Consider the following 70181-nt stretch of genomic DNA (forward strand, 5'->3'; position numbering starts at 1 on the left):
CTTGATCTAATTTAAGTGAATTATGCACTTAAAATGCTTCCTTCAGCTTTTGTCTAGATGATTCTGTCCTTTCTAGTTTACAATATCTCTAGCAATCTGTTTTAATGAAGTCACACAAAGCCATGTAGAAAGCATCACTAAGAAGTTTATTCCCAATATTTTTATTTCCATACATTTTATGTTTAAACAATCATATGTCTTGTATTAGTACAGCTCTCTAGTAATCTCCACCAAAACCACCCTCTAGCATTTGCAATGTCTGTCTCCCAATCTTCTTCACGCTGTTTGTGTCACAAAGCTTTTAAATCAAATACTAAGTGAGGCTACACTGTGCTATTCTAACTTGGTCTTATTGATTTGCAGACAATGTATTTCATTCTATTTAACATGTGCCTTCTTTGATTGGGCATTGCATCTTTCTTGGTGGTCACTGGGAAAAATCTCAAAATCACACATTCTTAAGGCTAGCTTGACAATGTAGAGAATGATGACAATTCCTCTACCCTCTAGGTCCTTCTGGCTGGTCTAAGAATTAAATTGACATAGACAGAATAATGGGGGAAAATCGAACAAAGTTTAATAACATGTATACATGGGAGAAACCCAGAAAAATTAAGTAACTCACTTGAATGGCCAAGGTTTTTATCTTAAATACCATCTTCAGCTAAAGACAAAGGAGGATGTTGGGGGTGAGGGGGCTCATTTACGGGACATTACCCGAAAAGGACAGTAAACAAGAGTAAGTTTATTATGCAGAATTAAGGCCTTACCTTCTGCATTGATCAGAGCTTCTAGAGATAAGGTCATCCTCCCTTCTTCCTGGTACAGAGAGGGAGACATCTTTACAGATGGAGATTTCCCTTACAGATGTAAATGTCTCTTACAAAGGTAACTTCTACTTGGTTTCCAGAGCTTCTCCATGTCTTCAGTTTTTAAAAACAACTAGCCCAAATAATCCTCATGCCAAAGAGAAACATCTTGAGGTGGCAAATTCTGCTCCCCTACAACAAGTAACTCCAATCATAGACAACCCACTTTTCTCTGAATCCCACTTGCATAAGATCTAGCAATGTTCTTCAGCAGGCAGGTTAAGTGATGACGGAATTATTAACTTTATACTTGAAACCGCTTTCAGAAATTAATGACATCCCATTGAACTTTGCCTCTGCTCCTTTTCTGCCATGCACCACAGAAACGACGGTTCTAATTTACTGCACATTGCAAAATTAAATGATTTTGGATCCAGAAATATCACAGTACACGGAGAATATAGAACATGTGTCCTAAATCCCAGTATTTTCTCTTTAAAGATCTCCTTGTCTCATTTATCAAATTATCAATTGAAAAAAAGTTCAAGTAAATACAAATATGGCTAAAATAATACAAAGGCATCACATACGTACTCTCATCTCTATGCAATATGTCATGCATTATATTTAGCTTATATTATTTATTTATCTATTTTTTCCTTAGTCCTAACAATAGGAGCAGTTTCTATATTCCAAATGAGAGCAGGGGAAAATCTCCAATGGGAGGAAGTTTCAAGCACTGGTGGAGCTGTTCGTTGTATTCCAAACCTATAGACTGGTGGTTGTAGAGTCGTGGAGATGTTCAATGCATCTTCATAGTTTCCATATTTGTTCCTCATGCACTTTGGATGTTCCTAAGATAGTTCTTAAATTGTATTTGAAACAGAGTAGTTATCAGACTTCAGTGTAGCATTACTGTAAGCAGCGAGTTATACTTCAATTAACAAAACATATTGCATTCTTATAATTAGAATGCCATTATTATTCTGTATAGCTTAACCTTGGCTACTATAAAACATATCATTAGACATTCTAATCTTACCCTACTATCTATCATCATGTGTGCACCATTTTGTATTCAGAAGCTTATATTAGTTAACCACCTCCAACAAGTTATTTTTCCTCTTGGAAAGCGAGAGAAGTGCAAGAGAAAGAGAAGGACTCTATTTTACATGTCTACTATCCGCCTAACCCTGTTAGGTATTTTCCACGCATTACCTCTCACTAGCTCACATTTATGGTTTACCACTCAAGACCTACAGGAAAAAAACCCCACATAAATTCTGCATAATTAAATGTGATTCCTGAGTGGCACACACTTTATCTTCTGAAATTGGCAGCTCAGCTTTGTTCCAGCCATGGACTCCAGTTGTGATTTGTAGGATTCACGCCTTCTGGCTGATCGCCAAGCTTGGAGATCAGCCAAGTGACAAATCTGAAAACCAAGAGTGGGTGTTTGCCAGTGACTTCCTGGAAGGCAAACATCCCAGCGCTGAGCTTAATTCCAACACCACAGGCTTAGGTAAAAGTTCTCCCAAAACTAGAGTGGAGCAGAGAGTCACAGCATTGGATGAAAACTCAAGAAATCATTTCCAGGAAGTCCAAGTTCTAAGGTAGCCCAGGACGCCTGGCAATGCTTTACACTGTGTTTGAGACAAAGACTGTCTTTATTTTTAACATGAAGTGCGTAAACTCCCAGCCAGCAGAATTAGTGTGAAGTTACAGGAACCCAGTCCTCCCAGGATTTCTCATTTTCCTCCCCTGTCTCTGAGCACGTACCAGCAATATGCATGACATGCTTTTCTTACCCACCCTTTTCCGAAAATCCTTTGAGAATAAGAATGGTTGAGGAAGAATATCCTCATCCAGATGAGATTTCTGTTTTATTTTTCCTTTAAGCTTTTTGGTTGAAGACACGACATCTACCCATTGATTTATGGTTCGCCAGCAACCCAGAGCTTTACACCGCATGGAACGGATTCTCTCTGCATATGTATTATTAATTAACTAAGGTTTGCAATAGGACAAACTATCATCAAGTCATATACTGCTTACCTTTGGAATGGGGATATGATGCAGAATGAAGGAAGGAATAGGAGCTGATCAAAGAAAAGCAAGGAGAAGCAATGTCTTAATTCTTCTTTCCCCTTCTCCTCAGTCTCTCGTAAAATACACAAAGTGGTGGAGAGGAGACAAGCCATGTGTGTTCAAATTATCATGGTTGTTTCTCCCTGAGTCTTCTAATAACCCACTCTTTTTCCAGGAGAAAAGACTTTTATAATTTGGGACTATTTCAGCTGTAGGTCAAGAAGTCTTAACTCCCAAAGGGCTTTTATAATGAGGGAAATTATTATTTTGTCTAACAGGAAATGAAACTGCAGCAGCTCTAAGACATCCCTTGTCCTTCATGGCACAAGAGAAGCTACTGCAGCTCTATATGCCACTGAAGACTGGCTCATATCCAGGGGAAGGGGACTATTGCCTTCTAGAAGCTCTTTTTCCCAGAAATAGCTGTTTTATCTCTTATTGAGTTTTTCTTCCAAAAACCTTCACATGTCACCAGGATGGTGGGTGAACCTGGAAGATGATTGCCCTTCCAACATTCCCACCAAGTCACTGAATGCTTCCTCCCTTTATTATGAGTGTAACCTTGGGGCCACATCGTTCACTTTGGGCATTTGGCTCTTGAAGGTGTCTCAATCCGTCCTTCCCATCCTCTCCCACCCCCACCCTGCAGTCCACTAGACATGTATCTGTGTGTTGTAATGTTGATACTGTTTGAGGCTTCCTGCCCAGTCCCTGGTGTTATCGGGCTCCCAAATAAATCAGTTCATACAAGTGAAATCAAGGTGGGTGGAGAGGGCAAAGCTTTACTGAGCTTCACCAGAAAGTTCCATGGTATTCTCATTTTGAGCCTCATCAGAACTCCTGCTATACAATATTTTCTAGATATTCTGCATATCATAGGAACTCATTCAATGTGGCTTACCTTGTATTTTTCTAAAACAGAACTCTTCCCCAAATAACCATTTTGTGAATTTCAAAAGAGGTATAAATAGTCAGTGATTCTTTAGGAAACAGCTCAGAAAGTTGGGATAAAACAAGCCAAATGAATGCTAATTTGACTGCAATGCCTTTTTATTCCAGGACAAATTTCATCATTTTTAAAGAGTTCTAATCTCCATTATCTGTTAAACCTATGAAAGCCTTAAACATTATTGTCTTGCTATCAAATGGCATATTACAGGAAAAGAAATTACCCTAGTTTTACTACTCAAGGAATTAGAATTACTATTTGAGAAGTACCTAATTTCTTATGAATAAAGTTCTAAAAGAAAAATGTATATATATTGCTATTTGAGGCAAGAACTATGTACTTTTATGATATCTCTAAATTTGCACTGAACTCTGCAGCTGACCACATTCCTTCACATGTATCTTCACATATATTAGCTGTCTGTGCTCTTACAGAAGCAACCCAATGGAAGACATTTGGTTGAAGGTCCTACATGAAAATGAACTTGCTGAGGATGAAGAATTAAAATGTTCAACCAAGAACCCAAACCCAAGACTTCTAATTCAAAATCTTATGCCCTTCATACAGCATTTTAAATTTTTTACAAAGAATTTCTCTTGTGGAAAATATGTAAGACCAAATTATCTCTGTCACTGTAAAGACTTTTATAATTTTCAGGTTCATAAAATGTTTATTTGAATTAACTACAAAACACGATGGCTAGTTCACTTATATGCTAATGCTAAAAGTACAATGATTTGATGTAATGATTTTGTATTTGATTGTATTTGCAATCTACTTTACAAATAGCTGTCAATTTTTGTCCTTGCTATCCTCCGAGTTTTCAGAAGTCTAGGCTGATATTGTCACGTCTGCCTAACTAAAGATACATGTATAATGCAAGAGAGAGAAAGTCGAGGTGGGTAAGTTGTCAGGGTAGTGTTGAGCGTCATCAAAGCATAAAACACGGAAGTCATGGAGCATTGCTACTTTGGTATTTCAGGATCTGCAACATTTTCTATATTGCCTCAGTGGGACTGGAAGATGGATCATGTTTTTACATGGCTTGAGTAAGAAAGCAGGTTGGATTCAGTGGTTACTTTGAAGTCCTGTCTCAATGGTATGGCCAGGGTCTAAAGGTAAAGGATTGAAATGAAGGAGCTTCTTTTAAATTTCATTCTAGCATCATGCTTGATACTAGAGATTATGATCATCATAATGTAATAAGATTTATGACCAATGACTCAAAACTCCCTGTACACCAATGCTGAAAATGACTTAGGTACTTCTCTTGTATAATTCCCTCATACAAGCCATCTGTTACTTCTGGGTGCTCTTTCTGAAGTATCATGCAGAATGTATCTTAATGTTGTATTTAAGCACATTGATCTGCCCCGCTTGACATTTTCTGGCTCTCTCTTAGCTTCTAACCTGCTCATCATTCTAGGTGACTGGAGTGTAGCTGTTGTGCCAGTTGTCACTGATGAGTGGGAATCCCCACGTTGGACTTTGGGACACTGCACTAAGAATCTTGAACTCAAGAAAGATGGCAAAGGACTCCATTAAAATATAGGTATCATTCATGCATCAGATCATGACTTTGACATGAGCCCTGGTCTTCTTTGATCATAAAGAATATTTAGAAATGAAGCAGTGGTACCTGTATAAACAATAGGAATTTAGGCTGCAGGCTACCCTCCATGAGGCCATTTCCTAAACGAAGTTAGTTCCGTACCCTGGCCCAGTTTGTTCCTATTTCTCCTCCTTTCCCCTGAATTCCAGACACCGAGATCCATGATTGCCTTTCAGCCAAATCCATGTGAATAGTGTCAGCTTCTAGTAGTTGTGGTCACTGGGGCACAGAACCACTTCTCTCAGTCTTGGTCCTTCTTCACCCACCAGCTCTCATCAAATGCCACGTTATGTCCATTCTGTACCCAGAGTGCTCAAACCTTTCTTTACTCTTCATTTCTACCTTCATCATCCTACTTCAGGTGCTTGTAGCAATCCCCAGCCCAGAACCATCTTCCAACATGTCATCTACATGTCCTTTCATTTCCACCTTCACAGAATTCTTGACACCTCAACATAATTAATGTTTTTCAGTTCACCTCTCCCTGTTCCCACCTTCCTCATCCAAGTCATATGTCTCTCTACTGCCCACAAGCACAGTCCAAATGCTTCAACCTGATTTTCTGTGGGTCTCATTTCACCCCACATCCTGCAGACCAATGAGCTCTCCCTCCATGGTGAACAACCGTGATTTTGTGATACAGCATGTCTACAATGATCTCACAGAGAAATGCCAGTTCACCCCCAACTAACAGAAAATAAAACTGCAGTGTGAATCTTGGTAATTACTTGGGTGTTACTTTCTTTTTTGTTATCTGCATTTATGAAAAGTGTTTTTATCAGTGAATATGTATTTTTTTGATAACAAGAAAGTTTGGAAACTGCTGAGGTACGGGCCCACTTACAACTGAGCCTTCCTGTTGATTTCTGCTCTAATTTCTGCTTTCCAATTCAGTTCCTTACTGGGAATAGGGCGTAAACCCCAATTCCAGGCTGGTTGGTTTGGACAGTGACCCATGGGGACTATTCCTGCTCACATTTCTCTCCATCTCCCAGATGGACTCAATTTCTACCTTCTCTTGCCTGAACCTTATGGATTTCCCTAATCTTCAATGGCAACTCCTACCACTGAAGCTACCAAAAAGCCCTGGTTACCTACAGCCACAAAGTCTAGGTCTATACTCTGTCCTGTCCTAGAATTAACTAGAAACGGGTATGATGACAGGGACTTCTCTGGCCTACTACCCTTCTGTTCTTCCTCACTTCTATACAAATCCTACTGTCAACTAAATTAGTTAAATTGCAACTGAACTATACATTACTATCATATATATACATATCTGTTTATACATAAATAGGTATGGATATGTATGTGTATATATGTATATATACCTACATATATAACTATGTGTGTATATGTGTGTATATATATACATACATATATATGTATACATGTATACATATACATACATACACACACACACACACACACATATATATATATATTTCCCACTTGCTTGCTGGGGAAATAATTTTTCAAAGTTGTCTACTTTATTGATTGCCCTTAGAGGAGGATTAGATAAGCAGACGTAGCTTGAAATCAGAGGAAAAAAATGTGATCAGTGAACTGGTAAAATTTAGAACTACTGCTCTTTGCAGCCAACTATCAATATTTCAAATGCTCACATTTTTGCAATATCTTTGTTAAATGAAGGGCTTTATTCTCCAACCAACATCTATAAAAGTTTGCCAATTTTATTTTTGAAACAAATGTTATGAAAGACCCAAACACAAGAAACTGACTCACAAGGACATGTGTCCCATCAAATAGACAAGAAAATCTTTTTAAGGAAAAAAAAAGATGATGCTATGCATGAATGTTTTTTATGAGTTTTTGGAAACACTTAGAAAAAAAATTGGAAACCAATGTTGGGGTGCTGACCAACCGCACCAGTGTCAGACATTCCACAGAATTCCCATGTGGGTGTACACATGCATGATGCAAGAAGGAGATTCAGCATGTTCATCTGATGACTGTGCTCAGTGTGACACAAATCATGGTTTATGAGCTTTCATGGAATGACAACAAGATGCACGCGAAAATGCATGGAGCACATTTGTCACAGAGAAATTACACAAAAGGGGGAAAAGCCATCTGACGGGAAAAAAAAGTTGAAAACATATGGCAAAGCAATATTCTCAAACACAGAATAGAACTATAAATAAATTAGAATGCAGTGGCGAGGTAACAGAACAGATATAAGGCCCCAAAGAAGATAGCACTTCCTTGTAAAGAATTCATTATCCTGAAGGAAATTAAATAAAGGTACTTTATTTTAGACAGAAGAATATTTCATAGGAAAATGTCAGTGCCAAAACAAAGATATTAAAAAGGAAACAATGTGAATTAGTGTGCCTACTGTCAGCCATACTTTGTGAAGAATTTTTTATTATTTGCATTAAGTACTAAGCTTGTCAAGAACAACAAGATGGGGTGCCAGAATAAATTACTTGGACACAGAAGTCCAGAACAGAGCCTGGGAGGCAGCAAGGTCGCATACAGGTATGAATCCCATGTAAAGATTTGGGGGAGATGTCCATCTGTGAAGACTGGGTTTCGTTTTTATTTTTTTGACCAGGGTCCCCAAACTGCTCTCCGAGTATGACTGAACGGTTAAGTGTATCAAAGGCAGGCATTACAGTCTTCTGCACGGGCTTTAGGCGTGACAGGCACAGGGTGGCGCGCTGGCTGTGTTCCTGCCCGTAAAGTGAAGCTGGTTGTGTCCACCCTGAGGGCTGCTGAGAGGGTGCAGTGAATTGCTGGGTGGAAAGCAGCAGGAACGCCTCCTGCTGAGAGGGAGAGCTGCCCTGTCAATATTTGCCTTTCATTTTATCTATCATTGTTCCCTTCTAGAGAAAAATGTATTCAAACAAAAATTCCTAAAGTTTCCTACTGTAGGGAGCATCTTAATGAGCTGTAGAACAAAAACCTCATACCCAGGTGAGCACAGGTCACTAGAAGGCATCACTTGGAGAAGACAAGAAGAAGGAGAAGGAGTAGGGGGAGAAGAAGGAGGAGGAGGAGGAAAATAAGAAGGAGGAGGAGGAGAAAGAGGGGGAAGGGGAAGGGGGAGGAGGAGAAGAGGAGATGGAAAGAAGAGGAAGAAGAAATAAAAATACAATAAAGTAATAATCATAAGCAGCTGAAGTATACATGTGCATACAGTGAAACTGCAGTGAAATAAATTTAAGTAACTAGACATTATTAAACCCTGTTGTTTTTAAGCTACTTTATGTTTTGGTTTCTCTCTCTCTCTTTTTTTTTTTGGGGGGGGTGATGAAGATTGGCCCTGAGCTAACATCTGTTGCCAATCTTCCTCTTTTCGCTTGAGGAAGATTGTCCCTGAGCTGACACCTGTGCCAATCTTCCTCTATTTTGTATGTGGGACACCACCACAGCATGATTTGATGAGTGGTGTGTATGTCCACACCTGGGATCTGAACCCATGAACCCCAAGCCCCTGAAGTGGAGAGCACAAACTTAACCACTACGTCACCAGGCCGGCCCTGCTACTTTATGTTTATAAAGCATCTTCAAATGATCTCTTGTGAAATTACAACATGAGATAGCATATTTTACAAGTGAGGGAGCTTTACACTTAAGGGACATGCCCAGGTCACACATCCGATGGAAGGCAAAACTGAGACATCAACTTCAGTCTCAGGAAAGCCAGCCTAGTGTGTTTCCACTAAATCATGCCACTCAGGAACTGCTCAAACCAGAACCCTCCACGGCACTTTAAAATACATGCTTTTTTAAAGAACCATATACCCCCATCCAGTGAAATTCTATCAATGCACACCTAAAGAAAATTACCAGCTCTCTCATTATAGTTTGGGTGAAAGTCACTAACTCATTTACATGCTCTTGCAAACTCATAAAAATGGGAAAGTTTTTTTTTAGAAATAAGTAATTCAATATTGAAGCAAAAATTATAGATGTTGATGTTTGTGCTTATTGTTCATGAAAGAAAGTCACCTCTTTTCCTTCAAAAGATAGCCCAAGGCTGAACAAGTAGTCAAGTCTTTAAAGTCTGTCTGCAGTTGAAAGGAGCTTTCAGTAGCTATTTCCTGGCCGAGATGTAGTAGGCACATTACAAGGTATTAGGATACACAGAGGAACAGGATAAAATCCAAAATCTGTATGTAGACAAGCAGTGATATACATAAATATATTGATGTAAATAAGTAGTGATGAACCAGTTGATACATTTTATAATGGAGGATCAAGAAGACAGGAAGGAGGGAGCATCTATGTCTGCCTCAACTAGTAAGGACACAATTTGAGATGCCAACGCAAAGGAAGGGCGACTTTAGCTGGTCTAAAGCACCAGTGGGGAAATTCTAGGCAAATAAGACAGGGGAGAACGGAGGGCATGCTCAGAGAAGCAAACAGTTTGTGCAAAGGCAGAGAGGCACAAGAAAACTCACAATTCTTGAAAATGGAGAAGGCAAATTGATTAGGTGCTTGACACATAGGAGGGTGGCAGGTGAAGAGAGATGCTGATAGAGAGTCAAGGAAGGACATATAAAAAGGGGCTCTTCTTATAAGTGCCCACCAATGGCTATCCTTTTATTATTATATTATTATTACTATCTTTTAATTATTTATTTTAGTTAATTTTTAATTTCTACTTATTTATTTTTATCTTTTAATTTGAAGATCAAAGATCAACATTTAAAGAGAGAGAGAGAAAGGAAGAAGGAGGGATGGGGAAAGGCAGAGGGAAAGAGGGAAGGAGAGAGAAAGAATGACAGAGATCTTCTAACAAGATCACCAGATGCTGAATACAAGGTTACTGGGGTTTACAGACAGAGTAACATGGGGCACCTCACCATCACTGATAAAGACTCCACCAAGAGGTGAAGGAGAGACAGGTGTTCCTGATCTCTCTCTGGAAATACAGGTGACTAAACACAATCTGGTCTTACGGCCATGCCAGTGAGATCATTCCACAGGGTACAAGCATCACTGAGAAAGACCCCAGAGAAGCACCAGGCAAAGACGGGTGCCAAGGGAGACACTGATGGAAAAGGAAGTACTTATTGGAATCTGGACACATGGAATCTGATGGAGGGTAAGCTGGGGTGGGGGGCAGGGGTTTCTAGACAAGGAAAATTAGCTGAGCAAAAGCCCTGAGGACAAACTGCTCCTAAGGTGCCCATGACCTACACCAGAAGTGATGAGATGTGGAGTTGATCAATTTTAAGAGAGTGGAGATGTAGCGGAAGGATGCCCTTAGATGCTACGATCTTGCAGTGATGTGACAGTAAGAATCAGAGTCAAACAGGGCTGGGGGAGCAAAGTGGCAGGAAATGCGAATTCGAATAACTTGAGCAAATATCGATTACATCATTATCAAAGTCTTACCACTGCATGAGATCTTGGAGATACAGAGATGGATGCAACCTGAGCCTGTCTTTAAGGAACTTACAGTATAACAGAGATTCATACCAGAAAGCAACCACATTCCATGCATGGAGTGACATCACAGAGCTTAGAATGAGGAAGCCTGGCAGAAGACATCATGTGCGAAGTGGGTGCTGTAGGGTGAGGAGTTAACAAAATGGAAAGAGGAGTGGGAAACAGGCAGTTAAAACCAAGGGAACCACATGTGCAAATAAGGAATTCATGAAAGACCGAGGCCATGGAGGAAGAGTAAATAACTGACTGAAACTCAGGGCACAGGGACAGAAGCACCGGATGCTGCTGCTGAAAATGTGGCCAGAGGCCAAGGCTCATCAGACTCAACTAGAACTGGTAGACAGCAAGTGATGAAAGCAAAGTTCTCAACCAGGAGGCATCATGGTGAATAAAAGTATGGGTGTTCGGATTATACAGCTCTTTGATTCTGACTGTCCAATTACGAGCTGCATAACCTTGGGAGAGTTACTTAACTTCAGCAAACTTCAGGTTCCTGACATCAAAAAAGAGATAAAATGTCCACCAACTCTCACCTAAGCTGTTGGGCAGAGTAAAGGATATCACGATGTCTAGTGTTTAGTGGAATACCTGGCTCAAAGTGAGTGCTTAGTCAATCATTCCTAAAACTATTAAAACTCTACACATTTGGACAAAACGAGGGAAGTATGGGTTCCTGTGTATTCTAGAGCATGAGTTCAAGTTAGAGGCACCTGGCAAGGTGCAGCATCCAAGTAGGTGACCGACCTGTGCCAGCACACAGGAAGGGGCGGGCTCGTAGTTTAAAAGCAACACAAAGGCCAGACGTGCAGTCTGGAAGGCCAGGGCAGGAAGCACATTTCTGGATCCAGGATACAAGGGCTTACAGCCAGTGGCTACAAAGAAACTATGCAGTCGGCCAAGATAGAGAGTACAGAGTGTTTGTCATTTTAAAACAACCAGAGGATTAAATTACATTTAAATACAATAAATTAAGGTTCTAATCTCTAAAAATCATCCATCACATTACATCAAAATGTGATTATTCTACTTGGTTTTTTTGTTTTTGTTTTTATTAAGACAATTTTTTAGAGCAGTTTTGGGTTCAGAGTAAAACTGAGAGGAAGGTACAGAGATTTCCCATAGACACTCCACTCCCACACATGCACAGCCTCCCCAGTTACCAACCAGAGCGGTACATTTGTTACAATCAATGAATCTACAGTGACACATCTTTATCACCCAGAGTCCATAGTTTACACTAGGGTTCCCTCTTGGTGCTGTACATTCTATGGGCTCCGGCAAATGTAGAATCACGCGCATCCATCATTATGGTATCATGCAGACTAGCCTCACTGCCCTAAAAATCCTCTGTGCTCCACCTATTCATCCCTCTCTCCCCGCAACCCCTGGCAACCACTGATCTTTTTACTATCTCCATAGTTTTGCCTCTTCCAGAATATCATAGAGTTGAAATCATACAGTGTGTACCCTTTTCAGATTAGCTTCTTTCAGCTGGTAATATGCATTTCAGTTTCCCCCATGTATTTCCATGGCTTGATAGTTTGTTACTTTTTAGCACTGAATAATATTCTATAGTCTGGATGTACCATGGTTTATTTATCCATTCACCTACTGAAGGACATCTTGGTTGGCTTCCAGTTTTGGCAATTACGAATGAAGCTGCTACAAACATCTATGAGCAGGTTTTTGTGTAGACATAAATCTTCAACGCCTTTGCACAAATACCAAGCAGCATGATTGCCGGATCGTATGGTGAGAGTATGTTTAATTCTGTAAGAAACCACCAAACTCTCTTCCAAAGTGGCTGATCCATTTTGCATTCCCACCAGTAATGAATGAGAGTTCCCTTTGCTCTACCTTCTCACCAGCATTTGGCACTGTTAGTGTTTTGGATTCCCACCACGCTAACAGTCGTGTAGTGGCATCTCATTGTCGTTTTAATTTGCATGTCCCTGATGACACATGATGTGGAGCATCTTTTCAAATGTTTGTTTACCCTCTATACTCTACTAGTTTTAACGAATGGAGATCCTTGCAGTGTAACAGAGGTTCTGGATGGATATGAAAGGTAAGACACTGTGTTTACAGTCACATAATTTTGCTTTCCTTACAACTTTGAGGTTAATGGGATTTGAAAGCAGGTGGACCTTCTGCCCAGAGAAGGGCAATAAAATCAGATACCACACCAGAGAGGAGCTGCCACCTGCATGGAGTGAGGGCAGCACCCTGATTTAAAGAGGCTATGATGGTTACTTGACAGTTTGGACAAGGACAAAGCAATATAGCCCCAGAGTCACTAAACCCTGCAACAAATTTTATTAAGCTTTATCTGAAATCTTGAACTTAGCAGAGCATACAGGTCTATGAAATACAAAAGAATATTCACGATTATTGTGAGAATCCAGTTTTCTAGGAGAAGGAAGCCACATCTCTACTAGAATCTTACAAAAAGGCTGAAGAAACAAATGAATTCTCAGGTCTTGCACTCACCATAGACTCCATATCAAGCCATTTAAAAAACTCATTCTAACAAGTTCCCCACTGAAGAAAGGTATGCACCATCACTATCGCTAGAGCGGCAGGCAGCTCTCAAAGTGACACTTCTCAAAATTAACTGAATATACTGATTTCCTCATCATTTTGAAACCTGGAATTGATTGTATCATGGCTATTATAGTATAGATTTTATTGAAAAAAAGTTTTATTCTTGGGAAATGTAATTCAATTGCTTGTGCAAAAGCCAAAATGTATGACTTTTTTTTAATCATCTCAGAAATGTCTGTTTGGAAAATTAGAACTGGACAATGGCAGAGCCACCTGAATCTAAAATGCATCATTTTTTTGTGATTAAAAAATATGAAGGACTGAAATACAGAAATAATGGAATAAAGATTATTCAGATGAAATTTATTTTGAAAAACAGAAATATAATCACCTTTATTCAAGTCATATGAAATAGCTACTGCTATTGGTAAATTGTAAAGTGAGTTATTTGCAAGATTTTCTTTACAGGGGGTGGTGGAGACCAGTGGATATCACTCCCCTTCTTCAAGCAGAAAGGCGAAGAAAAGATCTCTGAAGAAATGTGAGGTGGGTTAGTCAATTCTGGACCTTGCCCAGGGCTAATTTCAGGGAGATTTTTCTCTAAAATCTGGTTTTTGAACAGAAACGTAGTTCCAAATCTCTATTAATTAAAAACAACAATGTTGATGGTTTGGGAGTCAGAGAGCTAGCTGTGTAATGGGGTTCCCAGGAGTCTGAGGTTGCCAAGTGGTTCTTGCATCATATGCTGGCTGGAGATCCAAAAGGAAGCGTTTCATTCATCTTGTAAACCGAAAAAACAACAGAGCGAAATACCTCAGTGATGTATGGCTGATACCAAGATTAAAGGGGTTGATTTATCCTTGGAGAAAAATCCCCAAAGTGGTCTGCAAACATTATGAATGGTAAAGGCGTAGAAGCTGGTGTGTTTATAAAATGTCCCCAGTCCCCTGATAACCGCATAACTTTATCAATGTGTGCATCATGCTGGTATAGAGATGACACCGCTTTTGATGAGTAAGCAAGGCTGGCGTCTGGGGGCCATCTGGCGCTTTATGGATAGGCACAACTGAACCCAGCCAGGTGGTACAGACTCTTTTGGACCCACACAGGGAAACCAGTATCTGCTTGATATCACAAAAGGCACCTTCCTGTTCAGGAGTCCAACTCTCTATACATACTGCTCTTTTTCTTTACCATGAACGTGACACAGTGACTCAGAAATGGATCCCTTCATAAAAGAAAAACAGAAAGTCTAATGGACTCAGGAAGGCTGAGAGTTCCTATATTTTGGAGTTGACAACTGAACAGCCTCTTTGAAAAGGGCCGTCACTGATGAGGCATTCTAAGTAGGTGACAGTGGCAGTAGCGATTCACTTTCATTTTTTATGCATGCTGTGACTGTCACCCAGATATTGAGCCAGAATTTTCTAGGACTTCTTAAAATCTTTGCAATAGGTCATCCTTGGTTGAGCTCATGATCACGTTATTCCAGAAAGTGCATCCATGAAGCTTTGGCCATTTCCATGTTGAAAGACATTCCACACTGATCTGATTGACTCAAAATGAACTTCGATGAGTATGACTGTTTCAGCATCTGCAGTAGAGTCATTAAAACATATTGATTGGGGCCGGCCTCGTAGCTGAGTGGTTAAGTTTGCACGCTCTGCTTCAGTGGCCCAGGGTTTCACCGGTTCGGATCCTGGGCGTGGACATGGCACCGCTCGTCAGGCCATGCTGAGGCGGTGTCCCACATAGCACAATCGGAGGCACTCACAACTAGAATACAACTGGGGGGCTTTGGGGAGAAGAAGAAAAGGGAAAAAAAAGAGGTCTTTTCATCACAGAAAAATTAGGAAATTTTCTCAGCTTAAGAATCTCAAGCAGCATCCTGCTTACTTGCATGGTGTCCAACAGGACTCTAAAGCACTCCCTGAAAGCCCAGAGCGGACACTACACTCAGCTCCTTTGTAGCAGGAAAAGAGCCTCCCAAAGTTCCTCATCAACTGGAAGACAACATAATTTATCACCCAAACCGCAACACCTGAGAGTGAAAGGGGGCGGGCTAATCAGATGGGCTACGGAGGAACTGTCCAAGGTAAACACGTGGTTACTCCAATTATCGGAAAGAAGTTTGTTGGTCCAATTCAGTCATTTTTGCCCCGACTACACATTAGTATCATCTTGGGAGAATACACACACACACAAAAGCACATACATAAGCCTATATGCACATACACACATTTACATGGATAAATACAGATGCTTATCTATATATGTATACTTAGATGCCTAACCCCTACTCCAGACCAATTCAATAAAATTTCTGAAAGTGGAGTGAATCTCGGGCATCAAAATTTTTTAAAGCTCCCCCAAGTGATATAAATGTGCATCTGGGTTGAGAAGCACTGAACTGCATAATCTCCAAAACCTTTTCCAGCTCTCAAATTCTGGGATCATAATTCCTGAGAATAAATTTACAGTACTTGCTATTGTCAGTTATATAAGTGCACACTACTCTCATTTCTAGAACACAAAATCTTTAACGCCAGTAAGATAATAACCAACATTTATGAAGAGTTTACAGTTTACCAAACACTTTCTCAACATCATGGGGATTTTTTCCTCACATTAACCCCATAAGAAAGTCGGGTTGGTTATTATTATTATTGACTTTCCATAGGTGAGGAAATTGAGGCTTAAAAGGTTAAATATATTGTTACAAGTCATATACACAATGAGCACATGGAACAGTCAAGCCCATGTCTTGACTGTAAACTGTAGCAGACAGCAGCAGGTGCACGGGATTCCTACTACATAGGTTTGAACTCCACGGTGATCCTTATCAGCTTGATGAGCTCAGATGAGTTGCTTAACCTCTCTATATATTATCTCCAAAATCAGAACAATACTGATACTTGCTTTGTAGTGTTGCTAAGTATTGCATGAGATTTGACATGGCAGGCCTTAGCACTATACCCAATAAATATTAACATTATTATTATTAATTATTATTACTACTATTACTCTTCTTCTCCTCTTCCCCCTCCCTTTATTACCATAACTACTCCTACGACTAGAATTAATAATAATAATCCCTGTTATAGGCAGAGTAAATGGTCCTTCACATAGACAAGCTTAATTACAATAAAACCCTTTGAGCTAATCTTTACCCTCTTCCCACACAATCTCCCAAAAAAACAAAATGAAACATGAATAACCTTCAAATAACACCCCATATGCAATCAGACACCCCAGAAAGGTACTACCATTGAACTCTGGTCCTCCTTGGTCTATACAGTAAACAATCAGACTCTGGGAAGATGCTCAGCTGGATTTAGAAACATGGGTGACTAGCAGCCTTGGGGATGTGCTGCTTGGATCTGCCTTCCAGAAAGAAGTTGTTGGTCAGCTGCAAGGAGTGCAGTTGGCAGGCTGCCTCCAACTGCAGCACCTGAGGATCCGCTGCCGTGTTCAAATTGAGGCCACACTCTTCTTGGGGAAGCTGCCAGCCAGTGGTGGAATATGGTCATCAGCACTACGGTCTGGCCGTTTCTGCCCAATGTACTGCTACTCTATGGGGCAATCTTTGCACTGGAGCTCCCCGTGGACCAGCAATGCAATCTGTGGCTCTTCCCACCTAGTCCTCCTCGGCTCCCCCACCCTTTCACAGGTATCAGGTTACACGGTGCTGTGAGGACTTCCCTGGCCGAAAAATAACAGCTCAAAGCACCCCCATACATTTCAAACAACCTTGCCAAGGGCAGTGGGGTTGTACCTACTCAACTGGGAAACAATGAAAAAGATAAATTCTGAGGAAGTGTTTTGTTCCAAAATTCTATTATTTTATGAGTTTCTAAGAGTTTATTTATTTGGAAAGTTCTGTGGAGTTATAAAATTGGCTGACGTCTATCTTTCTAATGGAGTGCCTACAACATGCAGCTTAAGGAAAAAAAGTGATTATGGATCATGTTCTATTCATATCATCTTTGTTTTGCAAATTAAATTTGTTATGCCACATTAGCTCAAAGATATGAATATTTTAATAATGCCAGATCTATAAGTTGCAAGAAAAATGAATTAGAATTTTAAAATGTATTCAGTTTCAAGGAATTGGATTTCTTGAGGGTATATTTTTCATCTAAAGAGAGAAAAGGTATTCTAAATTACGGCTTTTCTATTTTAACCATTTAATTTCATTCTCATTTTAGTAATTCATATTTTCCAACATATTTAAAACATTAAAAATAATCAAAAGCTTCATGCTAAATGGTAAACTATTTTAAAATATTAGTTTGATCTAGTAATCTGTTTTTAATATTAATATTATTATGGTTAAGGATACTAATGTGACAAATAGTATTCTATGCTCTTTGCATATATTAACTCATTTGGCTTCAGAAACATTTATAATTTTAAGTATAATCATTATCTTCTTGTATATATTAACAAACATCTTATAGATTATTTTGATCTGGTAAATTAAATGTTTTTAATGTTAATAGTGCTATGGTTTAGGATAATAACAATATGATAAACAGTTCTTACGATGTGACAAACAGTATTCTATGCTCCTTACATACATTAATCATTTAGTCTCATACACATTCTATAATTTAGGTGTAGTCATTATCCATAATGTATAGACTAAGGAATTTAGGAACAGAGAGGTTCAGTAACCTTCCCAAAATCACAAATCTATAAGTGGTATAGCCTGGATTTGAACTAGATGGTCTGCATGAACCAGGAAAAACAAATGCTGACTTATCTCAAGCCATGTCAATTAAACTTCTAGTCTGTGAGTATGTGTATGTATGTAAATGTATCAATGCACATGCAAACTGAGTAATTTTAAATCGGACTGATTGGACTTAAACAAATGTATCTGAAGTTTAAAACCCAAATACATACATACGGTCCTTATCAAAGTACTCACCCTGACTATTCAAGGCACATTTGGTATGATGTGGTAGCCTGGACTCTCTTGTTCAAATGAGTCTCATATCGCTGACGAGCTCCTGGAAGCAATATAATAAATTAGCTACACAAAAAAATCAGTCTCAGCACCCAGACTTACCTGGTTTTAAACGAGACCTAGAATTTTCCAGTTGTGCATCAACCATTTTGTCAGACCTCTTGTAGTCGATTATCAGCAAGCATTCTTTGAGCACCTACTGCATACCACTCCCTCTGCTAAATCCTGGGGCTTTTAAAAGGTAATTAGACTCTACTACTCTACTGAACTAGCAGGCATTCACTGTCTTGACTGTAGCCTAGAGAAAAAGAATCCAATTTACATCAAATGTTTATCATTTGCCTCTCTATGGGTTAGTCAATATAATATCCTAAACCTTTGAAGACAATTCCAAAAGAGCTCTCTCCTTTTCCCGACTATGATCTCGTTCCGATTAACACGCTTTCTAAATTCTTCACCCATACCCTGGAGTTCCATTAGCCAGTATTCAGCTTAGAGTCCTGTTGTTTTTACAGAAGACCTGACCCCAGGGACTGGGGAGGGTAGGATCCCATATTACCCTGTGCCACCCTCCATTAAAGGCTTAAGCTCCTGTCTTACAACAGCTTGCATCATCTTTCTCCCTCAGTAGGTGGCAGCCTTCCTGTCTCATTCATTATGACATCCACAGGGCCTGTGAAAATGCTAGCACACAGAGCACTCACCATCAATAGTGCTGGGTGAATACATTCAGAGAAATACAGTCATAGATAATGGAGGCAATTCATAAGCTCTTAACATGACGATGTTGAATAAAATACTTCCAATACCTGAAAGTATGAGTTCTCATAGGTGTGTTTAAAAACAATCTATCATATTACTTTATAGACATCCTTGCTCTTCATGCATTAAATACTTCTACCATTGAGGCCCATGGCATGTCATAATTTATACATTTATTAACACACAAATTCAAGCAGCTTGGTTGTTAAAACTGGTGGGAAGATGTCATTTAGGTGGTGACAAACCCTAGTAAATAATCAAACATCAATATCTAATATAATCTTTGTCCTCTTATCATTCACAAGTGGGCATCATTACGTGCTAAAATGATATTCCTGAGTCTGGGTTATTGATAAGATGTCTGGAAGCAAGATATGCAAAAAGGAGTCCAATGTACATTTAAAAATATTAGGTCATTGACTATATAATCAATTAAGTTATTGGCAGTTACCTGGTTAGGTCCTCTCACCCTGATGGCTTTTTATATAATGCTTTGTATTAAAATTTAGGACAGAAATCTCTAAAAGCAAATTACACATCGTATTTACTTATGTGTATGTGATATATATCATGCACATTAATTTTACATGGGTAGTCAACGTTTTGTTTCTCTAAATTTGTATTTGTTTGTATTCTCTAGATTTTCTATGACGAATATGTGTTTCTTTGGAAATAAGAAAAATATTTTATTTCTTAAAAAACTAAATTCTAACAGAAAGAATTTATACTTTTTTTGTGAAATAATTATTCCCCTTTAAGTGTGTGCACACATCTACACACATAGTTTTAAAACCTATTTTCACGTCCTAGAGGTTATGCTAGCAGTAGCTCTAATTATGAGAGCTGATGAACAGATAATTATCCTAGTTAACATAGAAATTATCTTATGCTTATTTTTTAAATTTAGTTTTCTTCACTAAAAAAATGAGCTCATAAAGTGGACTTAGTAAAGTAATGGCTATTTGGTACTTCAGTGAACATTTTAAATAAAAATAAACATTAAAAACAGTCTAAACAAGCAACTATACTCTATACCCATTTGACTTTTATTCAGGACAGAATCTAATTCATCTATCTCTGAAATCAATAAGAATTCCACAGAGTAAAGGTAAAGAAGGAAAGAGAGAGCCAAAAATGACCATCATTAATCTAAGTTATCCTCTCTTAGATGTTTATATATTTAATTTTATATCGAGATTTCGGTCATGACTCAAGTAAGCAACACAAAGCCGTCCTTTCAGTGCAGCACGTGTAGATTCAAGTAGATGATAAAAATTTGATTTGAAAACTTTCCGCTTCTCTCTAGAGGTGATCTGGGAAAAGCAAAATGCAGATAGTGGAGGGTTATCTGGTTTCTAACTGGACTAAGGCCACATGACAGCGAGACCTCCTAGGTTCTCTCAACCCTGGGAATTGGGGCTTCCGGCTGGCAGCATCCTCTGTGATTTGCGATGTCCAGTTCCCATGAGCCAGCAGGGGGCACGCTGGAAATAGTTATAGACAACAAACATCTTGAAGACGGAGGAAACCTATTTGCGCAGGCAGGTCGGATCCATCTGGCATCAATTTTTGTGGGATTATGCACATCATCTCAGAGGACAGATGACCACTCTTCTGAAAGCCACTCGTTAACAAAGGGCAAATATTTCTGAGAATCTGCTGTGCTTAATTGCTATCCTTTTAATTGGGTTCCTTGAATAAAATCAAGGATCAGAAGTTTTCTCAACTGCAAGAGCAGTCAACAAATAACCATGGGGAAATGGATAATGATCACAGTCTCTCAACAGAGTACATACTATAACCAGCCTTTGTTGATTGTTTCCCATAATGCATTTAAGAGTACAGCTCTGAGTGCTGATGAACCTGGGATTCCTTCCTTTGCTCCCTTATTGGCCAGGTCATCAGGGGAAAGTGTCTTAATGTGTGTGAAGCCACTTTCTTTACCTCCTTCAGAGCGTTTATTGTGGAGACTGCGATGAGGAACAGAACATGACCAGCAAAAACTCTGGCACAGTATGGGCTCAGTAACTGTGACCTGATTATTATTAATTATTGTTCTATAAAAAACATAAGCACAGGACATTTAATCAAGTACAAGAAGTGCAGCAGAAAACTCAGGAGTATTTGGCCAGCCCATGAGCTTCCAGGCCTTGGCACCCACCCCTAGTCATTCATCATTGGTTGGACCAGGAATAGATCCTGGTACACATCTGGCCAATCACATCTTTTCCCGACCAGAAATATGGCCTAGGGGGAAAGAGATGCTACATTCTTTGTGCTGTTTGGCTGAACTGAGGGGATCCCACACTTGGTCAGACGCACCTTGAGAATCAGAGAAAGCAGATCTCCTGAGAGGAAAGGGAAATAAGAGATGCTAGATAAGAATCCACAAGACCCAGGAAATCCAAAGCAGAAGCACGGTTTCTGAAGGCTTTCCACCTCCTAGGCCAATCCTCCAGGCTTCCATCCCTACCTGGGTTCTACATTCTAACAATTTTTTTATCCACATACAATGATTTTTGCCTTTTCTCTCAGCAACCAAGGGAGTCTTAACTAAGGCAATGAATCTTAGGAACATACTTTTTTTAAAAAAAGAGTTAATTATTTTTTCATTTTATAAGTAGAATCCAATAATCAAGACATATGATTTCTGCTATGACATTCCAGGCACAGTAGAAAATTTCTTCTCTCCCCTTTTCCTCCAAGATAATATCTGGGTATATGGGAGAATATTTATTTTTTTCTTTCCATTCTTTTCTTTTCTTTGAGGAAGATTAGCTCTGAACTAACATCCACTGCCAATCCTTTTTTTTTTTTTTGCTGAGGAAGATTGGCCTTGAGCTAATATCTGTGCCCATCTCTCTCTCTATTTTATATGTGGGACACCTGCCACAGTATGGCTTGATAACTGGTACGTAGGTCTGCACCTGGGATCTGAACCAGTGAACCCTGGGCCACCGACGGGGAGCACATGAACTTAATCGCTGAGCCACGAGGCCGGTCCCAGGGAGAATACTTCTAAGCAGGGCTGGTTTGGTGGGCCCTAGGCTCAGAAGGACCCAACACTTAGTTTAATACTCTGCTGCTGACATCTTGAAATTCGTAATAATTTTATCTTTGAACTTGTGTTTTATAAGTGAAGTTCAAAGGGACACTAACGTATACACAAGAATGAGCAGAGGGGACATATGCAATGTGCATATCTGCTTTTCCTTGCCACCCCTTTCATGTATAGGGTCTGCAATGCCCCATGAGCACAGTATTAGGGTAGACCCGCAATGTGTGTAAGATCAGCTAATCTGAAAGCAAGCACAAGGTGAGTAAGTTACATCTAGGACTGAGTCAGCAGGGGCGCTGCTAGCTTCAAGAGGACATGTTATCTTGGCCCAACCAGAACTTTCTTCAAATGCAGAAGGAAGGAACGGGTGTAGTAACAAACACAAACAACCAATATAGAACCCTATTACACCCTTTCTTCCTCATGTCACTTCCCTGTATTATCCAACTACTTAAGCTGAAAGTGATGACACGAAGAAAAGCAAAAGATAGAGTAACTCATAGTCCCTTTTCCTTTCAGTCCTTCTGTGGTCATCAGGTAGAGAGTGTTGGTGAAATGTGTGCATATGGAGGAGTGAAATGAATACAGTGGGTTAGTTCTGCACAGCATCCTCACTGTTCTGGTAAAAACAAAACATATATACATGTATGAGCTACAAGTTATGAATTGTGTGATTTGGGGGATTCTAGATCCTAATTAAATGGTCTGATATTTCTCTCCGAAAAGGGCATTATGCAATGTCAACATGAATGGTAAAATTCATGCCAATAATTTAAAATTTTAATTTTTCTTTACTTTGAAAGGCATGAAATAGCAGATAACAAACTCTACGACAAGTTGAGAGAGACAGACCATGGAAGTAAAGAAAAAGCTTTTAGTGGCACTTTCTCCCCCCTGCTTTTTGAACAAGGGTCCTTGCATTTTCCTTTTGCATTCGACCCTGCAGACTGGGTATCCAGCACTGTTCCTGGGACATTGTGGCACAGGTGGAGGTGGGACTTCTGATCAAGTAGCAAACAGGCCCTGTGCTGGTCTCTGTTGGCCTGGCTCGGTTCCTGGACTGGCATTCACTGAGATGTCATCTGGCATTGTGGACTACCAGGTTTGTTCCTGATGCTAGAGTCCACGGTCCTGGTCTTTTGCCTCGGTTCTCAAATTCTACCAAGACTGCAGGTTCTGTATCCCAATCTCAGGGCGGCCCTGAATCCCACAGCCTCTCTATGACTGCTTGTCAGGCTGTGCAGAATCTTCTAGATCCCCTGATCACCAGCCTGAGGCTTATTTTAGCTCAGCTTCTCTATCTAGGCACCTCCCTCTCCCAAACCTGCATTATGTCTCTACCACCACATTGGCCAAACTGAAAACTTCTCCAGGAATTGTGGTTCTCAACACATTAGAGTCAGCTGGGAGTTTGTTTGTTTGTTTCCTAATATTCATGGCTGAGCTCCATCCCAGATTAATCAAAAGCAGCAGAATTAAGAACCACCGCACTAGGGTATCCGAGCTTCCCAAGGCTATATCTGGGAGAGTGGGCGTGCCCTTATCTCTGCAGGTGTCTACAAGCCCCCTCCCCTCAACCATGAGAAGTGGAAGAATTAGCATGCTGGTTTTCTCTCTGTGTTCCTCCTTCCTCCTCCCGATCCTCAACTGTGCTAGTGGGACGGATGGGTTTTTCTCCTTCGCTTAGGTAGGGACTTTCCCTAAATTACATCCTGAGTTCCCTCAATCCATAGGTAGCCAATCCAAATTAGTAGTCCTCATGCCATCACACCAGCTGATGTGGAGTCCATAGGCCTAGGGGCTGCATCAAAGCTTTGGGCATGAATGGTGTCATCTAGTCTGAACATGTAGAGAGAGAAGGGAAGAGACCCCAAGTCTAAGTCTTGAGAATTCCAATGTTTGATGGCTGGGTAGAGGATAAGCCTCTACAACTCCTGGGAAGGTACAGCTGGACAGGACCATTTCTCGCTTCGCTTATCAACGTCTGTATGAAAAAGACTGCTGTAAACATCCTGTGAATGTACATCTACTTTTGACCCTGGCCCTGGGGAGGCAGCATAGGAAAGTGGTCAGGAAATGAATCCTGGCTCTGTGAATGACCAGCTGTGTCATCTCGAGAAAGTTACTTAGCCTCTTTGTGCCTCGTTTAGCCATCCTTAAAACATGAGTGATGCTGGAGGTACCAACCTCACAGGGTTCTTAGGAATATTAAATGCATTGATATTTCTAAGGTGCTTAGAAGAGGCTAATAGTAAACACCATGCAGATGCATATTAAATAAATAAAAATTTGACTTCATTTCTTCCCTCTAACAACGTGAAATATAAATCAAATAAAAAGCACATACAGAGTTTTTATGCTGTATAAGGTATCACAATGATTTGACATTGTAGCATAGAAAGTAAAAAAAAAAAATGAGGCAAGAACCAAATGTCAGGAAAAATGTGTAAATGAAGGAAACGACCTATGATTTCAACAATTACATGTCAACATCTAACAAAAATAAAGCTTGGGTAGATGTTAAGTATGAGAAAAAATGGGGTCATTGAACTGAAGTGCTTGTCTCTGTTGTTACAAAGGTATCTCTCTTTTAACTTTAAGCAAAATGTTATGTTAGTTTCTTTTCTAACAGAAGGAAAATGACCTTTAACGTCTGCCTATGTTCATAGAATGGTGAGATTAAGTTTAGTTACATTTTAAATGTTATCTTATGAATGCTTCTATACCCTGCAGAATCGGAATTTTTTCTATGATAAAACTAGAAAAACGTGGTCATCTTTGGTGTCAACCTAATTTTCTAAAATTTGGAGTATGTGTACATGAAGATATAGAAAACTTAAATTTCAGAATTACAAAGAGCCCTCTGGAGACTGTTAAACTTACGGTACATTTAGGGTGTGATCCATCTTTATAGTTGCCTTTTTAAGTGAGATGTGAATATGCAGCCACTCAAAGGACTATATTGTGACAAGTTTACTTTCTCAAGACGGCACTTCAAAAGCATGCTAAGAGTGGGGTCATGCTCCCCCAAGGTGAGGAGAGAGAGAATAAAATACAGTACTGGAAAGAAAGCTTAGTACTTAAAATGACAACATCAATAGGGATAATTGGCTTCCATGTGGGAACTTAGAATGCAAAACTAATAGCAGGCAGGTGCATCTGGAGATAGGCTTCCGCAAGCCACAGATGCTGTTGGAATGACTTTGAACTTGCCATCTCTTTCACTCACAGAGAATGAATCCTATGTTTTCATTATTGTAAATATATCCGCCTATAGGGACCTAGGACAGTTCATCAGAACTTGGGAATTTTTTTCCCCAGGAAAAATCAAATCAGTACATACATTTCAAAAAATATTGCCCCTTAGTACAATCACATTCTAATAGCCCCTACATTGCTGCTAGTTTTCTGAGAATTCAAGCCATAATAGGAGATCCTGAAACTACAGATGTCTTTTACATGTCAGCCTGGATCCTTTCAAAATTTCACTTTGACTTCCATTTCAGACTTCTGACCCATTTTTCCTGTTCATTTTGTAGTTTTCCAAATAGGGAACACACCTATATAATTTGGGATATTACGTCATTTGTGTCTTAGAAATTTAGTGAACATGTTGCAAAGAATAATTTTGAAAGTTTGTATTAATGGTGTATTTATTTATGGTTTTAAAACAAAATATGAGACACGTTAGTGGACACTCACTAAATGGTTACTATACTCTTTTCCAAAATGCTTTGACGTGAGAGATGATGGAAAGACTCTACAAAATGTTTTTGGTAGAAGGGCATTGTCATTATTGTCACTGCTGTCAAAAACAAACATTTACTAGCATCTATTCTTCTGACCCTACGCGTAAGATAAGATTCTTGCTATGACTCTGGGTACCACAGCTTCCTACAGGGAAATTTATCACAGAGAAACCTCTCACCCCTTTACACTGACTTGGTGAGCAAGAGTCTTGTACCATCTCTAACATCCCAAATAGCCCATAGAATGCAAAAAAAACCAGACAAAACTATTGTGAATTTCATGCTGAACGTTTATGCCAAACAATATTTACTGTTCATCTAAACATATCTAATATTACAACTAACTTTTCAATGCACCAAACATCACAGTTGTGTTCTTATTTGTTTGGGGGAATGCTCACCAGATGAATATGTATTATGCAGTTTTATATATCTAAAGGACTAAAGGAAATTTTCATGTTTTATATAGAGATTGGAACTGCATTTTTGCTTGTTTAATTCAACAAATATTTATCGGATACTGTAGGAGAAATGTTGACTTAGACTGCCAGATCTCTTCCTGGGGAGGCTTCCCAACTAACTCCATCTGGACTTGGCAATGCTTCCATTCATTTTTGTCCATGCCTGCATAACATACACTCATCCCACCATGGGCTCACATCATTGTATCACAATTTGCTGTTCACACTGACGCTTCCAGGGACATGCATGCGATAAAAACAGAACCAGCAGGAGTCTTTTTCTAAGTTTGGGAGGTAGGCAATGAAAGAACTTTTCTACTGATATGCTAAGAGGATGTGGGGCTGCCAGCAGCCTCCAGGGATGTCCTGCCTGAAGAATGAAACTAAGAAGAGAAAATTAGGAAATGGCACAATGGTAGCCTGACAGCACCCATCCTGTGCCTGATCTAGCCATATCTGCCCTACCTCTAAATTTCTCGATTACTTGAACTATCAATTTATTTTTGCTTAAGCCAGTTAGATATTTGAAATAAGCACACTAAAGATTCCCATCTCTTACAGATATTTACTATGCTTGAGCTACCTTCTAGATGCTGGTGAAAACCAAGTACAAGACAGCCCCTGTCCCAAATGAATTCTAAACACAGAAAGTGGAGGCAACCGCATCTCAACGGAAATAAAAGGTCATAAATGCTATCACAATGCCTCATGCATGGTAACCAAGAGGAGGGTGTGCTTAATATTGACAGAAGGTGGTTAAACGTGATCCAAAAGGATATACCGAAGGAGCTGAGTCTGACTTAGGCCTTGAAGAATAAGTAGGGCTTAATAGAAGAGAAAAATGTGAAAGTACATTCTAGCAAGAAAAAACAATGATCTAAAAATGGACAGTTTAACTTAAGATTTTTTTTTAATTTTCCGATGCCTAGTCCAGTCTTTGTCATACATTAGACACTAAATAAGGTTTATTTAAAGAGTGAGCAAAGGCATGAAGACAAATGATTAGATGATTTATTTGGCGTTAAGACCTTGGTCAATGACGTTGATCCCCTTCTATGACATTGCTCCTAACGGAAATTGCCTTCTCTTTACAATAACCTACTTTATGACATAGCTTCCAGGAAAAGGAGTAATCAAAAAGAGTTCCTGCTGTAATTGACAAATGGAGAAAGGGCAGCTTTAATTAATTGCTAGAATTACTTTCCTTTCCAGATGTGACCAAGTTCCCTAAATGCTATAAATAAATACATACATCACATTTATTAAGGACTGTCATCATTTCTTTTTAGTAAAGTTACAAATATCTAAACAGGAACACCAATTATAAATTCTGACGAAAGTGAAGGAATAACAAGGTTCTGAGACTCATGGTGGCCAAATAGCACACCGCTCAGCAGTTAGTAACAGGTTACCATTTCATGAATTCACTTTGAACCAGTGTAGGGAAGGAAGGCTGTGTACAGGCTGGGATTAGGGAGACCTGGGCTGATAATCTCTGCCTCTGTGTGGCTGTGGGAAAATTGTTTTAACTCTAAATTCTCATCTATTGCATCGCCCTACCTCTCATCATTGTTGTAAAAGCTTTATGAGACAATGTGTATAAAGGACTGGCATGTAATGGACAGCCAACAAGCAGTAATTATTAATAATAAGATTCCAGTAAATAGGAGTGGATGCAAAAACAAAATAGACCAAAATCCTTACTTTGTGTCCTTGAACTGAGGTGATTAGATAATTGGATGTTTTAGCAATTAGGGTGTTTCTTTTGACAACAGTATCAGTAATGATTAAATCCTGTACTGCAAATTAAAAGAGATTATTTTGGTGAATTTGATGATGCATAAGGCACAAAGCTGACATTCTGTTTATCACTCAACAATATCACTTATTTGACACCGATATTATTTCTGCAATAATCCCCTCCACTGTAAGAAAATTATTTGAAGGATAACAAGGACTATTTCCATCCATCTGTACAATTGTGGACCATGAGCAGCCAGCTCAAGGGCAAAGTTGTTTTACAACAAGGTATACAGGGTGGAGAACACAGATTTTCTTTTATTGGGCTTTTAAAAATATTTAGGACTCCATAATGCATTTGGTACCCCACTCCCACCACCACCCCACAACATCACCACCTGGCTACCAAAGATCTGAACCCCTTTTCTATAAAATATATTTTTTAAGTATGAACATTTTGAAAGCTTATCTGTTCTATCTTACACTTATATAGAATATCAATTGCAAGCACTGTAATTAATTAATTCTAATACAAGAAAAGAAACACTCAAGAAAATCTTTAACATCTCTATTTTTCAGCTCAATGTATAATATTATATTTGGAAACTTTCACATGTTAAAATAAAGCTTATAAATAAATGTTACATTTAAAAGATGTTTCTCTTTAATAGGCATAACTTGATATTTAGTTTCTATGTCATGTTAAGAAGACCTATAGATTATTATGCATTCTCTGATATATCCAATCATAAATAAATACATTTCTTTTTTTTTTTTAAAGATTGGCACCTGAGCTAACAACCATTGACAATCTTTTTTTTTTTTTTTCCCTGCCTTTTTCTCCCCAAATCCCCCCAGCACATAGTTGTGTATTTTTAGCTGTGGGTCCTCCTAGTTGTGGCATGTGGGACACTGCCTCAACTGAGTGGTGCCATGTCCACGCCCAGGATCCGAACCGGCAAACCCTGGGCCGTTGAAGCGGAGCGTGTGAACTTAACCACTCAGCCACGGGGCCAGCCCCTATAAATACATTTCTTAAGGATGTCTATTTTGAATTGTTTTCAGACATTACCAGTCTTTTGAGCTATATATATATATATATATACGTATATATAACAAATATATATATTACATGTATAATCCATATTTTTTAAAGAAATATTCTTCCATTTAGAAAGGATTCACCCAATGTTCCTTACATAGTGGATTCTCTTAGCATATTTCTAATACAGTCATGAGCTGCGTATGATGTTTTGATCAATGATGGACTGCATACACGATGGTGGTCCCGTAAGATCAGTACCATACAGCCTAGGTGTGCGGTAGGCTATACCATCCAGGTTTGTGTAAGTACACTCTACGATGTTCACATAATGACAAAATCACCTAATGAGCATTTCTCAGAACGTGTCCCTGTCGTTAAGCGATGCATGACTACAGAGAGAAATCAGTCAGGTGCAATGGAAAAAGCACTCATATTAGTGAGAACTGTTTTGCTTGCAAGATTTAGAAACTCAGTTCTAACTAGTTTAAGCAAAACAAACAGAAAAGGGTGAATGCAGTGGGGGAGTGAGTCAGGGATGGGTACAGCTACATGCACAGGCTCCAGAAATGCCACCACATGTAGGCCTGCTTCTCCCTCTCTCTCTCTCAGTCCTTACTCCCTCTAAGCTGCCTTCATTTGGAGGCTGGCTCCCTCCCTCTCCACGTAGTGGCGTTCACTGATGACTGCTTGTGCTTTGTCCTTAGAGACTGTGATCCGTGGGAAGGGATGCAGCTTCTTTCTCTACAGGTTCAGATGGATGTTCTGCTCCATCATTGCAACAGAATTCTCAGAATTCTACAGTGGTCTCAAAACAAGGGGATGCTTCAAGGAGGCACAGAGGGCAGGCCAACATGAGTCATTACCTCCATGGCGCTGTGGAAAGGGCGCTGCGCTGTGCTCCAACAGCGAGGCCACATTCCCCTGAAATTTAAAGTGCCTGCGTCTTGTCTTTACAGTTCATCAGGATCAGCAGGCAAGACTCTGGGAGGAGGTGATGGAGATGAGGAGCCAGCAAGCAGGAGGGAGGACGAGGGTGTGGCAGGGGCAATGATGGCATGCTCCAGAGAGGCATTAACACGTGCTAAGAGGCCAAGATTGGGAAGTAAAACCACACTACTTAAAGAGTAGACTGGAAGAGAGATTAGACTCAGAGATTCTGAGATAAGGCCCTGTCCTTGGGGCAGAGGTGTGACAAGTGTCCCTTTTCCTGTACCTTTCTCCTTCTTGATGGGATACATTACAAAACCTTGAGGGAAGAAGCTGGGGATAGGGAAAAGGGCAGCCAGGCTTGGGGACTCTGTTTTTGTGCCAGGTGCTCTTGTAGGTGCCTCCTAGAGCCAAGAGCTTCCCACCCTCTAGCTCAGTGTGCACACCCAGAGCACCTGCGTGTGGCTTTGTACTAGCACAGGATCACCCCTCTGTAACTATACATCAGATGTCTCCCTGCCCACTACCTTCTACAACTCCGATGAGGAGGAACTGAATCCTTGTCAACTTTATATGCCCTGTTACCAGCACAGTGTTTGTTATACAATAGATGCTTAATAAATGTTTGATAAACGGCTCAATAAACCAGTTCAGAACCAAATTACTAAGCAAAATAGAGAAGCAAAACCAAGCAAATTAATTACTGAAAATTTTTCTTTTTCTTTTTTTTTTCTGCTTTATCTCCCCAAAACCCCCCTTGTACATAGTTGTATATCTTAGTTGCAGGTCCTTCTAGTTGTGGCAAACGAAAATTTTTCTTAAAGGATAATTAAATTACTACATACTCACATCACAAGAATAATTTACCCGAATCCAACACCCAAAACAAATATTTATTAATCATATACTATGCACCAAGTGTTATGCTTGGCACTGAGGTTACAAAGACAAATGTGAATGAATCTGATATTCTTCCTCACCTTAGGGAGCTGAACTTTTTAATTAGTTGCATGTAAATACGATACGAGGTAGAAGGGAGAAAGGAGGAAAGAGATTAAAGTGTGAAGAATTAAATTAAGGAGGCTTTTCAACACTTTCCCATGAGACTTAAATTTGGTGGTATCTCACTTATCAGCAGGTGTGGTAACAATGGATGATCTTACCTTTCCTTTAAGCAAATGATCCCATGGTCTTGGTGTTTATCCAGGCAGCCCGGTGACAAATTTGTCATCCGTCTTCTGAATCAAGCTGCTGGCAGTGCCCAAATACAGGAAACAGTCACTCTGCCACCACCATACCAGATTCTGGCTCATGGACCTTGTCTCTCCTTAAACTTTCAATGCTGCAATACCACTTTAAACCAGACGGCCCCACGATGAGTTAGACCAAAGCTCCACCAACTTTAGTACACATGGCAATCCCTGGGGATTCTGTTAAAATGGAGATTCTGGGGGCCGGCCCGGGTGTAGTGGTTAAGTTTGCATGCTCCAGTTTGGCAGCCCAGGGTTTGCAGGTTCAGATCCCAGGCACAGACCTAGCACAGCTTGTCAAGCCATGCTGTGGCGGTGTCCTACATAAAATAGAGGAAGATTGGCACAGTTGTTAGCTCAGGGCCAATTTCACTCACAAAAAAAAAAAAAATGAGATTCTGCTTCAGGAGATCTGATATGAGGCCTGGGATTGTTCTTTCCTAATAAGCTTCCTGGAGGATGCTGTCACAGGGAGCTCACACACTCCCACAGAGTTAGAGGACAGTGGAAGGATGAAAGAATGAAGAGCTTGTCCCTCTCTATTTCCTTGATGTGCACTTCACCTTCCCTTCACTAAATCCTAATGGCAGAAAAGAATTCACAGAGTAATGGAGTTGTGCTGGGCTCAAGCATTCAGTTGTCTTCCAGATCAGCTGTCTCAGAAAGCTATTTATAAGAATGACAAACAACATCTCTTCCTTAGTCATCACATCCAAAGCTCCCACTTGCAGAGTGCTGCCAGCCAGAACCTAGGTGCCTGGCACTCCAAATAGGGAGAAAGAAAAGGCCCAAGGTGAGGGTCATCTGAAGAGCTCCCCCTTCCTCTCTGCTTTGCTTAAGGTAGAGACACTTGCATTTTTCAAATTCTCTTCTGTAGATTCAGTGAGAGTAAATCTGTCCTTAAACAAGGGAACTTGGAGAACCTTCAACCAGGAAATCTGAGAGTTCTCCAGGCTTGCTTTTAGGATTACACAGGGAAGACATTGTTTAAGGGAGAGAAAAAATTGTCTGAGTCCGTTGCATCTGCATGGGGATGTCGGCTGGCTTGGCCACCATTTAAAGCTGCTTCTCAGGTCTGTCCAGAGCCGTGGTGACCAGACGAAACAGTGCCTGTGTGTTCAGGGCCCGCTTTGCAACATGCGCTTTTACAATTCAGTGGCAACTCGGATTTTACCATCCCATGTTGCAGCTGAGTCACCTGGAAAGCTGAGAGATTATGCAACATGCTCAAAGTCACACAGCCTAAGGTTCACTGAGATGAACGGGCCCAAAGCCACAATCCCGCCATTCCAACACTACTTAGGGAAAAAATCACAGGTGGGTCTTGACAAGCTGCCGGACCACCCAGCCCAACCCAACCTTTGGATCCCGCCCTTAGCTACACCTGAACCGCCCCGAGGGTGGGGAAAGAGGAACCACTTCCGGAAACAGCCTGAAAAGGGCTAAGCACTTCTGGTGCGCAACAAATGAAAGTCGTTCAGGGTCAGCGGACTCGCAGGTGAGGACTGGCCCGCAGGCGGCGCTAAAAGGTGCACAGGGACGAAAACGCATCTCTAGGTATCGGAAAACAGCATGACTGGAGTCAAGAAAGTTCTGTCCCTTACCCGCACTCGGGACACCCGGGTCATGCGGCCGAGTGCGCGCCGCCATATTGAGTTCAGCGGTTTAAATAGAGCAGGCGGGGCCGAGAGTACGCCCGCGTTGGCTTGGTGATGTCACACACCCGCGCAGGTAGGCCGGCCCCCAACCCCTTCCGCGGGACCTTCCTGGGCGGGCGCCCGGTGAATGGGCGTGGTCTGGCCCTGATAGGTGGGGCCTGTTGAGTGACAGCCCGGTCCCGCCTTCCGGTTAAGTGGGCGGGGGGGAGGGCGTTCAACACGGAAGTGCCTCAGGCCTGCTTTGGTAGGGCGGAGCGCCGGGCGGGCGGGCGGTGGGTTTCGGCCCCCCGAGGCCGCCCTCGGGGCGGGACCTTCCGGGGCTGGTGCGGCAGTGACTTGTACCCTGCCGCCGCCAGGCCGCGGGCGGGCACCGGGCCTGCGCGGGCTGGGCCCGCTACTTGGGCGCTAAGCGCCCGACCTCGCCCCTCCCTCCGATCTGCAGAAATTAAACCAAAACCGGGGCTCGGCTGCAGGGGCTCAGCTTCCTCCCGCGCAGGGCCCGGCTTCGTGCATCAAACAATGGCTTTAGGTTCCTAGAATCGAAGCTGGGGTCTATGCTTAATCTGAAGGTCTCGGAATCGGGGTCCCGGAGACTCGGGGAAGCCCTGAGGGCGTCCAAGTGAGCAGCGTTGTGGGGCCAGGAATTCATCCACGTGGTGAAATCCTGCCCACTGAGGCTTGGGCAAACATCAAGTGGTGCGGATAACGTTTCCTTAAGCCTTCAATTGCCCTTGCCAGTCATGACCTCAGTTTGTGTTGAGAAACTTGGCTGTATAATATATTGCATTGTTGGGTAATTGCTTATTGCATTATTGAATAATTGTGGGCATCAGTTTTTTAAAAAATTCTGGATGCTCGCAATGGAAATGTGGGGTGGAGGCGAGCACTTCTGTTTGAAATGTACTGATGCACTTGCAAGGAGCAAAGGTGTCCTTCATTTGGAATTTGCTACAGTCTGTAATGATTTCACCTTTCCACAATAGTAGCCCACCCCCCAAAGGTTTCAAAAGGACAAGAAAAAAGACCAAATGCCTTGCCGAATAGAATTTATCCATCTTTTCTTTTGTCCAGTAATTAAATAATACATTGCATAATCTATATATATATGGAATGTCACTTTTTTTAGTTAATAAAACTATATTGAGTCAAGGTGAGAGAGGGAAAAAAGTTTCCTTGAAAGGTTTGGGTGTTTAATTAGACTTTAATTGAAAATACTGTGCTTAGAACAAAGAATTATCTATTAGAAGACAGGCTTGGAATGATGATAAGACTACACAGCATGTGGAATACATTATACCAACTTACAGCATTTTTGGGTTTTTGTATGGCCAGTTTTGCAGCTAGAATGAAGCACATCAACTTGTCGTTTGCAGCGTGTGGATTTCTGGGCATTTACCACTTGGGGGCAGCATCTGCACTATGCAGGCATGGCAAAAAGCTCCTGAAGGATGTCAAGGCCTTTGCCGGCGCCTCTGCGGGATCCTTGGTTGCTTCTGTCCTGCTAACAGCACCAGAAAAAATAGAGGTAATTAAGTAGTAACTAGGCTGTGTTCCTCATCGAGAAATTAAGATCAAACAGCAAAGATGAATGTTAGCTCTACTAAGTTAACTGCAGAGAAATAATCCTTTGCCTGGGAAACAGAAAAGGTGAATGCTTTTCTTTTAAAATTTAATCATTAGGGATCTGTGCTCTGGCTTTGGAAAAGAAGATTATTTTTGGTGACAGGAGACAAAGAAATAAAATGCCTTATTTTACTCTTGAGAGTTTATTTAGTCTTATGATTCCAGCTCTGTTTCTCTCAAGCAAAGGATATTTCTTCCTTATCTGATCATGACAAGGACACAAGGCCTCTTTTCAAGGCCATGAACATGTGGCCAATGACTCTTTGCTCGCTCCTATTTACAAATAGGTGTATACATTAAAATGTGGGCCCATAATTTCTATCAAGTAGAATGATATTAGAATTTGTTTTTCATTCTCATAGCAAGAAGCCCTGAATTCCAGTTTATCCAGATATAATAAAAATAAGCCTTCATTAAGTATTTTATTTAATGCAATTTATGTTTTAAAAATCTGTTTTCTGCTTCTAGACAGTGATTATGCATTTGCTGACTGTGAGAGCTGGCTCCTGTAGGTGGAAAATATATTTGTTAATTACTTACATACTCTAGTACTCTAGTGTCTTAGAACAATAATCAAATAATGATTAACACATTCATTCCCAAGAGTGAATTTGTCACATTTAAAATTTCAAAACTGCAAAATTTTAACCATCCAAAATCTCGTTCTCAAATCTGCTTATGGAAGAGAAACTGGGTTTGAGCCCAGTTATTCAAAAATCCACTCCTCTTTTCTTCCAGTCTGTGTGGTTGCTTCATAAGGAACTAGAAAAGTGATTAAAAACTTTAGAGCTTGTACAGCGTGAGAACTGGAAATCAGGGAAACTATAAAACAGTGTGAAAACTCCCCCCAAACTAGCAGAATCCTGTGTTTGAGTTGCAAGCTAGCTCCTTCTCAGAAGTTTGTTTCCTTTCAGAAGCAGGAGCTACTAAGGGGCCGTTGACTCCTGTTTGGTGCAGTCTTTCCCTTAGGTGGGAGCAAATCCTGAACTTTGGAGTTGAGTAGACTTGGTTTCGAATCCTCAGCAGACGTAGAAATGTATTAAGTGTGATTTAGAATTAATGTGATTTGGAAATACTATAATACAGCCACTTAACTGAAAACTGTGGTGTTCAGACATTGAATGGTTTACTTGAATTTACACTTGAAATCACCATATTTTCAAGTCAGATTACCCGTTCTTATTTATTTTTTCAATAAACTGGAGAGGGTAAGTCTATTGGGTGCTCACATTGGAAGATGGAAAATGATTCTCTGTATTTACCTAGGACATCCACATTTCTCCTTTTTTGAAATAAATTTTCAGCCATTTGACTTGAGGTTATTTCTTTGTAGCATTTGAAATATACCACTCGTAGGATCATTTTGAGTCTTTCTAGCAAACTATTTTCTACCTACTTGAATCCCCGTTAGCTCAGTTCTCGCTCATGGTGTAAGTTCCTCGAACTTTGTGGTGTTGTGACAAATATGGGAGTAATTAATCTAGTTCTGAGCTTATGCATGTATAATTAAGAGGAGCACCTGACGCCGGGTGTATTTTAGGTGGTGGGTGAATTTAGACATTGACATGTTCCGAGCTCAGTGCTGTGGGCCTTTCCTCAGCCCTCACAATTAGCAGGGCATGGCTACACAGAGTGGGGAGCTCAAAGATGAGTAAGGCCATTCCTTAATAAGTTTTCAGTCTGGTCAGAGGTGTGTGTGTGTGTGTAACTAAAATTAATACAAGAAAAGAAGCTCAGTGGGCAGTCTAGCTTAGGAGAAAGAGCACATATTTGGGGGGCGACCCCCTTCTGTCACCTAGAAGCCTACAGTGGCTTCCTTCCTGCCTCCACTCCTGTGGCCTACAAACCACCCACCTGACAGCACTTAGACTGAGTTTACCCAAGCACATGTCTGATGCTCACCCCCGCACTTCCCCCTCCCACACCCCGGGGGCTCCTTGCTGATTTAGGATGGGGTCGGGATTTCTCAGCCTGCCTCATGGGCTGTGTGACTGAGCGCTCTCATGGCTTGCTGATGATGCCTTTCTAGTCTGTGCTCCTCTCTGGGTAGTCCTCGCTGTTGTCTTTGCCTGTCATCATCTTCCACCTCTGTCTCCTGTCCAACTCCTGTTCATATTGTAGGTCTCAGCCCAGATGTCATGTTGGAGCAAATCCTTTGTGACCCCTGAAGTTGGAGGTTGACTCAGTATTATTTCTCGTTGCTTCTGCAATAAATGACCATAAACTTAGTGGCTTCACACAATGCACATTTATTTTCTTACAATTCTGGGGTACTGAGAAGTTCTCAGTGACTAAAATCAAAGTGTCAGCACGTCCATGCTCCCTCTGGAGGCTCTCGGGGAGAATCAGTTTCCTTGCCTTTTCCAGATTCTAGAGGCTGCCTGCATTCCCTGGCTCATGGCACCTTCCTCCATCTTTAAAGGCCTAACTATAGCATTCTAAGGAGGAAGAACTAGTCCTCTACCCTCTAGGTCCTTGGGCTGATCTAAAAATTAAATTCACATGAGACAGAATAACAGGAGAAAATCAAACAAAGTTTAATAGCATGAATACATGGGAGAGACCCAGGAAAACTGAGTAACTCACCAAAATGGTGGAACCCACCACCTTAAACATCTTCAGCAAAGACAAAAGGAGGGTGTTGGGGGTATTGGTTTGGGACTTCAAAGGGGAGGAAGGCAATTTACATGGAGACGGAAAAGCAAATGTCTGGTAAACAAATGTGGATCATGCCTTGCGAAGACAATGAGAGTGGAGAGGACTTTGATTAAAAAGCCCTTGAAGGTTCCTCCCTGTCTACCACACCTAGTTTATGTTATACTATAGTTATCTATGGTGTTAGCTCCTTCCTGGAACAGGTCTTCTATCTTAAATTCTTTTAGGCAGTTAAGGGGCAGGTCAAAGTTTTCTTTTAGAGTCTTTTGTCCTTAAAAATAATCAAGCCAAAGGGATACATTTTAGGGTGGCCTATTCTGACCCCCACAGCATCTTCACATTCTCTCTTGACTCCACGCTCCTGCCTCCCTTTTTGACTTATAGGGACCCCCGTGATCACATGGGGCCCTGGATAATCCAGGATCATCTCCCCATCTCAAAATCCTTGACTTGATCATACCTGCAAAGTCCCTTTTGTCATGTAGGGAACGTATTCATGGGTTCTAGGCACTGGAATGTTGGTGTGTTTGGGGGAAGGTGGGGCTTGATTCTGCCTCTCACATGGATGCTCTCCTAGCTCTCTGTGATCTACTCATTGAGGCACTCCTAAGCCCCATGAGGGCAGGAGCTCTTCGTATCTCATTCTTGGCCAAGTCCTAGTGCCCAGCCCAGGGCCTGGTGCTGGGAGGTTGCTGAATGAATTCATTAATAAATGAAAGACAGACCTGGATTCAAATCCTGCCTCTGACACTGATTTTTGATGAGATATTGGGAAAGACTCTTAATCTCTCCAAGCCTCAGTTTTCTTACCTGTCAAGTGGGTGATCACACCCTTCTTGCGGGGTTATGTGAAGATGAGCTGACAGGGGCCTCATCACTGGATCCCAGCCCTGGCTGTCCATTAGACCTGCCTGGGGGACTTTTACGAAATACTCGTGCCCAAGACTGATCTCCAGAGACTAATGCAGTGCTTGCAAACAGTGGTCATTATGACTCCTTTCTCTAATGTTGGTGTCGTCATTACTAATCAGCACTGTTGCAGAGCTGCGATTGAAATGTTTCTGAGGGCACAGCATTGGGGTGGGAGAAGAGGTTAATGGAAGAAATCTGTAGAAGAATATGCTAAATTAGAATTAGAACGGAGCCTTCAAGGATTTTCCAAATGTGGGCAATGCCATTTGAAGGGATTTTAAAAGCAAAAATGAGAGTGGAACTGGAAGAACACATAGCTTGCCTGGGGACCAGGAGTGGTGGCTGAGGACCAGGCCAGGTGGGGATTCCTGCACCTGTGGAGTGTGGCATCCAAAGTCTGGCCTTGGGTTTTTAGAGTCCAGGTGGCTTGTGTGATCAGCACAGAGTTCTGGAACCAGAATGAAATTTTTTTTTTTTTTTAATTTTATTTTTTCCTTTTTCTCCCCAAAGCCCCCCAGTACATAGTTGTGTATTCTTCGTTGTGGGTTCTTCTAGTTGTGGCATGTGGGACGCTGCCTCAGCGTGGTCTGACGAGCAGTGCCATGTCTGCGCCCAGGATTCGAACTAACGAAACACTGGGCCGCCTGCAGCGGAGCGCGCGAACTTAACCACTCGGCCACGGGGCCAGCCCCAGAATGAAATTTTTTTGACAAAACGTAGGGTCACCTATTCATTTTCTGTTTCAGGAATGTAATGAATTCACCTACAAGTTTGCTGAAGAAGTCCGAAGGCAGTCTTTCGGGGCAGTAACACCCGGCTATGATTTCATGGCCCGATTGAGGTACGTATATTGTACATTCCCCCAAAGCACGTGAAGACAGCATGCTGAGGAGACTCTATATAAACTGTGGCAAACTCAGCTCAGCATTCTCTCTTCTAAAATATTTACAAGGTGTTCAATAATTAAAGGTGAATAATACGGGTCACTTTTTCTTCTTTAGAGGTGGAATGGAGTCGATTCTCCCCGACAACGCTCACGAGCTGGCCCACAACCGACTGCACGTATCCATCACCAACACCAAGACCAGAGAAAATTACTTAGTCTCAAGTTTTTCCTCCAGGGAAGACCTCATTAAGGTAACATGGCCGCATTTCACTTTTGAAGGAGTCAGCTCATGCTGATTTAAATACTTCTCACAAGCAACGAGCATCACCACGTTCCTTTGATCTGGTGTTTCGTATCAAGCACTTATCAAGATGATAAGTGCTCAGTAAACTGTTTGCTGAATGGATCAACCAGCATCCCTCCAAGGCCACCTCAAGCCACGCAGCTCCAGAGGCCTCCCGTGCTTGCTAAGTGTTTTTCTTGTGATGTTCGTGCTGATCTGTGAAGCAGGTCACTGATGCGGTTTAGTGACAGTAACACTTCCTTAAACTTATGGAGCTAACACTTTGCTGTTCATGTAAGACTTTGTACACATGCCATCTTATTCAGTCCTTCCACAATCCTGCTGGAAATCAGGTAGGACAGGTGTGACCACTGCCCTTTTATTGTTTTTTTAACAGAAGAGACAGATAGAAAGATTTCCTGTGGCATGCCCAAGTGGTACTGATTGCCAGTGGGAACCGACTCTGGAACCCAGGTCTCTTAACTTTTCAATCTCATGTTCCATTTCATTTCTTCCATTTTGTTTTGAGACCTTTCTATCCAAACACATTTGAAAGTTGGTTGGTTGAGAATTCATTATCCCTGGGAAATACTTGAGCAGAATCACTCGCATATAACAATGCGCTTTCTAAGGTAATACATGACAGATTTGTAAATTGGGAAGGCTGTGCTTTTCTTAGAAAAGCCAGACAATTTTTTCTTTCTTTTTCCTTGTGTAGGAATCATTGCGAGCTTCACGTAATGTGGAGAATGCATGTTTGGATACAGCAGACGGTGGTGGGTTGAAAATGAGTGGTAAAAGTTCCACCTGAATGAGATGATAAATGCATTGATTTTTACTAGTGAATCTTACTGTTCAAATTTCACATTTGAATGATATAATTTGAAATACCTAATGAAATGTTGAACTGACAAGTAAAATTACTTTGTGACTTAAGAGATTAGAATATTTTTACTCAGTATACTGATTACGCCAGTCTCTCACTTATAAATTAATAGTGTGTGTTAGAAAAAGGCATTTTTCTATAATCTTATGTAGACTTGCAAAATATGAAGGGAGAAGGTGGTCAGTCCATGCCTGAATTGTTACAAATTGTCAATGCCCAATATAGATACATAAGGCTCGCGATGGGATGGAATACCCCTTCTGGTTTGTATGGGAACAAGACTACCTTTCATCGTGTCCTTAAACAAGAGGGGAATTCTCCCCACAGCAGTGCCTTCTCATTGAGTCTGCCCTTAGCTACTCCATCTGCAGCGTTGGAACCCCTGGTGTTTCCTTGCTCCCCTCCTGTTCAGCATACTCTGTATTTTACTGCTTTAATTTATTTAGTTTTTGTTGTCTGCTCTCCTTCACTAGAACGTAAGCACCAAGGGGGCAGAGATTACTCTGTTTTGTCCACTGCTTTAGTGCCAGCACCTGGCACAATGCCAACCCCATCAATATTCGTTCAATCAATGAATACAAAGAATAATTAAATGAAGTCAGGTGGCATCTATTAAAACAAAAGAACAAAGAATCTGGATCCCACACACTCGATAACCTGGACAAAATAATTTAGCTGGTTAGTGGCCCAGCTGGGACTACAGTCCGGGTCTCTAACATTGTGCTTGATTACACCGCAGGCTGGATAACATTACTCTCCTCTCAGTTCCTTTTATGTGGAAATGTGGTCAGCTGAAAACGGCCCCCAAATTGTCCACACCCAAATCCCCAGCACCTATGGCTATGCTCCCTTACATGGTAAAAGGAATTTTAGAGATCAGATTTAGGTAAGGGTCTTAGATGGAGAGATGATCCTGGATCATCTGAGTGGACCGACGCTAAGCATGGGAGTCCTTAAAAGTGAAGACTTTTCCTGGATTCCATGCACCGTTGCTGGTTCTGAGATGTAGAGCTCTCCTGCGAGGAGAGCACGGAGGCTTCTAGGAGCCAAGGACTGCTCCCCTCTGACAGCTAGCAAGGCAGAGGGCACGCAGTCCTACAGCTGGATGGAACTGAATCCTGCCAATGTCTGAATGAGCAGGAAACGGATTCTCCTCCAGCACCTCCCAAAAGGAAGGCAGCCCTGCCAGCACCCCGGTTTGCCCTGGTGAGACCCGTGCCAGATGCTGACCTCTAGACCACATGGTCATCAATCTATGTTGTTTTAAGCCTCTAAGTTTGTGGTAATTTGTTGTAGCAGCAATAGCAAACTGTTGCAGTAGTAAACATGATTTTTTTCAATTTGCTTTGTTTTTGATAATAACTATTCAGAGATTGGTGTAATTACTTGAGTTCACTGAACAGAAGAGAAATAGTTGACACAAATGTGTAATACCTCGTAAGGAGAATAATTGCATCTTTCCTAGGTTATACAGAAAGCATTTTAAATGTTTAGTAGAATTCTCTAACCTTTTACAGAACCAAAAAAGGAAAGATAGATAGTTGGTTGATAGCAGATGGTGGCTGTTAAAATGTCTGAAATATCTTCCTGGAATACTCATGAAACATTTAGTTCAAAGGAGTAAAACTGGGTGAGAACTAGACCGGGGAAAAGGAAAAGGCGTGGAGGGAAAACGAAAGAAATCCCCCTTCTGGGTAGTGACGTTATCAAGCTTATGTGTTCTGATGAAAGAAGAGGCCAGTGGGAGAACATTGTCTGGGGTGGTATCGTGTGCGGTGGTCGTTCTGACCATCTGGTCAGTGGGGAGGGAGAGAAGAAAGCCGCCTGCCCGTCCTTCCTCTTCCCTCCGGTAGAGATGGGGGGTTCCCCAAGCCGAGAGTAGAAGTAGGCCTGCAATGTGGAACTCGAGTCTCTGGGAGCTTTACATACCTGGCTCTGATCACACAGGCCTGGGTTTACTTTCAACTATCTGGAAATTCTCTAGATGAGAGAAACAGAAACCAGAGGTAGAGTATGCCAAATAGCAATTGGTAGCCAGTAAGGAATGTGGGAGAGGACTAAATATTGGTGATTTTTATCAACTCATTTATTCTTTTACATAATAGTTAGATTTTTAAAAAATGCCAGGGTCTTCATTATCCGTTGGCTGACTGCTACCTTGTGTTACAGGTAGGGTGTCTAGGTGCCTGAAAATCCAGCTAGAAACCTGTAGCTTACGTGTGTGTGTGTACTTTAAGTCCTTTTGAAATGCTCTCTTGGATTATTACTTGTTTTGTGGACATCTCCCAGTGTTCATCTCTAGGTCAGTCGTTTCCTGACAGTGACCTCACGGACTACAGTCTTGTGTTGCTTAATGACAAGGATATGTTCTGAGAAATGCATTGTTAGGAGATTTTGTCATTGTGTGAACATCATAGAGAGTACTTACACAAACCTAGATGGTATAGCCTACTACACACCTAGGCTGTATGGTACTAATGTTATGGGCCCACTGCCATATATGTAGTCTATCGTTGACTGAATCATTGTTATGCAGTACGTGGCTGTAATTATGTTTGAGCCCAGTTCTCAACCGTGAGCATGTAAAAGTGTGTTTTAAACAGTAAAGCCCTAAATGCATGTTGAATACAGCCAATATTTAGTAAATAATGAATGATTAAGATAATAAGCCACACACATTGTTGGTCATCACCCCATTTGAGTCTGTCATGAAACTGTGTGTTCAATCACAACTTCCTTTTCTGCAGACTGAGTAGGATTCACCCTTTCTTACAAATTTTCTTCTTTAAATCCTTTTTCCCCATCTTTGTTCATGAACAATGTGCTAACCTACATCTATAACATCTCAGGAAATGGAATACTACCAAGTTTTGCCACCTGAAGTCATTGGTTTTACACCTCTTCACCACTGGCCTTCTTTTTTAAAAATTTGCTTTAGTGTGATGATTCATACTTAAATTGTTTTTAGTGAATGAAAAAATTGTCCTTTCATTTGATAGGTACAATGATAGTTGATTATTTTCTGAGAACCTCTGTTGACCAATGGTGTGGTCCAAAGATTCATTTTATTTGGGATTAGATTTCCATAGTATTCTGAATCTTGTGTCCATGGTGATTTAACTCAGTGCTATGGGCTGAATATTTGTGTCCACGCAAGATTCAAATGTTGAAATCCTAATCCCCGATGTGATGGTATTAGGAAGTAGAACCTTTAGAAGGTGATTAGGTCACGAGGGCAGAGCCCTCATGAATGAGATTAGTGTCCTTATACAAGAGACACCAGGGAGCTCCTTCACTCCTTCTTCCACGTGAAGACACAGTGAGAAGCGAGTTCTCACCGGGCACTGAATCTACCAGTGCCTTAATCTTGGAATTCTGAGCCTCCAGAACTGTGAGACGTAAATGTCTATTGTTTATAGGCCACCCAGTTTATAGTATTTTGTTATAACCCAAAGGAATAAGACAGGATATTGGTACTGAGAAGTGGGGCTGCTTCTGTCACAAATACCCAGAAGAGTGGAAGAGGCTTTGGAACTGGGTAGTGGGCTGAGGCTGGAAGTTTTGAGATGCATACTAGAGAAAGCCTGCATTGCCGTGAACAGACCTTTAAAGATGATTCTGGTGAGTCCTCACAAAGAAAAGAGGAGAGCTGGAGAAACAGCCTCCATCTTCCTGGAGATTGCTAAGTGGTTGTGAGCAGAATGTGGGTAGAAATATGGATGGTAAAGGCCATTCTGATAAGGTCTCAAACGAAAATGAGGAAATGTTATTGGACAACGGAGGAAAGGCCATCCTTGTTATAAAGTGGCAAAGAACTGGCTGAATTGTCTTCAAGCCCTAGTCTTCTGTGGAAGGTAGAACTTGTGAGCAATGAACCTGGATATTCGATGAGGCAATTTCTAAGCAAAGTGTTGAAGGAGTGACCTGGTTTCTCTTGACTGCTTACAGTAAAATGCAAGAGGAGAGAAATGACTTCAACATGGGATTGTTCATCAAAAGTGAAGCAGAACTGAAGATTTGGAACATTCTCAGCCTATCCTTGTTGAAAAGAATGAGAGAGCTTCTTCAGAACAGAACAGAAAGGCCGGGTGGAGCGGGGGATGGGACATGGACACAAAACAACCATCTGATGAGGAGATTAATCAGTCTTCAGAACAGAAGCAGGACCATTGTCCAAGATAGTGGAAGAAAGACCTGCAGACACCCCCACTAGGGCAATGCTGGCAGAGCCATGGGGGCGAGGCTACCACTGAGACCCCAGATTGTAGAGCAATCGGCATGAGGTGGTACCAACTCTGGGAAGCTTCTGGCATGAGACCCAGTCACAGAGCTGTGCAGAGCTGGGGCCACTGTAGAGAACTGCCGTGGAGCGGGAACCAGCCACAGAGCTGCTGTAGGGGCAGGGCTGCCCTGCAAAGCTGCAGGGGCAGGACCCCTGCCCCAGGGGCCTGGAGGGCAAAGCCTCAAGCCTAGGAGGATTGTTCTCCAACCTTAGGGTCTGATGGAATTTGCCCCATTGGGTTGCAGAGGACCTGTTGCCCTTTTTTCTTTCCTATTTCTCTCTTTTGGAATGGTAATGTCCATCCTATGCCCGTCCTGCCGTTGTAGTGGGAAGCACATAACATGATTGATTTCACAGGTTCACACCTGGAGAGCACTTTGTCTCAGGATGAATGGCACCTTGAGGCTCACCCCTACCTGACCGTGGTGATATTTACATGAGACTTTGGACTTTAAATTTTTGAGTTGATGCCGGAACAAGTTAAGACTTTTTTGGCTATTGGGATGGAATGAATGTATTTTGCATGCAACAAGGACATGGATCTTGGGGAGCAGAGGTTGAATGCTATGGTCTGAATGTTTGTGTCACCCCAAAATTCATGTTAAAATCCTAACCCCCATTGTGGTGGTATTAGGAGGTGTGGCCTTTGGGAGGTGCTTGGGTCATGAGGGTGCAGCCTTCAGGAATGAGATCAGTGCCCTTATAGGAGACCCCGGGGAGCTCCCTGGCCCTTCCGCCATGTGAGGACACAGTGAGAAGACCACTGTCTATGAACCAGGAATCAGACTATTACCAGACACCAAATATGCAGGCACCTTGATCTTCAACTTCCCAGTCTCCAGAACTGTGAGAAATAAATGACTATTGTTTTTTAAGTCACCCAGTTTATGGTATTTTGTTATAGCAGCCTGAGTGGACTAAGAACCTCAGTTTTTTCCATTCTTTATATACCATTATAAGACAGACGTGATCTTCAGGTATTTGTCCAGAATTTATCTGTGCCAACCACTCCCCTCCTCCCCAATAGTGACTGTGCCGAGATAGGGAAACATATGTGATGTCGGCTGCCACCAGCTATGAGATGACCTACAGAGGGGAGAGTCCTTTATATAGTTAAACCAGAGCCCCAGGAGACTCCCTCCTCCAAACAGCTCACCTTTATTTCCCATCAACCAGAGATTCATTTTGGATGCCACACCCTTTTTGGGGGTGAGGGGGCACACGTAAAAATGTCCCCACGGAGGATCAAATCCACTGATCATTTATGCCTGCAGGCCAGTTGCTTTCAACAGATCAATGCCAACGTGAGATAGTTTCTGCGAAGGCAGATGGTACTTTGGGGATGGAAAAGCCCAGGCCTTGTGCTGACGAACTGTGGGATCCTTGGCAAGTCTCAACTTGTCAGTACCTTAGTTTCTTCATCCGTAAGATAGAATCCACACTGTCCCAACTACCCCACAAACTGCTACGAAGATCAAGTGAAATAATATGTGCAAAAGGGCTTCGTCAACTCTTGGGTACTTACCAAGTACACCTGCTAACCTTCAGGGGTCCTTGCTCTCCTGAGTCTCATCGCTGCCAACTCTTCATGTTTATCATGGGTGCTTCACGATTCGTTTACTTCTGGGCCTCTCTACGCATTATCCCCTGAATGTCCAAATGTATACATTTTGCAAATCAACTCATTCATTTCAAGTGCCAGATTTTATTCTGGGCTATGTTTCTTCAGAACGAAACATGCAATCAGGAAATCCAAGCACATTTTAATAGTAGCCTACAGGAAAGCATAATTAGGGAGGTAAATCCTTTGTTTAAAAGAAAGTCATGTCACCTCCACAGCTGACCAGAACTGATTTTGAAATTAACTATGCTGCAGAGTGGTGGTGTTCCACCACTTGTCTGAATTAGTACAAATCATTGAATTCTTTGTGTTTAAGACTGATGCACATATATGATCTGAAATGGTCTTGTCATACATGAATGCTCTTTGATATATGTACCAAGGAAAGCTTTCCTGCAGAACCTTGTCCCTCTTGGGAAGAGCCACCCTGTCTCCATTGCTATGATGTCCTAAATTTCCTTGTACTTAGCGAGAATGCTCTTACAGCAAGATCTCACATTTAGCCATGGGAAGGTGAAATAAGGACTGAATTTAAGATTGGTCATTATCTTGGGAAGACTTGGGAAGATAAATTTGAATCTGTCTTTGAATTTCAACTACACCAGCAGGTTCTGAATAAACAGCCAGATTCTCATTAAACTCCACAGTAAACTTTAGGCATAAATGAAACTTGTTGAGAATTTATTCTCTAAGGAAGCCAGGCCACATAATTTTGTAAACACCCCTTTTCTATAAAATGTAAAATGAAAAGAGCAGTCAGAACGTGTATTGAATATGCACTTGGCAATGTTTTATACGGTTGCTGCAGGAAGTCACTGACTTTTCTTTTGATCATTGTATATTTAGTAAGAATGAAACAAAAACCAAATCAATGGTTTAAGCTACATGTAAGGCTTAAGGTGCTGGGCCCAGTGATGGAGTCTGAATGGGAGGTCCCTGATTTCTGTCTCAGTGCTCCAAACCGTGGTGCTCGTGACACTTGGGATCCGATACTTCTTTGTGGTGGTGGCTGTCCTGCACATTGTGGGATGTTTAGAAGCACCCTGGCCTCTACTCAATAGATGCCAGTAGGACCACCCCCACACAGAGTGTGAAACAAAACTGTCTCCAGATATTGCTAAATGTCCCCAGGGGGCTAAGACCCCCTGGTTGAGAACCACTGCTCTAGATGTATTGAGATTTATTGGTGAGAGAAGTTTTACTGGGAAAACAATGAGGTCAGACACAGTAAAAGCACATGGTTAGGCATAATATTTTATTAAGTGGCCTTAGAATGTCAGCCTTTGTCTCCTTCCTTAGAAGATCCTATTTGCTTGTAATAAAATGGCAATACGCTGACTCCAAGTAAGAAAAGCCGCTTAGTTCTTAACTATCAAAAGCTAATTTTCCCACTAAATGTAGTTTGATATACAGATCACCAGCCCATATAAAGGGAGAGAGGCTATGACAGAACAAATACATTGATTTGGAGGAGTGACAGGTATTTTCCAGTTCATTGCACTCTTCATATCATTTAGGAGGATTCTTACTGTTATTATCTGTAGCAAAGTAATTGGATAGCATTTTTCATCCAAACACCTCAAAAGAGTTCCAAACATTAACTTGTGAACTTCACATTATACTTTGACACAGGGGGAAAAAAGCCACATAATTCTGGCTGTAAGGGTAGTGATTTTTTTTCCCCCGCAGGGCACATATGTCTGTGCAGCATAGTGAAATAAATCGTTGTATTTATAGAGCCTCTTTGGTTCTTTAAAGACCTCTAAGTACTGTAATTTCCTGATATGTGCACTATCCACAAATTGTTCCAGTTATTGCTACGGTGCAATGTCGCAGTTTGCCGAATAACTTCATTAAATAGCTGCATTGTGCTTGCAAAACATACCTAGAGTCTGTAATTGTGTTTTTTAAAGGAGTAGCCAATTGATGATAGGGCCAAATTTAGTTCCAGTGCACTCAGACACCGTAACTGTAAACAGCCTTTCTCTGAAAAAAACCCAACTACTGACGTCACCGCTCCCCGAGGGCTGGGAAGGTTGGGCCTGAATGCGCTTGGTTCCCCCCTGTCTGCCCACTGATTTAAGTGATCTTCCACGGATCACCCGAGATCAGGTGATGCTCACTCCTGCTTTGCCTGTTGTGGAACGGGCATGGTTAACGTAACGGCATACTCTTCTGTCATGCTGCGCATTGACCTCTGAGATTTTGAGATGAATGCCTTGCTAGTGGCATGTCTGTTTGACTTTTCTTCTGAAGACTCTTGTGCAAGGGTGTCATTGTGCCTTGGTTTAATGCCGCACTGTCGACATCTTGCAATTCTTAATACCTGTGTTTTCATTTCACTCTGGGCCCACAAATTATGTACCTGGTTCTGGTACTTAGCACCAGTCTGGCACAACAGGCACATGTAACACCTGTCACTTCCTTGCTTCTTTCCTGCTGGAGTCCCCCTGTTGTGCCCTTACACCAATGAATTTGCCACTACCCAAATCTGACGCCCCAGATGCTTCTGGGCCACCTGTCAGGAGCCCGTTACTGTGGGAGCTGTTACAGTCAGGACCTCTCCCATGCACCCAACATGCCACCAACAACATGGAGGAGTCCTTGTTTCTCCCACTGTTGAGAGTGGGGGGAAGCACAGGAGGTCCTCACTCCTACCTCGGGGAAGGGAGAGCCGCCAGCAGGGATGTGTTGGGTATCAGCTCCGTGAAGGAGATGCAGACCCCTCCCTGCAGCGGGCTTTTTGGCCGTGAGGAGCCAGGAGACGTGGTAGAGGAGGAAGCACTGCATGAGAAAGCTGTGCCAAGTCCCAGGGACATGGCGCAGAAATAAATGGGTTCCAGCTGTGTCCAGTGGCAACCTGAGAGGATTTTTCCTGTAGAAATCATGTTATGCTGGTGACTGGCTCTATCATTTAGTCGCAATTCAGAACAAATTGGCCTTTGAGAGCTGACCTCAGAAATCATATCTATGAAATAGCTTCTTTGGGGAAAATGCCCTCTTAGTTTTAAATAATTCTAAATGGATGATTTACAAATCAGTTTTTGGGCCACAGTCCATTTCTGAATAATATATGCCAAAAAAAGGAAATCTCATGCAATCTTTGACAACAACCAACCATGGAGTCTTTGCTTCTCGGTTGAAACAGTATAGCTTAAACATTCAGTATCTAATGCTGTCTCTTTCCAAATAAAGACTAGGGATTTGGAAACTCCACTGCAGAACAAAACATGGGCATGTCAGAAAAGCTCCCGGACCCCGACTTCTTCTGTTGGAAGAAATGGTCATATTTTAAACAGCAATCTTTTTTGACTTTTTAAATGGAAGATGAAGTATAATTGGTGTCTCTCCCTGCCACTGTCTCGTTGTATATCCAGACCATGTCGCTAGCACATAAAATGTGTTGCTCCCTTGGTGACATCCTGGTGACATAAATTCGAACATCCCTGAGCTGCAGGCTAATCTCCTCTGTAATAACCAGAGGAGTTTGTTCCTCGGGAAAATACGAGCGCAACTTTAAAACCATTTTTGCAGTGTATGATAGAACATTGTAAATAATTTATTTGCACCCTGTACATACTCCAGAATGTAGACTTACCTGGGCTTTAATTTCATAACACCTTGGTTGTCTATGATTGAAATGCCGATTTCACTCAGGTGAAGTCCACTGAGTCAGAGAACATTGCGTTGTACACATCTCTCTAGGGTCTTTTCAGATATTGAAATGTTATCTTCTGTTTAAGTGTGTCCCATGGTGCACTTGAAATATATGGAACTTACTTAATTTTTCAGAGTAGATTTTTTAAAATTTTTAAAAAATTTAAAATTTTACAGTAAATACTGTATCAAATCTGTCGTGCGAGCGTTAATGCCCATGCTCCTGACTGTGTCTTTCTCTTATCCGTCTAGGTTCTCTTAGCCAGCAGCTTCGTGCCTATTTACGCGGGACTGAATCCAGTGGAATACAGAGGGCAGGTAATGTTGCTCTCACTGAAGAATTACAAGGAGTTCCCGGTTCAATATGTTTCCTTTGAAAGAGCCGATTTTATAATTATTCTGGTGGCTCCTAATCAGTTTACGTAATTTTCTTTTCATATGTAGTTTTGTTTCTGCTCAACAGAAGAAAAATCAAGTATGGGGCCGTGGTACCTTATTGGCAAGGTCTTGCAGTTGACAATGATTGACTGGGAGGCTCCTTTTTTCATCCCATCTAAACCCTTTACTTTTTTAAAAAAAAGAGTAAAAGACTTTTTTTTTCCTGATAAAGTCCTATTCACAGCCCCTCCATAAACAGCTAGAAACGGAACCGCACTGTCAGAGTGGGAGAAGGAAAGGATCATGGTGCCTCACACCTACCCTCCCAAACAGAGCCCGAGACTTCATCCCATCCTATGTCAGACACCCTGCTGCGCCACAAGCCCCCTCCCAGGTCCTCCTCTCACCAGGATGTTTGTCAAGGAGGAGGGGAAACAGCCTTCATTCCAGGAGAGCTTCCCTCACTTGGGGCTGGCCCTCCAGGCCGGAAGCCAGCTTTTTCCCCCCGAGACGTTTAGAGGCGAGCGTCCACCTGCAGTCTGCTCTCAGTGCTGCCCAAGGACATTTCAGCCAGCTCCCGTCTGCCTTCTCACCATGTTTGTACGAAATGTTCACCACCTACTCTAGCCGCTCCCCCACACCTGCACGCACTTTAATACATACCAGAGATGTGCATTTTATAATCAGATACAGTATCTAACACATGCCTGCTTTCTATGATCAAATACAATCTCTATTTAACACATACCAGAGATGTGCATTTTGTAATCAAATATACTATCTAACACATGCCCGAGATATGCTTTGTATGATCAAATACAATCTCTATTTAATACATATCAGAGATGTGCATGTTATAATCAAATACAGTCTCTGTTTAGCACATACCCAAGATCAGACACATATTCATGGATGAATAAATGCCATTTGTTGTTTATATATATAATACGTCTTTATTTATTCATAAATGAGTACATGAGAAGGGTTTCATGTCTGTCATTCATGCATTCATTCACTTTGAGGGTCCAGCACTGTGCCTGTGCTCAAAGACTCGATGGTCTCACAAGCAAGGAATTGGTTTTTGCATCCCTCACCTAATATGATGGGGGACCTGTCTGGGTTCTGATCTTGTCAGTCCTTGCGATTTTCTTTCTTTGAGCTTTCCTGGTCTTTCCAGTCTTCTGTGTTTCCCGTGTGATTCTGGGCCCAAACTGGTCTGCCCCAGGATGATGTCTAAAAGGACAGTTGAGGAGGGTGAGGTAAAGAGAGGGTAAGCAACTGGCGCGGCCGTGTAGACGACGGAGATGGAAAGTCTGCGAGTGACTGTTATGTCCAATCTGAACTCTGTCTGTTAGCCATATGTATACAATATATTGTTCACAGTGATGTGCTCACGTACAGTAGGCTAAAACCCTCTTTGTGACCAGATAGAAAGAAAATATACATTGGTTTTTTTTTAAGAGCAACATAAAATAATTTAAACATCAGCCCCTGGAAAGCAGGGTTTTTTCTTATTTTTGATACTGTCTCTCAGAGCTAACAGATCTTTAGTTCCCAAGGATCATGATCTATGTTGTCATTTAAAAATTTATTTGAGAGGCATTGCATTTTACATAATTATTGTAAAGTAAGTAGCATTTTCCCTCTTACTGTATGAGTGAAAGTCAACATTTATTTTTACACATTAATTTTGAATAAAGATACCATCAAATCAACCTTATGTTATGAACTTTAATTTTATAATGATCTGAAATGTAGTGATTTTACTTCAAATTATTGCTTTATAATATACCATAATGACAGAAATGGCTAAATGGTAAAAAAAAAAAAAAAAGCTAATTTCATGAGATTATATGTTATCGTGAAAAGGGAGTTCAGAAGTCGAGTCGTCAGAATTGCTGATGTAATCCATAATTAAGAGGTAGTGACCGAGAAGGTGGAATGTAGGTGGAATCTGAAGTGATAGTAAGAGGTGGGATGTGGGGAAAGGGAGGCTGGAGTCAAGATTAGAGCAGAGCTGAGTCCCAGGAGCCCCGTATGCTCTAAGACTATGCCAAACATTTCCCTTGTTTAAATACTAATAACTATATTATGAAAGAGGTGCAGGTGGTGGAAGCTCCTAGTTTTCTTCCAACATATACTTTCCTTTCCTTCCTTAGTAACAGAACCCCAATTTTTAGCTGGATCTAGTGCTGTATAGTTAAAAGGCGACATTTCCCTGCTTCCCTTGTAGCTAGGTGTGGCCAGCCATTTAAGTGCTGGCCAATGAAATATACACCGAATTACTGTGGGATTTACAGGAAGGGAGGTTATATGCCTTTCTTTCCTTCTTGCTGCCCAGAACTTAGAGGTGATGACTTGAGCCCCAGCAGCCATTGTGGCTCATGAGATCACAAATCACACCCTGATGATGGCCAAATTATGAGCTAGAAAGATGTGGGCCCTGAATGATTTGGTGGGGGCTTGAGGGGGGTGGCTTACCAATCCACTGCCCATATTCCTTTTTGCAGAAAAAGAAGTAAAACTTCTGTTGTTATTGTTTTCTATCAGAATCCTCTCCTATCTGTTGTAGGGATTGTTACCTGTATTTTGCAGATGAGGAAATTGAGATGCGGAGATGTTCATCTATTTCACTGAGGTCACCTAGCTAGTAAGGGGGCGACTTTCCCAGGATGCTCTCTAATGTTTGTATCTCTGCTGTACCTCTTGCCCTGCCTTGCCTTGTTCATTCCTTTCAAAAGTATCTCCCTCATTTTATTTCCATCTGTCCCCACCCCTACTTCTTGGGTGTGTGGCCTGCAAACTAGGAATGGTTAATGGGTCAGATGTCCTCAGTTGAATTTCCCATTATATGATTGAATACTTGGACATGAGCATAGAAGGACAGCCACAATCAACAGCAGGGAATACAGTGCCCAGAGCTGTGAGAAAGATGGAGGCCGTCACCCTGAGTCCCTTGACCTTGGGCAGGTTGACAAGGTCTTGCTGATTACTCGTATCTGTGCATAGTAGACGCATCAGACTTAGTTGTTGGATGGAACCTAATGTCTCCTGAAAGCAGTCGATTTTCCTGGTTGTTGAAGGAAGGCGAAGAAGGGCAGCCCCATGCACACAGTGATTGACAGGGCGCTCCGAGACCTAGCTTCAGTTATGCAGCCACAAAACCACCATTTGCCTGTGTCGTTCTCTGCTTATTACTGACTCTCTATCAGCCTGATCTCCTCCCACACTTTAATAGGCTTTCTAGGCCAAGTTATTTTCTAGACTCTTTCCGTTTTCAGGGAAATGTGAACTTTGTTTTAAATGCAGTGCTTACTGTGGGTGTGAGCTTTTCATACAATTTAAATTACACAAACTTGCCGTCATGCTGAAAACACCTCTCCTAGGTTTTAGTGTTTTCGCGGAGCTCCGGTTTTGTTTTGTTCGTTGGCTTTGGGTGTTTTTCTGCAGCGCTGGAGGTCACGCGGCAGGAGGTACAGAGGGAGCTGGCATTCCTTGCACGTGCCCTGGGGTGCCGTGGGAGGCTGAGGAATGCCTGGTGGCCGTGTGGCCCGGCTGAGACAGGGTGAGTCCAGCTCCACCCTGCCACCCTTACTCAGTACACAGATCTCCTTGTGTCCGTCTAGGTATCGAACAGCCTGGATCGTCCTCACATTTATTTGTGAACCTAATATTTTTATTTTTAAAATATCTTTTATTATTAATCACTTAAATGTTTCATACTTTCATAAGGCTTAAGGTTAACTTAAACCACAGCAAATAACAGTATGATTCCTTCCTAAACTGTCTCCCAGTTATTTAAAGTGTTGTGACATCTTTGAAAACTGCTTCATTTTCCTAAAATTTTTTAAAAGTTTTTGTAGCTTTCCTGGCTTCATCTTATAAGGCCATGTTTAGCACCCTGCTAATATTAAATCTTCATTAACAGTTGAATAAATGAACAGAAATTAATGGAAGTTCAGTCTTATATTTTTGTCTAATGAATTTTCTTTCAGTGCATATGGCCTCCTTCCAGTGATCAAATAAGCTAAGCATACTGTCAGGCCACATTTTCATAGGTGCTTGTCATCAGTTTGGAACAAGAATGAGGAATTTTAAGAGGAATTCCTAACTAATAAGTTGTTGGGGTTTTTTTTGTTTTTTTTTTTAAGATTTTATTTTTTCCTTTTTCTCCCCAAAGCCCCCCAGTACATAGTTGTATATTCTTCGTTGTGAGTCCTTCTAGTTGTGGCATGTGGGACGCTGCCTCAGCGTGGTTTGATGAGCAGTGCCATGTCCGCGCCCAGGATTCGAACCAACGAAACACTGGGCCGCCTGCAGCGGAGCACGCGAACTTAACCACTCGGCCACGGGGCCAGCCCCTGTTGGGGTTTTTTTTAACTGATAGAAGCAGTATTGACTACAATATCAGAATAACAGAATGAGATAATCTCTAGAACTGATATATGAAGATCACAAGAAAAGTTGTAGGTTTTTTTTTTTTTTGGTCTGAGTTAGAATTCAAGTAATATTTTGACTCTGTATTATATAGAGAAAGTTTATCATTATATTACTCTAGTCCATCGAGCCTTTTGCGTGGGTGATGGATTATTAATCCTGTCATTATTGACTTATCTGTGTGAAACAAAATTGTGGAATACTCTTCATTACCATGTATTTATATAAAATTATTTCTGTGGTCCTTAGGCTTCTGTTTCTTCATGAATTAGACATTTCACGTGGATGCGTAGCCCAGTCTCCATCATAGCAAACAGTGACAGCTGGCCTGGCTGCCAGCTGGATTAAACTTGATGGAAATCTGGTTATCAATTTACAGTTACTCTGAAATAGAAAATCATTATTTTTCAGCAGCTTTTTAAACTTTTTTTTGCCTTGTCTTTTTCAGTTTTGAAAAAATAGGTTAGTCTTCCAGGTAATATTTACTACATAGCGTTTATAGAATGTCATCTCTAAATATTTCTTTAGAGGTTTCTCAAAATTGGATACCTAGAGTCACTGTTTTTGAGTAATCTTCAGAAATCCAAAAATTAAGAAAGACAGCAATGTACCAAGAATCATTAGTGGAAGTCAGTATGGCAGGGTTTCTCAACTTCTTTTTCAAAATTTTATTTTAACCTGTCTCCCTTTGATGAAAAAATCTCATATGTCTCTCCTCCCCTCCTGTGTTTCCTCACCCCAAATGGGAGATTCTGACCTATGTCCTGGGGGCTAGGTATCTCCTTTTCTCTCTTTCTCTCTCCTCTATTTTGAGAATCACTAACAAAGAACGTTCTGTTGGACATGACTATTTGTTCTCTATAGCATGAAAGCAAAGAAGATATCTTTGCAACTACAAAATTATTTTTCAAAGCACATTTACTTCCCCTGGCCCACTTGTCCCTGACCCTGAAGAAAACAATTCTGATTTGCCCTACCTCCATCACGCATTGCAGTATTTTACAGTGTATGAGAAACAACACTGAATTGAAGTAAATAGACCAGCTCCACTCCTCTTGCCTGCATACTCCACAGCAGGGGTTGGCAAATATTTTCTGTAAAGTATCAGATAGTAAATACTTTTAGCATTGTGGGAAATACAGTCTCTGTCAACAGACACACTACTCAACTGTGCTGTTGCGGTGGGAAAGCAGCCACAGGCAATAAATACGTAAATGAAAGGGTATGGCTGTGTGCCAATAGAACTTTATTCATAGAAGCAGATGGTGAGCCGTAGTTTGGCAACCGCTGACCTAGAGCAAGTAAGCCTGCAAGCCTCAATGGCCTTTTCTGTAAAATGAGGAAACAATATACTAGCAATATTCCTATAAAGGTCAATTAAATGATACATAAGAAGTTGTTTTATAAACCATTACGCCCTGTGCCATGGTATTTATAATAATTGTAGATATCAACATCTCATTCATTCTCCCAACAAAGCATTTTTTATTCACTTGTTTTTTGAGCACAGTACACCTGAAGGAAATTTAGCCCTATATTGGGGTTCTGTCACAAACATGCCAGTGTCTGACGCATATCCGGGCACACACTGGATGCTGTGGAAGTTCTTGCCTAATGAATAACTAGGCTCTTTCAGTAGAGAATACCTCATCAGGTTGTTTTTCAAGTTTCCCCTTAAATTATATGACAGGAGTTGTTTGAATTTATAAACCTCAGTGGATGTTCTTTACATGTCCCATAACACGTCAGCTTGTAGGGCAAAATTTGACCAGTACGGACAGATGAATAGCCTGGCCTGTTTGGGAGTAAAGGTGCTGCTGTCCCGTTAGAAGTGATTCCATTACTTCTGGCTTTCAGCGCTGTAACCCTTAGAGAAGAGTCCCAGTAGGCCCCCACCCCACCATGGGGCATGCGATTTGATTTTCTGTTGAACACTTGTTTATTCATAGCTCTTTGGCCGCAGGCAGTTGACTTTAATGTGGAGCATGCTTGGAATATGGTCAGAGGTTGGAAGAAAGGGTATTAGGACAAGTGACAGTACTGTAGGGCCAGCAGCAAGTTTGTTTTTGCAACACATACTGCTCAGGAATTTGTTCTGTGTTTGGCCTTCCCATTCCTTTGAGGATTATGGTGCCATGTGCAGAAAACTAACAAACTCCAGGCAGAACCGTCCTGGGAAGAACCAGCAGAGTTCTTTCTCTTGAGGAAGATTTTGGAATCATAGAAGCTCATGGCAGTAGCTGCCAGCTTAGGGAATGTTACCCACGAGGTCGAATGTGGGCAGGACTTGCAGGAACATGTGGCAAACAGCCAGAGAATTCATGGACAGTCTTTAAGATACAGAATTTTACACTTTCAGTAGCACACAAGATGTAAAATGTTTTCATTTTAATTTGGAGGTTGAAGAATGTTTGCTGCTGCTGTTGTTTCCAGAAATTTTGCTAGAATCAGCATGCCTGAATGCATGTGTGGTTGTTTGGGAGCGATGCAGCTCATGAGAGCATAAATCAGGAATAAGATGCACTCACTGCGTTTAGAATATCTGAGCAGGTGGGGTTATGGTTACAGAGGTGCTAGTAACATTGCAAATTTAATCAACTCATTTGATAAGCTGTATGTTTTCCGTAGTCATTTATCCAATCAGAATAAACTAACAAGAGCAAACAAAATTTGGAAAAAGGATTTTCAATTCTCTGAAACAGCAGTCATTAACCCCATGGTAAATGAGAACACTTTGCAATTTAATGAGCCAGATTGCCCTTCTTTTCCTTAAGTTGAATAAGTCAGATGGGCTCTTACTTAAAGTTATATGACACATGGTACATATTCTTAGTTTCCCTTGATGAAACCTAAATGAATTTTTACGTCATTGGTGAGATATTCTGTTGAGAATATGAAAGATAATTTCGGAAGGTGTCTTTTCTTCTCTAGATATTAACCGGTTACAGAAATTGTTATCCATACCCAAAGCAATTGGAAAAAAAAGCCCTGGGACGATAAGGCACAGAACCAGGTATTTTAGGGCCTTCTTACTGCAAACCTCCCCTTTTAAACTGTGTTTATATAGCCATATATAAGCATATATACTCATATACATATACACAAACACATGACTATGTATGTGTCCATATAGTACACATAATATGATTATATAATAATGTGTGTTTGTTCTTTCAAAAATAATGACAATATGCAAATTATCCAGCTTGGTTCTATTTTAATCCAATCTAGTTATGTTTTCTCCTCCACCAAAATGTAATTCCCTCAAAAGAAATTTTCACTTTTTATTTATTTACTTTTGTTCCCTTTGAGGGAGTTGGTGTCTGGCCAAGGGTATTGTAAACAATGTAGTCTGATCCTTTGGTCACCAGCTTTAGAAATAAAAACAAGTAAGAGAGATTAAAAAAAAAAAGACCCCTTAGAAAAAAATGAATGAATTGTCTTAACTAAGTTAAGGACATTTTATCCTAACCCGTTTCTCCCTCCTCACTCCACTTTTGTGCTCCACAGCTCAGCTTTGTTTTTTCTACATTACATTTTAAACAAATGTTCAGGTGAAACTCAGTGTACAGACTTCTCCACTAAAGATTCCTGTCTGTGGGGTGCTCAGCCATTGCCAGACTTTTTCTCTTTTGTCTATGCTTATCAACTGAAGGATATTTCCAATGACAGATTCATCATGTGTGTTTGTTTATTGTTAGAGCTCATTATGTTAATATGTCAGTTCAAGGAGGGATTGAGACTCTTTTGCCTTGAAATAGCATAAGGAATATTGTGTTTGTGCTTCTTCAGTCCTTCCTCAGCATACAGGTCAGCAGAAGCTTCTAGAAGCTTCTCCAATCTGCTCTCTCCATCCCTCTCCTTTGGGCATGGATCTCAGGAGCCACTTTGGAAATAGAAAGATTTCTGGTTGGTCTATTTATTTTTAAGTTTGCTGCATAAAATGCCAATTTCTGGTTCTTATAACAAAAATGGAATGTCCTGTGGTGGTGGATGCTTTGTTCAGTGTCAACAGTAAACTTGGCTTTCCACTTTGATTAGATAACAAATCCCAACGTAATTACACATCTTTGTACAAGTGCACTGTCATCAGTAAAAATTTAGGTACATCTTATGTAAAATAATCTAGTTAAAGCTTTCATTATTTTATTTATTTATTTTTTTTTTCCAAGGAAGTTTAGCTCTAAGCTAACATCTGCCAATCCTCCTCTTTTTGCTGAGGAAGCCTGGCCCTGAGCTAACATCTGTGCCCGTCTTCCTCTACTTTATATGTGGGACGCCTACCACAGCATGGCGTGCCAAGTGGTGCCATGTCCACATCCGGGATCTGAACCAGCGAACCCTGGGCCACCCAGAAGTGGAACGTGCGCACTTAACTGCTGCGCCACTGGGCTGGCCCCAAGTTAAAGCTTTTAAACAATTGAAGAGTTTCTTGATTTTGTCAAGTTCTTATATGGGTACATGATATGTGTACAAAAATTGATTTGCTTCCAAAACAAATCCCCAATCAAATTAGTCCTCATAAATAGTAATTTAAGAGCATATCCAAGGCCTGGATTGTGTTAGAAGGAAAGAGTGCTGTTGAGAAATCCATGCTCATTCTCTTCACGTGGGAAGTATGTCGTTGACACGTGCTGACAAGGGGTGTTTCTTTCCACAGAAGTGGGTGGATGGAGGCCTCACCAATAGCCTTCCCATCCTGCCTGTAGGCCGGACAGTGACCATCTCACCCTTCAGTGGACGATTGGACATCTCCCCGCAGGACAAAGGGCAGCTGGATCTGTATGTTACTATCGCCAATCAGGATATAATGGTGAGTAATTACGTTCACTGATATTTGAAGTGTCTTAATCTTCTAAAATTTTCCACATGCTTCCAAAACTTTGGAAGCTCATCGATAATTTTATGTACAGGTTGAATCTTCTCAGTGTATGTGTTTTAATACTTTACAACATATGTCATCATGCATATGGATCTGGGCACCTATAGACTGGGAGTGTGCAATCCTTCTACTATTGATTAACTGTCTATTTGTGAAATGTTTTCTGTTTCTTCATTTCTTTTTCAGGTTAATAAACTGGCAGGATTTAAGTACAATTTTAAATTAGATCATTTATTTGTTTAAAAAGATGGCAATAATTAAGTATGCAGAAATATTGGAGAAAACCTTAGGGACTCAACTGAATAATTTACGTAAAAATATTGGTTCCCTTAATGCAATCTAATAGTTCTCAACAGGAAATTATATTATATGCAGGAGACATTTAGCAATGTCTGGAGACATTTTCGGTTGTCACATCTAGAAGATGCTACCAGCATCTAGTGGGTGGAGACTAGGGATGCTGCTCAGCATTCTACAATGCATGAGACAGCCTCACCGCAAAGTACCTGGCCTAAAATGTTGAAAGTACCAAGGCTGATAAACCCTCATATAGTCTATGGGTGGGGTTAACTTTTTCAGTTTAATTTTTCCTTCTGATTTTTTTATAGCTAATTGTATCTGTGATAAGAAAACTTAGGTTACAGAAATAACATACATTACCTGTACTGTAATATCCTATAACTTCATTTTGTCTTTCTATCCTAGTTGTCTGTGGCAAATTTGGTGAGGCTTAACCAAGCCCTTTTCCCACCAGGCAAGAGGAAAATGGAATCATTGTATCAACGTGGCTTTGATGATACCATTCAGTTTTTACTTAAAGAAAATTGGTTTGAATAGAATGCTTAAAAGTTTATAAGGCAAAACACATTTCAGAGAGTTTTTGGTGGAAGTTTCTAATTAAATCCTTCTTTTAAAAAAAGTATCAGAACTCTGTCAATTTTATTTTTAGTTTTTAATATTTGTAATTGGTTTTAATACTTAGATTATTACTTGGTGCAAGGGAATAAGAGGCATTTTATTAGAATTTGGCAGCATCTTCAAGAAGGATACACTCAGGTGATGAGGAGTCCTTTTCAGAGAACGATCATGTCCTTTGAAAAGCTTGTTTAAACTTTAGCAGGGTAGGCTCTTTGGGTAAACCATAGAATGTTGAAAATGGAGGGCTGCCATGTGTGCATCCTCTCTACAGAGGGTGTGGCAGCACCCTTTTGCCATAAAGCATGGGTGTTTCAGGTGTCCCGTAGTTCTAGAACAGAAGGAACCATGTTCTCAGGCTGATCTGGGCTGAGCACCACTGTCCAGGGTGCTGATGAGAGAGGAAGGATCGGAGAAATAGTCAGCATCACTAAAGGCCTTTGAGAAGGGTGTAGGAACAGAGGTCTGCTTTGCACAGGCGCACACAGTTGCTCCTCGTAAGGAGGTAGAGGGTGGCCAGAAGAGGGTAGACCAGAAGCCCAGGAGATTTTGAAACTAGATATATTTTCCTCATTCTTCAGTAGAAGTTTACCCCTCCCCAGCTTCCTCCCTCCAAACCTCGACCCTCAACTGAAGTGATGATCAGGCTATTTTGATGCTTCCCTGTTCTAAAACCCAGCCTGTCATTCATATTCTCTCTCTCTACATGTCAGTTTCTCTGTCTCTCTGTTCCTACAAGGCCATACTTCACCAGATGTCCAGCTGTTAGTCTATATACTGGATATATCTGCTCTAGGAACTTAAATAGATAAAATACTGCTAAACACAAAGAACCAAGTCAACCAAGTAGCCTGGTAAATAAGAATTGAATCCAGAATAATCATTCACTTATCATTTTTAAATCATGTTATACCGATCCCAGTTTTTAAGTAGTTGTTCTTTTGCTTTGAGGACTTGTATGTGGGTTTATACTAATTCACATACACTGTGTTAAATCTGTTTTTATGGGGCTTTGCCAAGCATGAACTCTTAATTACTAAGAAGCAGTTAGAAACAAACCAGTTTAATTGCATGTCTTTGTTATACATTTCTCTTTTTACCATTTGAAACCATTCTTTAAATCAATTTTGTGGTTCTTAAAAGCCCCAAGTACACAATTTTTAGCATATAAACACCAACTATTGCCTCATTTCTTATGAGTTGTACAGACTTATTGTAGTGATGCTCCTGGGGTATGTGTTTTTTCCTGCTCTAGTAAGCATGTAGTTAAATCTTAATATGTTGTTTCAATAAGTGATGTGAAGTGGATGAATTCTCAATTCATTCTTAGGTCTGTTTATTCACTAGATTTTTCTCCTTACTTTTTATCATTTCATGTGAATATTCTATTCATATGATAGTTCAATAAATTCTTTACTGATGCTTCTTCCAAGCAAAAACAAATCTTAATATATTAGACTTTATGAAAGTATTTTCTATCGACCACATATGTCTTTGACCATTTTGGTGGATGGCACTTTCCTTGTAAAACATTGTAAGGTCACTGACAGATGGGTCTGCAGTGCAGCATCTTTCTACCATGAGAAAATACTGCAATGTAATGAAGCCCATAATTTGAATGCATTTGGCATTTGTTCTCCAGGGGTGCTCTACTCAACTCTTATATGAGGCAAGTCAGAGAACATGCTCTGTGGTGGGTAAAGTGCATCCTCACACACCTAGACTAATGGAAGAGAGGCATGAACAATAGGCTCCGCCATATTGCTGGGATCAGCATTTCGAAGAACTGATATATGGAAAACCTGAAGAGACTTTCTGGCCCAGATACTGATACGTTTACAGGGTAATTACTGTGATTGGCGGCTTGATAAGTTCCCAGTTCCCTGTTGGGGCAATTTCCTGATCTCTTTGAATCTGTCATTTAAAATTTCATTAGTCTTTTTTTTCTTCTTTTCAGTAACGCTCTTTACTTTGTAACTATGGTAACCCACTGCTTCCGTTGACAATTAGAGAAAACAGATTTGGTTCTGAAGTTAAATAATGCTCAAAGGAGCAAGCAGTATATTAAAAAAAAAACCTCTGTTTCATTCTGGATTCACAATATCGGACGTATCGCGTGCGTACCAGAAGCTTGTAAGGAAATAGCCGTACGGCCCTGGGCGTTGAATATGATTTTAAGCAGACATAAGCACTTAAAATGGACAGATTTCAGGTATTCTGATTTTAATTTTTTCTGGTTTTTAAAACAGATAGATATGATTACTTCTCTTTTTATATTTATAAATATTAGTCATGAAGGTTTTTGGATCCAGTCCGCTAGTTTTACAGTTGAGGAACCAATAATTAGGGAAGCTCAGGGTTTTGAGGTTTTTCTTGTCTAAGCAATGTCTACACTATAGCAAAATAAAATTGAAAGTTGAATTATATAACTTAAAACAGGAGGAAAAGCAATTATTGCGGATCAAGAAAAGTGGATAAATTTTTAAACAATAATACTAATAGTAGTTATTAGTATTACTATCTGCAGACTGACAATTTAGTTGGGCCGAATTCCCCATGTAATTGCTCCGCTCTGCACTTAATTTTGCCTCTGGTGCCACAACTCAAAGCTTTGCTTACTCAAGTCTAATACATATATTTATGTAGTCTTCACATATGTCCCCTCAGGATAATTTTTCCTGTTCTTGACTGACTTAAAGAGGGACAAAAATATGGTTCAATTTTTTCCATGTTATAGAAAGCATTTCTAAATATGCAGTCCTGTACAACCCATAATAGCATGTCCAACTTAATCTTGAAATAAGGTGAAGTTACTTTGTTGAAAACATGAATACAGACACACATACTTAAACATACATATGTATGCATGTACACGTATAGCTAGGTACAACAGGTCATGGCATGTACATTTTAGCTGTGCAGAGATGAAGCATTCACTTAATGCTCACTTTCATTGTGTTTACAAGTGTTCTTTAAACCATATAGATTCAAATTCACTTTTGTGGGCAGACCAAGTAAAGTGCAAATCGGTATATATTACCAGCTTCTGGAAAACTGTACAGTTCCAGCCAGTCCAAGAGCATCAGCCCTCTCCTGGTGGGTTCAACAGCTTTGCCATGTGACCTTACAGCTATGGGCAAGCTCAAGGCCCTCCAGATGGGTCACTGGTTCATAGGCTATGATCTGTAGGCCAAGAAGCTTCATGGATTGAGAACTGTGCCCAATCCTGTGCTAGAAGGTTCAGGCCAAATGACATACTCTCCCTCATTTGGCCTTGAGAATGGATTTGAGCCATACAAAGATTCAATAGGACACACATGTAGGTTCCTGCCCTAGTGGAGCTCACCTGAGCAACTAAGCAAACCAAGATGTGGATAATTCAGGCCACACAAGAAGTGTGAAAGAGGCAGAAGGCCAGAGATGCAGGGGGCTGCCTCTCCTTTAGTCACAAAGCAAGAAGAGACCATTGAGACGTACCGGTATCCATTGCTAGCCAAGCTCAGAGCTCCACCTTCACCCCCAAAGCCATCACTCACCTGGACCAGAGCGGCCCACAGGCTCACGATGATGCCTGTTCAAATCCAAAAGTTGCTTCGTGAAAGGACAAAATTTGCCAAAGGAGTGATCGATCACTGGACTTACTGACATCAGGGACACTTTGACATAGGGCACATTTCACAGCCCCCCCAAAACTTAGCTCCTGGCAAGGATATGGGACTGGGAAATGAAGCTGTACTGACCAGCCTGAAGCATAAATACCTGACAGTGATTTCACATTCAAGGGAGTTACCAGCATCAATTCCCCTGAAAGAGGGAAGGATCCTTTTCACTTTGCCACTTCACATTGCTCCTTCCACTGGCTGAACAGAATCCTGGTAGTGAATGATGTTATTGTCCATATCAAGGTATCTTAGTCTGTTCAGGCTGCTATCACAAAATACCATAGACTGGGTGGCTTATAAACTACAGAAATTTATTTCTCACAGTTCTGGATGCTGGCAAGTCCAAGATCAAGGTGCTTGCAGATTCAGAGTCTGCTGCGAACCAATTTCCTGGTTCATAGACATCTGCCTTTTCATTGTATACTCACATGGTGGGAGGGGTGAGGGAGCTCTCTGGGGTAACTTCTATAACGCACTAATCACATTCGTGAGGGCTCCACCCTCATGGTCTAATCATCTCCCAAAGGCCCCACCTCCTGATACCATCATATTGGGTTAGAATTTCAACATATGAATTTGTGGGGGACACAAACATTCAGTCTGTAGCACAAAGGGAGATAGAGTTGCTGCTATAGAATGAAGGGAGGGAGGAATGGGCATGAAACATAAGTGATTCCCTTGGTTTCGCCTCTACTACTATCACTAGTGGATTAGTTAATGGAAAACTACCGTGACCTTATAATTCCCTTGGTTATCCCCTCTACTACCATCACTAGTGGACTAGTTAGTGGAAGACTTCTTGACCTTATCTGGCAGGAGCAAGGGTACAGATCACTCAGGACTGAAGATGTGGGTTATTCCACTGGAGAATAGGCTCTGATCTCTTGAAGTGTGGCTGAAAGCAAAGGGAGTGTGGAAGGGAGAATGAAGGAAGAAAGTCAGTATTAACTCAGGAGCAGTGAGAGCCACAGGCCGGGTGTCCTGTCACCACAGGACAGGAGCAGTGCCCAGGGACGGCCAACCTGATGCCGACAGTGAAGACTTTGCACTGTTTTGAAATGCGGTCTTCAGCTGCTGCCAGCTGTGGGAGCCCACCACGTATCCTGAGTGCGTTCTCTCTGTGGCTTGAAGACAGTCAGACCAGTGTCTGTTCCTTGCTACTGGAGGATCCCTCATTGATTTAGTTAAAATACGTAAATACCTGCCTGATACCTAGGGAAAAGTAGACAAGGCCTTACAAATTATTTTTCTATTTCTCATGTTTAAAAAGCCTCATGAAAGAAAGCCCTATTGCGCATGTTTCAGAGTAACGCTCTCTTTCTTCCTAAAGCCTGAAAAGGTTGGTAAGCACAAAAGGGTTTCAATTAGGTTGTCAGTTACGGAGATGGAGATCCACCGTTTGTCTCCAAATGGGGAGCTTGGTGCTTCCCTGGAGAATCATCATTTCAGTATGGATTTTTTTTTTTTTTTTTGGTGAAGATTGGCCCTGAGCTAACATCTGTGCCAGTCTTCCTCTATTTTGTATGTGGGATGCCACCACAGCATGGCTTGATGAGTGGTGTGTAGGTCCACGCCCGGTATCTAGACCCACAAACCCTGGGCCACTGAAGTGGAGCACACGAACTCAACTGCTACACCACCGACCAGCCCCAAGTATGATATGTTTAACACTCCGAAACTGAAGGAAGGAGCTGAAGATCATATGAGTTGCTCTATTATCATTCCTCATATTTCATAATATTGTTGTCAGCTCAGTAGCTCACAAATCCTCTCTTAGCACACTGAGAACTAAATACATAAATGAATTTAAACTGGTTTCCTGGTTTTACAATCTGAAAAGTTTTCTCCTAACAAAGTTAGGTTATTTGGTTAGGTTATTTGATTATAACCAGCTATATATTGTGATGTTTGGTATGCCATTTTCTTCTGTGACTTCCAAATTTTGACTGTGACCTACTTTATATGGTGACCCAATACATAAATGTATATATTTTACATATCTATGAATAAAAAGAATTTTTCATAAAACAATACTCATACTCATGTGTAATGCTTTTGACATTTTTATTCCATTTTATTAACAAATATTGTAATGAAATATTTAAATGATTTCACAGCTGCTAATGAGTCATGATCTACAGTTTGAAAACACTGTTCAAACCAATTTTAGAACATTACAGGCACTGAACTTCTCAATCTGTATTTAAAATGCCTTTATCTTTTTTTTAAAAACAGCTTTCAAATATGGCTTTGTAGAATAATGAGTAGTGTATTTGAAATAATTTTCTTTTTATTTGTCCTGTCAGCATAATTCTTAGGTATAGTTTATCTAATTTTATGGCTATAGAGTATCTCACAGAAATAATTTCGACCCCAAAACCCAATTGTTTTCTATTAATATAGTATTTTGCTACCCGCTGTAAGAGAGCTATAAATAAAAATTCCTTAGTTTATGTGCATTTTATCTATGTAAATACACTAAAATGATGATAGTAATTCCATATTAGAAATCATTAATCAATTAATTATATAAACCAGAACATATTTTTATTTTTCAGCTACATTATAGGTTTTCAAATAGCAAAGTGAATATAGCTTTAAATATGTAAATACATCATGTCTTATGTAGGCCATGGGCCCCTTTCAACAGATTATGTAATCAGTTGGCTAGATTCTCTCTTGAGTAATTTAGTATTCTAGGCTAATTGTATGAAAAAGTACAAGTGATTTCATTGTTATTTGTTATTATTTTATATACCAACAATGTACAATATATTTGTTTGTTGTGTTTTGCAATGCCTGCACTCTCCTTGTCAGTAAAATATAATCAATTTACTATTAAAAATGAATGCATATAGAGTCAGAATCAACTCCATATGCAGTACTATAAAATACTTTGCTTAAAAATCTTTCTATAATTCAGGTTTTATACTGATCTCTCACATTTGCTTAGAGGCAATAATTCATTGGTGGGCATCCATATATCATTTTAAGTGTCATTTAAGTAGTGGCTATTACCAGGAAGATCAAAATGGCACCAATGTAGTTTTAATGTACATTTCAAAATACCAGTGATTTACAAAATGTTTACGTGCATTAGAAGGACTGGAGAGAAGATGTTTCATCTGTTGCTTTCTGGTCTATCCCATCAATTTTTATTGAGAATTTAGTGTGTGTCAGAATCTGTGCTACATGCTTGAGATGTAGAAATGAATAAATAGGGTTGGTCCCTGACTTCATGGAATATTTGTTTCACTGGGTGGGTAGATAGTAACAAGTAAATGAGTAAATAAGCGAGGTTTTAAAAATGCAGACTGTATTAAATTACAAAAGTAAATAGAATATTGTGCTGTAGAGTAACGGGAGTGGCCTCAGATAAAGTGTCTCAAGATCATCGTCACGGTTACTCCCACTGGCACCTTCCTCTGAGTTCAAAAAGTAGTTCCATTTCCTCAAGATGTTGTATTTCCATTTGCTGGGAAATTATTGTATTTTTGTCATTGTAATGCCAATCTTCAGCGTCTTTGATGTGACTAACGCCTGCCTAACCATATATGGCTGCCCTTTTGAAGACATTGTTAGAGATACCAGTTCTTGGTAGTTTTGTTTCTTCTGTTGGTGGTGATGCTGTTGTGATGGTTGTGATCCTTTTTTCGATGCTTTTCCTCTTGGATTAGCTTAAGAAGCTTTGGCACAGATAATGCAATAGAATCGTGAATAATGAAAAATATTCTTTTTTTGTTGTGACGGTGGTTTGGAATGTTCGGAGTGCTTTATCAGAGAGAGAGGCATCCATATCCATATAGTTCTTTCTTCTTGAAAATATTCTTCTATTTAATTGTACAATATTTTTAAATACTAGAAAAAGAAAAATACAGAAAATATTAGAAGGGACAACCTCATATTCCATAATTTGTTGGCAATTAGCTTATTTTCTTCAGACCTTTAAAAAATAACAAAAATATTAGATTTTAAAGCTAAAGCTCCTCTCCACTTATTCTCTCCCTTTTCCTTTTCCCAAAGGTAATAATTATACTGAAATTGGCCTGTAATAAACAAATACATATCTGCACATATACACACACATACATATATAACAAAATAGAGTGTGTTTGCGTGCCTTTCAAAATTTATGTAATGTCATCATTCAGCGGGTATCCTTTTGTAATTCATTTTTCTCACTCGACCTTATATTTTCAGTTGATCCTTGCTGATACATGGAGGTCAGCCTCACTCATTTCAGTTGTTATATCAATGTATCAAGATTTCTTTATCCATATTTCTGTTGGATGGACATTTAAGTCATTTCAAGTTTTCCACCCTGACAAATAATGTTGGTTGATATGCCCATCTCAAACATGTTTCCTTGTGCCATTTGTGGGCCAAACTCTAGGGTGTCTATGCACAGGTGGAATGCGGGGTCATCACAAGTTACACGTATCTTCAACTTGAGTAGATACTGCAAACACCTCTCCAAGCCAGAGGCACCTGTTTCACACACGCAGCCCTGAGCCAGAATTCCTGTCACTCCTCGTGTTTACCTAGGCCTGGTTTCCCCTGATTTATTAATTTTTTCTAATCTTACTTTTGTTTTACTTTACATTTGCCTGATTACTAGAAAGGTGGACATTTTTAAACAATAACAACTTTTTTTTAATAGTCATAAATATTGGATGTTCAGTAAAAAAAGTTTTCCTGAATCACTTGTGAGTCAGTTCCCGAACCTGATGTCCCACTGACCCCGAAGTACTTTTGTGTGTATTTCTGATAAATGAGAAAGTTCTCCTATGTAAACACAATATTATAATCAAAATCCAGAAATTAACATTGATACATTGGTTGAATCCGCAGACCCCATTCGAATTTCATCAGTTGTCCCAAGAGTGTCTCTTGTGACAAGAATCCAGGTGAGAATCACATGCTCCGCTCAGTCTTCATGTCTCTTCTGTCTCCTTCAGTCAGGACCATTTCTTCAGCCTTTATTCAGCTTCATGGCACTGGGAGTTTGGAAGATTATGGGTCTGTTTTTGGATTAGTTTCCTAGGGCTGCTGTAACAAGTACCGCAAACTGAGTGGCTTAAAACAGCAGAAAATTATTCTTCCACAGCTCAGTAGGCCAGAAGTCCAAAAATCAAGATGTTGGAAGGGTTGGTTCCTTCTGGAGGCTCTGAAGAAAAATCTATTCTGTGTCTCTCTCCCAACTTCTGGTGGTTGCCCATAATCCTTGGTTTTTCTTGGCTTGTGGCAGCATCACTTCCATATCTGCCTCTGTCTTCACAAGGGCTTCTTCCTTGTGTGTGTTTGTACACTTTTATATTCTTATAAGGACACCAGTCATTGGGTTTAGGGCCCACTCCAAATCCAGGATGATCTCATCTTGAGATCCTTAGCAAATTATATTTGCAGAGACCTATTTCCAAATAAAGTCACATTTTGAGATTCTGGGTGGATGTGAATTTTAGGGGGATACTATTTAACCTAGTACAGTTATTTTATAGGATTCCCCTCAATTTGGGTTGATCTGATGTTTCCTCTTGATTGGCAGGGAGATCACAGGTGTGGTGCTGCCTTCTTCTCATTGCATCTTATCAGATGGCACACGATTTAGCCTTAGTTAAGGTGGTGTCTGCCAGGTGTCCCTGTAAAGTTACTCTATTCCCCTTGATAATCAAGCAGCTTCTGGGGAAGTATTTTCAAAATTATATAACTATCTTGTTCCTCATCAAGCTTTCAATTGTTTTTTTATGTCTGTATGGACTCATGGTTTCTTATTTTACTCAATGAACTATAACCTGCTATTATCATTTATTTTGATGATAGTTGTCCTCAACTTGATCAATGGGAGCCTGTTTGGGCTGACTTCTGTGTACTTTTTTTTTTAAAGATTTTATTTTTTTCCTTTTTCTCCCCAAAGCCCCCTGGTACATAGTTGCATATTCTTCGCTGTGGGTCCTTCTAGTTGTGGCATGTGGGACGCTGCCCCAGCGTGGTTTGATGAGCAGTGTCATGTCCGCGCCCAGGATTCAAACCAACGAAACACTGGGCCGCCTGCAT

At 40.8% G+C, this 70181-nt stretch overlaps 1 protein-coding gene and 1 long non-coding RNA gene across 10 annotated transcripts; one reads left to right on the forward strand and one right to left on the reverse strand.

Moving 5' to 3' along the window:
- Window positions 1-15173: 15173 nt before the first annotated feature.
- On the reverse strand, window positions 15174-31685 carry LOC124245308 (uncharacterized). The gene is made up of 3 exons (XR_006890259.1): window positions 31304-31685; window positions 18360-18441; window positions 15174-15221 (listed from the first exon to the last, which is right to left on the reverse strand). It is a non-coding gene; the product is annotated as an uncharacterized LOC124245308 (long non-coding RNA).
- A 1137-nt stretch (window positions 31686-32822) lies between these two features.
- PNPLA4 (patatin like phospholipase domain containing 4) lies at window positions 32823-60480 on the forward strand. 9 transcript variants are annotated; one of them, XM_046672579.1, is made up of 7 exons: window positions 32823-33121; window positions 34422-34573; window positions 38985-39079; window positions 39240-39375; window positions 50106-50171; window positions 59329-59481; window positions 60256-60472. In XM_046672579.1, exons 1-7 carry the CDS (start codon window positions 33103-33105, stop codon window positions 60385-60387), a joined length of 753 nt encoding a protein of 250 aa, XP_046528535.1. In that variant the 5' UTR covers window positions 32823-33102; the 3' UTR covers window positions 60388-60472. The 9 variants fall into 9 exon arrangements, with proteins under 9 accessions (XP_046528535.1, XP_046528532.1, XP_046528534.1 ...); XM_046672576.1 differs by having other exon boundaries at window positions 32827-33121; window positions 34381-34573; window positions 60256-60470; XM_046672578.1 differs by lacking the exon at window positions 32823-33121 and adding an exon at window positions 33273-33292 and having other exon boundaries at window positions 34381-34573; window positions 60256-60471.
- Window positions 60481-70181: the final 9701 nt, after the last annotated feature.

This window comes from Equus quagga, chromosome 10 (genome assembly GCF_021613505.1).
Source record: "Equus quagga isolate Etosha38 chromosome 10, UCLA_HA_Equagga_1.0, whole genome shotgun sequence".
NCBI lineage: Eukaryota > Metazoa > Chordata > Mammalia > Perissodactyla > Equidae > Equus > Equus quagga.

Bases quoted from the DNA above. Each gene is read 5' to 3' on its own strand.
- PNPLA4 (XM_046672572.1), top strand. From the start codon at position 33,603: ATGCTTAATCTGAAGGTCTCGGAATCGGGGTCCCGGAGACTCGGGGAA. The intron at 34,574-38,984 runs GTAATTAAGTAG...TTTCTGTTTCAG, and splicing joins CAGCACCAGAAAAAATAGAG to GAATGTAATGAATTCACCTA. The intron at 50,172-59,328 runs GTAATGTTGCTC...TTCTTTCCACAG, and splicing joins CAGTGGAATACAGAGGGCAG to AAGTGGGTGGATGGAGGCCT.